General features: G+C 33.0%; 6 protein-coding genes across 6 annotated transcripts; 1 reads left to right on the top strand and 5 right to left on the bottom strand.

Annotated features, from left to right (window-relative positions):
• Positions 1 to 1052: 1052 nt before the first annotated feature.
• On the bottom strand, positions 1053 to 1804 carry LOC119767567. The gene is made up of 2 exons (XM_038256440.1): positions 1727 to 1804; positions 1053 to 1543 (listed from the first exon to the last, which is right to left on the bottom strand). Exons 1-2 carry the CDS (start codon positions 1778 to 1780, stop codon positions 1112 to 1114), a joined length of 486 nt encoding a protein of 161 aa, XP_038112368.1. The 5' UTR covers positions 1781 to 1804; the 3' UTR covers positions 1053 to 1111.
• A 3636-nt stretch (positions 1805 to 5440) lies between these two features.
• On the bottom strand, positions 5441 to 6040 carry LOC119766472. The gene is made up of 2 exons (XM_038251032.1): positions 5987 to 6040; positions 5441 to 5934 (listed from the first exon to the last, which is right to left on the bottom strand). The coding sequence occupies exons 1-2, from the start codon at positions 6038 to 6040 to the stop codon at positions 5518 to 5520; spliced, it is 471 nt and encodes a 156-aa protein (XP_038106960.1). The 3' UTR covers positions 5441 to 5517.
• Positions 6041 to 33286: 27246 nt separating this feature from the next.
• On the top strand, positions 33287 to 34625 carry LOC6048500 (37 kDa salivary gland allergen Aed a 2). Its single transcript, XM_038258283.1, has 5 exons — positions 33287 to 33384; positions 33443 to 33643; positions 33704 to 33931; positions 33988 to 34167; positions 34227 to 34625. Exons 1-5 carry the CDS (start codon positions 33343 to 33345, stop codon positions 34509 to 34511), a joined length of 936 nt encoding a protein of 311 aa, XP_038114211.1. The 5' UTR covers positions 33287 to 33342; the 3' UTR covers positions 34512 to 34625.
• Positions 34626 to 38130: 3505 nt separating this feature from the next.
• LOC6048502 (37 kDa salivary gland allergen Aed a 2) lies at positions 38131 to 39393 on the bottom strand. Its single transcript, XM_038255191.1, has 5 exons — positions 39311 to 39393; positions 39047 to 39259; positions 38763 to 38993; positions 38536 to 38706; positions 38131 to 38477 (listed from the first exon to the last, which is right to left on the bottom strand). The coding sequence occupies exons 1-5, from the start codon at positions 39350 to 39352 to the stop codon at positions 38193 to 38195; spliced, it is 942 nt and encodes a 313-aa protein (XP_038111119.1). The 5' UTR covers positions 39353 to 39393; the 3' UTR covers positions 38131 to 38192.
• A 361-nt stretch (positions 39394 to 39754) lies between these two features.
• On the bottom strand, positions 39755 to 41047 carry LOC6048503 (37 kDa salivary gland allergen Aed a 2). Its single transcript, XM_001865378.2, has 5 exons — positions 40955 to 41047; positions 40686 to 40898; positions 40400 to 40630; positions 40169 to 40339; positions 39755 to 40104 (listed from the first exon to the last, which is right to left on the bottom strand). The coding sequence occupies exons 1-5, from the start codon at positions 40994 to 40996 to the stop codon at positions 39820 to 39822; spliced, it is 942 nt and encodes a 313-aa protein (XP_001865413.2). The 5' UTR covers positions 40997 to 41047; the 3' UTR covers positions 39755 to 39819.
• A 19762-nt stretch (positions 41048 to 60809) lies between these two features.
• Positions 60810 to 65964, bottom strand: LOC6048504 (37 kDa salivary gland allergen Aed a 2). The gene is made up of 5 exons (XM_038251031.1): positions 65916 to 65964; positions 65644 to 65856; positions 61470 to 61691; positions 61228 to 61416; positions 60810 to 61175 (listed from the first exon to the last, which is right to left on the bottom strand). The coding sequence occupies exons 1-5, from the start codon at positions 65955 to 65957 to the stop codon at positions 60879 to 60881; spliced, it is 963 nt and encodes a 320-aa protein (XP_038106959.1). The 5' UTR covers positions 65958 to 65964; the 3' UTR covers positions 60810 to 60878.
• Positions 65965 to 70414: the final 4450 nt, after the last annotated feature.

Genomic DNA, 70414 nt, shown 5'->3' with positions numbered 1-70414 from the left:
AAAAAATACAAAAATCATTTTCTAATTTACTGTCCAGGTTACTATACTACACTGAAAAAATATTATGTTTTCAGTTATGAGCAATGTAATTAGCTTATATCTGTAAGCCCATACATCCAATTGAAATGTGGTCAAAGACAAACTTATGGGAAATTGGATGAGCTTTTCGGTAAAAATATTTTCCAGACTGAAAAATCAAGTCTGTCATATAGAAATTGCCAAAAACCATCAAAAAACCTATTTTTTCAACATTTTTATTTTTAAAACCACTGTAACTTCACTAGGATTGGACTTAGGACAATGGTCAATATGGAGACTTTTATGTAAAATTGTCTGGAGTATCGACTCTCGGGTTCGAGTATTGAAAATTTTGACGTTTAGAGCACTTTTCAAAAAAACAGTTTCAGTAAACGATTTTTGTATTTTTTTAGGTGAGTTGCTCCATCCTGCATTTTTCGTGAGTCTTTTTGTAACATCTTAGGCTTTTTCACAAAAAACTTGAACGAAAAAAAAATGTGGGCTTACCTTCAAATTTGACTTTTAAACTTAAAAATCGAAAAATCTCATAAAAGTGGAATGTGCTTTTCTTTCAGTGTATTTTTTCGGAAAGCCCGTCAAATTTCCTACAAGTTTGTCTTTGACCACATTTTGATACGATGCAACGGGCTCGAGATACAGCAATATTTAAATTACGAAATACAAAAACATTTAAAGCACTTACGCCCTTCTCAAATGTCATTCTCGAGTGTAACTGGCTCCATATACACAAAAATGGCGTTTATATTCCTAGGATAACATGTCTATAAAGTTTCATTGAAATCGGAGAGGGTTGAGAAAAAAGTACCTAAGAAATTTCTGTGTTGGGCTGGAATTGCTCACCTATTTTACATTGTGATTTTGATCTTGAACGGTTTATTTTAAATAACTAACATGTTTGGTTCAGGGTTCTCAAATCTATCATACCTTGATGAAATGGAAGTGGTTACTGACAGCATTTTCAAATTATTTTTGTTGTGAAATCAGTTTGTATTTTTTTAAAATTGAAACTCTACCATATTTTTGTTTAGTTTTGAATTCATTAAGAGTTTGTACGCTAACTGATCAATGTTCATCAAAACAATTTCGTAACACCACAGTACGCCTGAATCCAGTCCGGTTTCCAATCCGAGTTTCTCTCACGTCTAGCGTTTATCACCTTTGGGAAGTCCTTATCCTTGGTTACACAGTCCAGAATTTTCATCGCATTCGGTGTAGGACCATAATTCTTCATACAACCGTCGTACGATTCGAGCACCGCTTTGTCTTTGTTTTTAAACCCTGCCTCGTGGTAGTCTTTCAGGAGGGCTTGTTTGTTGAACTGTCCTTCGCCATTCAGGTATCCAAATTCCTTGAAAACGCACTTGACGTAGCCTTTATTTTCGCCCGTGTCCATTTCGATTTCAAGCCTTCGCATAAGACATTTGTCATGTTTGTCTGTGGTGTAAACAATTTTCCTTTCACATGGTTTAATGTAAAACTCGTCAATTCCGAGTGGTGTGAAGCGCTGTAATTTTTAAGAATTGTTTTTTCTTGGGTTAAAACTGAGTTTTTTTTATTTAGCCTTGATTTTTTTAATTTTTTTTTAGGTTATTTTAAAAATATTAAAAAAAACTAAAGGGTGGTTTTGAATAACCTGATTTTAAAACTAATTGGATCTTTACAGAAAAGTGATCATAAGTTTACATACCGCTGTGATTAGTTTGAATAAAAGTGTCGCCAAAAGAATCGATGGAAACTTCATTTTATAGTCTGTTTATAACGTAAAGATCTGATACATAAAGTCAAACCCTTTTTATAACACAGTCCACAGTTGTTTAGTCTGATTACATGTCCTAACTGCCTATAATTACACGGTCATTTACATTAACCAATATTGCAAAATTAAAAAGTACCCCTCGTCAGACTTTATTGCAACTTCAGTTTCTTAGTTTCACCTATAAGCAGCAAAGACATTGGCTCGCTGTATTCTCATAAAGACATTTTTTCCAAAGCAATAGTTGTAACTAGCGACGGTCACTTTTTATCTTTTCCCCCAGTTTATTTCCTCGATCATAAAGGCGCTCATAAGTTTTGTCTCCAATTTTGAAATAATCAGCTGTTCGCCATTGTCGTGCTATCTTGCCGCACGCGCATTTTGGGCCTAGTTAAGTCTCATCTTTTGACCTGGTTTTGCTCCGCGTTTTTTCATGTCTTCGCGTTCGAAATTCTTTGCTTGTGGTGTGTTCCGGTACGCGTTATTCAAGAATGTTCCGGATGGGTCAATTTCGCGGGTCGATTATCCGGTTTACAGAATCCGTGTTGTACTTCACCCGTGACTTCACCGGAGTTTGGTGGGTTAAAGTGGAACCAGAATTCCGACGGTTTTTCGGAGGTGTTCGCGTGGATTGGGCGTTGTGACATTTTGACGTGAAATCTCGGTCACCAAATAGTGTTTTTGAAGCCAGGCTTTGGGTTTTAGTCTGAAAACAATGTTCGTCTCAAGTGACTAAAAATTGTGAAATTGCTCGATTTTTTCGAGTTTATTTTGTAAAATTGTGAAACTTGATTCTAAATTTCAAAATGGAGGTGTTAAAAACTGTGCCTGCTGCTGGTAAAAATTTTGGTGTAGGAAGTGAGTGGCGTGTGGGGGGTATGGGGGGTTTGTGTTAAGTGGAATTTTCACAGGCGAGGAAGAAGCAATTCGAGGTGGAGCTTACTCCGGAGAAAATCGGGGCCAGGTGGCTGTGGAAGCTGGGAATCAGTTCAACGGCGACGGAGGCAGTCGTGTGGATCACTTGGCGACCACATCCGGCAACGCAAGAGATGCAAAGGAAGCGGGGATTTGCATAAGAGTTTACGGAGCTGGATGGATGATCCCAGAATTTGGTGAGAGCGTTTTAGTGTTGTCCCTATTATGGAGCAGCCGTCACTGACTGGTCACGTTTTTCGCTTTGTAGCGAATGATCCTGGGTTCGATTCCCATCTGCTCCCAACAAGAAAATTAAGGAAATATGATTTTTTGAAACTCGGGGGTTCAACCCCCGTCCCTTGGGTTGGTTGAATTAGGAATACTATTACTACAAATTATATACATGCTGGGCTTTTGTCCATTTGACAAGGGCTCGGAAGTTCTAAATAACGTTTGAATCCGATTGATGCAATCGTTCTTTAGGGCGGGGCTTGTCGATTCAAGCTGAGGTACCTCGCGCATGGCTAGCCTGCGTAGAAATGGGTCACCTAAGCTCGGCAGAGCTAACACCGTCCAAATGCCTATGCGAGTTATTTGCATGTATAGAATACAAAATCTAAAATATATGGAAAAAACTCAATTTGTAAGAAGCGACCGCGTGGTCCCGTTTGGTTGATTGCACACACACACAGTTAAGTCTCATCTTTTGACCTTCCCAGATCCTCAAAATTTTATTTCAATCCTGAGATATTCAATAAAAATTGATAAAATACTCCGTGCATATGGGAGATGTTTCAATCTTGTAGTGCTATCTTGACATACCCTGATAAATTGATGTATGTGTGACATTTGGCCATAGGGATTTCAAGTCAGAACGCGTTTGACACACGTGCATGCCCGACTACCGTAAACATATGTAATTATAACTCGGGACTCCAGCAACCAAATTTAACAAAACTTCGAGTCAATGCAAAGAATTATTTTTTTGTCATCAAATCAAAACTCTATGTTTTGTTTATTCAAGGTGAAACATTAAAACGTGTTTTTCTTGGAACGTCAAAAGCGATGGGATGTGAATGTGACAAGATAGCACGAAAACGTCTTGTTTAAAGGTAGTTCATTAAAGCTTTTTATTGTAGAATTTTGCAAAAAATCATTTATATCAGGATTTTTGTCTTTTTTTTTATTTGTATGAAACTATGTCCATCGATTAAAAAAAAAAAAACATTTTGCACAAATATACTTTTTCATACAAGGATCCATAAAAATATGGGGATCGTCTATGAAAATATATGAGAATCTGTATCTCGAGACAGGATTTTCTGATTGATTTGGTGTCTTGGGGAAAGTTGTTGGTTATAAAAAGGTCTATTTTATTTTTACAGAATAAATAAACCTTAAAATAATAATTTTTGAAATTTTTCTCACAGGAATTCGATTTTGACTAACTTTACCCCATTGGATTTTTTATCCTTTTTTGGTATGTTCTAGTAGACAAAAAGTGCCAGTGAATAATATGACAATAAATATTGCAGAAACTCCAGAAATGTAATCTTCAATAATAAAATATCCACATTTGTAAATATTAATTTTCATGCCCGGTATCAAAACCACTGACTGCCTAAACTAAAACGATGAATGAGTTTTAGAGTGACAAGAAGAAAATGGAAAATTTTGTGTCAATTTTGAGCCAAATCGGTTAAGGTTTAAGGGTCGCTATTGATCGTTGATATTTGAATGAAAGAGTTTGCAAAAATGTAAAAATGGAAAATAAAAAAATAACAAATTTCGTTAAAAGGTGCCGTTTAATGTGTTGGATCATTGTTAAGTGTAAGATTCTTATGTAAACTTGTATGATTAGCAACTTTATCGAAGACCGCAAAACGATCTGAGTTAACCCCAAAAATCAACTCGGTGTTTCGAAAAAAAAAACGCTTAGAAAGTATGACAGTTCACTATGCGCATTAGACTGGCTCGTCGTTATATGGAATAAATAAAAAATGATTAAATCAAACTAGAACAAAGTTTTTTTTATGCCTTTTGGGCCTCAAAACAACCTCCTAAGATTTGGGAGCGATTGGTTGCGTCCACACTTTGCGCATTGCATTTCAATTTTGTATGGAAATTACAAAGGGAAATCATTTTGTTTTTACATTTCGATTTTTATTATTTTTATTTTCCACAAAAATTATCAAATCAACATAATAGCGTTGAAATTGAGGAAATTCTCTAAAACTTTCCTGAAGAAAGTAATGTGCTATCTTGCTTCTGTCAAAAGATACAGCGTCCTTAAAACTGGACTAAAACGTTTTTTTTGGCTCGGAAATCACGTTTTAGACCAGTTTTGAGCTCGCTGTATCTTTTGACAGGAGCAAGATAGCACATTACTTTCTTCAGGAAAGTTTTGGAGAATTTTCTCAATTTCAACGCTGTTGGTTTGAAAACTATCGTGGAAAATAAAAAAATATTAAATCAAAATGTTACAAAGAGGGTTTTCCCATACTAATTCCCATACAAAATTGAAATGCAATGCGCATAGTGTGGACGTTACCAATCGCTCACAAATTTCGGGGAGTTGTTTAGGGGCCTAAAAGCAACCAAAAAAATATGTTCTGAAAAATCGACCTTCTCGAGCCATCCTAATGCGCATAGCAAAACATCAAACTTAAATCGTCTTCTACTCACTTTAGTCAAAAAATGTCTTCAATAAACTTTCAGGAATGATTGAAAATCATCTCTTGCAATACTACTTTCGAATTCCTTATTAATTACTTGCTTTTATTCATTCTTCGACAAAACAAACTGCAAAATCAACAACATGCTTCCAACCAACCCGCTTGCCAGTGCTTGTTTTTCTCACGCTTAGCGTTGATTACCCTTGAGAAGTCTTTATCTTTGGTAATACAATCCAGCATTTTAATCGGGCTTTTTGGGAAACCGTAATTTTTCATACAGTGTTGGTACGATTCCAGCACAGCTTTGTCTCTAGCTTTTATTCCCACCTGATGATAGTCTTTGAGCAGGGCCTGTCCGTCAAATTTACCTTCCTTACCGGTCAAGTACTGAAACGACTCCAGCACGCACTTGACGTAGACTTTTTTCTCGTCCGTTGGCAAATCGATTTCAAGCTTTCGCATGTAGCACTTTTCGGTGCGGCCTGTGGTGAAAACCAACTCACTTTCGCAATGGGGGAGGTACATCTCTTTAATTCCAAGAGATGTAAAGCGCTAAAAGAATTATGGTTAGTTTAAATTGGCTACGTCTGATGAGTTTACATACCGCTGTTGTTAGCCCCAATGAAAATATTGCCCAGAGAATCGTTGGCAGCTTCATCTTAGTATCGCTCGAAAAATGTTTTAGAATCATTTACTTTTATACTAAACAAGCATAACTACTTGCTCAAACACGTGAACCAATATTGCAAAACCGCAAAGTATCACTGCTGAAACTTTGTTGCAACAACCGTACCGTTAACTGACACGAATCGAAGAAAAAACACACAATTCACCCAGTTGACGGTACCAATTAGCAGCCAAGTCCCCATAACTTTAGCTCAGTTTTGATTTCATCACCAAAAACAACCACCACCTCCACTGCGGTATCGATCAATATTTTGATCTGCCCTCGCGCCCAAAAAATGGCAAAAACCCTACACACCAAACAGCACAATCACCCTTGTTGTGGTTGTGGTGGGTACCTTATGATTCTTCAGCCCCCCCCGGTCACAGTCAAACTTTTTTTTCGGCGGCACCTTAATTATAGACACCACTTCTTGAGGGAGAGAGGGGGGAGACTCCTAAGCGCAGAACCCGTCACAAATCCAGCTGGCGATGATCCGGTCGCGCGGAATGATCTGGTCGACATTTGAACTCTTGCAAATTGGCACTGTGGGGGAGTAGTTGGACAAAATTGGGTTTTTAATCAAAGCAGCGTTTCTTACTATTTTAAAATTTTCACTGATAATTCCATCTTTCCAAATCACATTTCGTCACTTGTGTGATATCTTGTAACAAGTCTGCTGTAAAAAGATAGGACGTGTCACAAGATAGCACACAAGCGACGATTTGACGAAATGGACTTAATTTAAATTATAGGGAGTCTGACTCCTTAAAAAATAAGATCATAATTTAAAATTATTTGTTGAAGTATTTTAAGAAATGCATTGCAACCCGAGTATTTTTTTTTATATTTGGAAATACTAGGTCAATAACAATTTAAATTATTTATAACAAGATTTGTTATTCTTCGTTATATTTTTTTGTGTTATTGGATTGTTAATGTATTAACAGACTGAAAACATTTTTAGTTATTGTTATTATTTTTTGTTATTTTAACAACTTATCAGATCATCCTAATAACAGTTGGTGGTATTCTTTCATAACAAAAAATGTTATTCCCAAGTTGTTTTCACTTTCAGCCAATATCAGACCAATAACAAATTTTGTTATGATAACATTTTTTAAGAAGATTCCATAACACTTTCTGTTATTTTAACAATATTTGGCATGAATTTTGTTATTACCGTCTGACCGGGAACTAAATAAATATCAAATAATTTAGAATGTTTACAGAATCAGCCTTTCCTTCCTTAAAAAGCAATGATCAGTTTTGTATTTTTTTTTGTGTGTTTGTCTATGACCAGAGTATTTATATTGAACCATTAGTTTACAGTAGACTTTTAAACAGCCAATCTGTGTTTGAGCAGTTATCTACACAATGAGTCTTTTTCTCAAATTTCAATTTTGCATCATTAGTTTGTCACATTTTCCATACAAATTTGGCAGATGTCCATACAAAAATGATGTATGAAAATTCAAAAAACTGTAGCTTTTGACAGAATGTTTTGATCGATTTGGTGTCTTCGGCTAAGTTGTAGGTATGAAAAAAGACCACACTGAAAAAAATGATACAGGGTAAACATTGTTTGATGATTTTCAATTTCACTTATTGGCACTGAAACTTAATCTGCAAAAAAAAATAATTTTACTTTTTTTCATTTTCTGAAATGTCCCCTTAGGAGATCAAATAGCAACTTTTCAGAACTTTTCAGAATGTTTAATAAAAATTGGACCAAGTTTTAAAAATTTGAATCAATACAATTATTCAAAAAAATGGCAAAAAATTTGCAAGTTGGTATTTGATGTACCCTAAAAAATATTAAAAAAATAAACAAAATCGTGTTTTTTTGCAAATCAAGTTTATGTAATAAAAAGTAAAATTAAAAATCACTAACTTTTTTACTACCGTGTATCATTTTTTTCAGTGTAGTCCTTATCTATAGCTACAACATTACAAAAGACATCAGTCGATCAAATAATTCTTTCAAACGATACAGATTTTTTAATTTTCATTAATCATTTTTGTATGGACGGCTGCCAAATTTGTATGGAAAATAATATGGATAAACTTATGCTGCAAAATGGCTTCTTTGGGCATACCCAAGGCACCAAAACAATTTCAGCCGATTTATAAAATACAAAAAAACGAATGACCGAAATCTCAGAGAATGATTTTTTTTTGAAAATATCAACGTTTTTCAATTTTCAAAAATACAGCCAACATTTGTCCAATTTTTTTTTGCTATTTCATCGTGAAACTACTTACAGTATGAAAAAAAGTATTTACACCCCTTGAGCACTATGCACATTTTGTGATGAAACATGTAAAAAATTTAAAGTTTGACAGGAACCTAGTACTCCAGTCTCCCAACTCCAAATAGGCATCCTTGACTGACTAAAAAATAATTTGGATTGGATATAATGTTTACTAACTACTTAGTATAAAAGTTTATATAACTCTGGAAATTTTATATAAAACTTATCTAAACTTAATTTTGTAAACTTTTAATTCAACTAAATGTCAATATATTACCATAGAATTGCTAAATAAACATTTTGGAGTGGGTATAACACTGTTTTGGGGGTATTTGTATCGATAGAATAGATTTTTCGTTGGAATTTCGTACCAACCCGGAATTACGTCGTCGGAAAATCCGCCGGCATCCGAACCGGTCCACGATTTACAAGTCAACCTATGTGGAATCGGAAAGGGCATAAAATTTCCGATCTTTTGATACCCAAACATCTAGGTTTTTCTTTAAAACCTACGTTTTTAAATACCTGGGCAAAAAGTAAGTTTGATTCACGAGAACAAAAATTACGAAATTCCATACATTTTTGGCAGGTTGCTCAAACGGAACCATAACAACGTTTTTTGCTTCACGGGTCCCCCACAGACCGTTATTATAAATAAAAAATTTCCACCCAAACCAATGACTGGACATGGTTCCTGGGACCATTCTGCACCTCTGGGCCGAGTTTCAAAATATTTGCCGGCAGAAATTTCGAATACGGTCAGTTTTAGTGTTTCGAGTAGAAATTAAGGGGAAATCACATGTAAAATGCGTCGGAAAAGATCAAAGTTTCAATGTTTTAATTCCAAAACATTACTGGTCATGGTTTTAAATTGCATTAACATGTAGCAGAATGATATAAAAACGATTTACAGCACTGACTTAGCCGGATTAAGCCGAAGTTAAGTGACTTAAGTATATTATTTACAAGTTTACATCTTAATATTAAAAAAAACTCCTACATCAAGGAATTTAAAGGATAAGGATAACTAGATAGCACAAAATAACTTAAAATGGGGTGACTTTGAGCCAAGGGGTGACATTGTACCAAATTATACGATTTTATAATAGCCAGATAGCTTAACACCAAGCTCGATAAGCTTGAATTGCAAAGTATAATCGTTGCAAATATTTTGTTCTTAGATTATGTTGTCCTCTGCCATAAAAAGTTCAATAAGTACGAAACACTAAAAAATAGATAAAATAGATAAAGCTTTAGTTTCACATTGGCCAGAAGTAGGATATGTTTTGAAAAAACGAAGTTGACTTTATAGCTGTCGGCCACCATTGCTAGTACCAACCACTAGTGTCTTCCTTTTATCTACAAGGACTTCGCCGCCCTGGGCTCCTAAGTGTATGAAAGTATGGCACGGAGCGACGGCGCCGAATACCCATATTTACACAAAGAATTTTAGAGCGCCCGCCGCGGGATTCGAACCGGCGACCTCTGGATTGTGAGTCCAGTGCGCGGTCCGATTGATCCACACGGGCGGGACCCGGGCGGGATATGTTTTGATGAATACATTATTAGTGAACGTTCTTGATGATCAATAATATGTTTTATTGAATCCTAACTATGAGTGTATCAACATTATTTTATCCAATTACGAAAAGTTATTTTATTTTATTTATTTTTTATTTTATGACGATAACTGCAATGTTGAAAAATAATTGGCTGGTTTGAAATATTAATCCTGTGGGAAGTTGTGCCATTCAACTTTTGCTAAGAGCTAAATGGTAGCTTGAGTTGTCTCCGGATTTCATTCGTAAGTTTGAAATTTGTAAACGATTTAAAACAAAAAGAACAAGTTTATTCTAATTGCTATGTCACAAGCTTGCCACGTCAAAAGTTTGTTTCCTAATATTTTGATTGTTTTATTTGATTTCAGAAGAAATTGATTCAGAACTGAAAAATGTGAGCATAATTTTCAAATTTGGAGGATTCCAGGAGATTTTAAATTTATTTTAATTAATTAAATTTTAAATCAACAGGCTTTATTCAAACAGAATAAGCAGATTTGCGTAGCAATATCATCAAATTGCTTTGTGGGAACATAAATAGCCCAAATTAATCCGTCTACAAATAAATAAATTAACATAAAAATTCAAGCTTATCAAAGCAATCCTAATGCATTTATTGGTACAATGTCACCCTTGGCTCAAAGTCACCCCATTTTAAGTTATTTTTGTGCTATCTAGTTATCCTTATCCTTTAAATTTCTTGATGTAGGAGTTTTTTTAATATTAAGGTGTAAACTTGTAAATAATATACTTAAGTCACTTAACTTCGGCTTAATCCGGCTAAGTCAGTGCTGTAAATCGTTTTTATATCATTCTGCTACATGTTAATACAATTTAAAACCATGACCAGTAATGTTTTGGAATTAAAACATTGAAACTTTGATCTTTTCCGACGCATTTTACATGTGATTTCCCCTTAATTTCTACTCGAAACACTAAAACTGACCGTATTCGAAATTTCTGCCGGCAAATATTTTGAAACTCGGCCCAGAGGTGCAGAATGGTCCCAGAAACCATGTCCAATCATTGGTTTGGGTGGAAATTTTTTATTTATAATAACGGTCTGTGGGGGACCCGTGTGCTTAGGTATTTAAAAACGTGGGTTTCATAGAAAACCTAGATGTATGGGTATCAAAAGTTCAGAAATTTTATGCCCTTTCCGATGCCATATAGGTTGACTTGTGAATCGTGGACCGGTTAAGGATGCCGGCGGATTTTCCGACGACGTTATTCCGGGTTGGTACGAAATTCCATCGAAAAATCTATTCTATCGATACAAATACCCCCAAAACGGTGTTATACCCACTCCAAAATGTTTATTTAGCAATTCTATGGTAATATATTGACATTTAGTTGAATTAAAAGTTTGCAAAACTAAGTTAAGATAAGTTTTATATAAAATTTCCAGAGTTATATAAACTTTTATACTAAATAGTTAGTAAACATTATATCCAATCCAAATTATTTTTTTAATCAGTCAAGGATGCCTATTTGGAGTTGGGAGACTGGATTTATGGTGATTTGTCAACAAATAACATTATTTATGTTAATTTTTCGAAAGGTGTACAAACTTTTTTGCACCTTTTTTATTTTCGTAATAGTATTTGTTATATAACATTAAATAGAAATCATCTTTTCATGAGCTTTTTGTAGCAAAATGTTTGGCATGAGTTTCTGAACAAAACGTAGTACTAGGTTTCTGTCAACATTAAATTGTTTAGATGTTTCATCACAATATGTGCATAGTGCCCAAGGGGTGTAAATACTTTTTTTACATACTGTACTTTTCTTGTCATTCTTGAGCGATGGAATGGCCTACTTTTCTCTACCAAAAATTACAGAATGGAAAATTAATACCTTTCAATACCAGCACTTTTCAGCACTAGTATCGAAAAGCTCCATTTTTCGTTTTTTTTTTATTTTGAACAGGGAACTTTCTTAACAACATGGATTTTTGGCATGAAATTCCATTCAAAAAGCGTTTTTCGGATCGGCAAAATATGTGGTAAGCAATTCTTTACAAAACTTGATTTATTCAGTAATCGTCGACTCATGCTTAAAAAAATCTTCTTTTTGCATCTTATTGCAAAAACAATATTTTTTTCTAAGAGTTCAAAAACATCCTATAAATTTGATCCAATGGTTGAAGATGTACAGTCTCTGAGGGAAATGCAAACAAATTAAATAAGGTTTTCTCTACATAAAAAAATGTGGAATATTTGATTGATAATTTCTCTGCAATTATGCTTCTGATTTTCGATGTCAAAAAGTTGAACTACTTTTAAAGCTTTGTTTGAAAAACATAAGACTAGCGCTGAAAAAACTTCACTCAGCTTTTAAGGATTTCGAGTTAAATACTTTACCTGCTTTGGCAACCTACTGTCCGGGTCATGTTAAACACCCAACTCTTTAACAGGCTAACTTTCGATTTCAAACTATCCGTTCCACTGTGAACCATATAGCTTAATCCGCACCGCCAAAGATTCAGACCCGCAGCAGAAGCGTCACCGTCGTTAGCCGCGGTTGCCCGTCAACTTAATTGAATAAAATTGATTGTTTAGAGGCATAATTATGATCTCGCGTGTGCAACCTCTTTGATCAGGCCCTACCTCAAACCTTTGAGCATCGGTAGTAGACCGCCGCGGTCAGTCGGTGTTGGATAAAAAGAGTGAGATTCTGGTGCGCGACACGCGGTGGACAACCGTGGATAATACGGTTTGACAGGCGGCGGCGGCCAACTCCAGAGTTCAAGCGATGCTACCCCACAATCCATTGAGCGTGCCAGTTCGTGGATTGATTTTGACTGGCAATGTCATAACCGATATTTTGGCCACCTTTCCGCGACGTTGCATGCGATTGTTTTGGGGGGGAGCCGGGGACGATCGGCATTTTTGAGAGGTTAGGTGGCCCAGCCCCGCGCGGGCTGTGATGCAATCCTTGCAGCAGAGACGTCCAAAGAATACCTCCAAAGAGCCGTCAGAGTGCGAGAAACAACTGGGGAGAAGTTTCGACCTGATCCGGTGCTGCTCAAAGAGGTGATCAAACCACCAACAACAGTAATGCTGTGTTTGATTTGTCTATCTGGATGTTTTTCGTGTGTTTTTTTTTTGTTCAATTCGAAAGATCGCATTCTCGGCCCATTCGCATTCGCCCGGGTGTTTAGGGTTATAATGACCGGTTAGAGCACTGTATTTATGTAATCACGCCTTGTACGGTTGACCTAGATCCGGACGCCCACAGTTCATCCAAGCATGAGGAGGAGGAGAAGGAGGAGCAGACAGAGGAAGTTCGCAGGCACAGGTCTTTATGGAAATCAGTTAGAACCAATCGGGCAGTGGCCACCACATTCTTAAACGATGCGCGATGCTCTTTCTCTTCCATTTCTGCAAACTGCTAATGCTTCACTTCCTCGTCTTGACCCATCAACCACTTATGGATGGGTTTTCACTGTAATTTCCCTAACTTGGGGCCCAATTGGCACCCCACGACCCCTATATGGATAGCCGGCAGAATGGGCAGTGGTTTTGAAGCATCTGAATTTAAAGATTTTTTCTATAAAAAATGCTAGTCTGTTCACCTCTGGGAGAGTTGTGCCATCCCTATACTATTGAAAACTTATTTTTGAAAAGTAATAGCCATTTAATTTGAAGCAATGAAGGCAGATCTGGAAATTACTTTTTTTTAATTCTTTACACCCAAAATTCAGAATCGAGATAATCGTTCTCTCAAAATTTATTGAGGGATCAGTGCCAAAATCGATAGAATAATGGTACCAACTCACACCATCATAACAAATGAGTTCATTCGTTAGTTGAATCAATAAATCTCCAACAAGTGTCATACATCGACTTCTGACTTCTCCATGGTCACCAAGCTGTGGTGGCCGAGGCAGCTAAGTCATTGGATTGGTTTGTCAAAGGTCTCTGGTTCGATTCCCGTTGTCGACACTTTTGGTTTTTTGTTTGACGGATGAACTTTTTTTGCAAATGAACCTCGAGAGAATAGTTCTATCGCCCATCTCGAGCTGTGTTCTCTGCGTCCGTGAATGGTACCACTATTCTCTCGACTCGAGATCATCATTCTCTCGGACTAGCGCTGCCAGTTTTGGGTGTAGTTTTTAGTTTTTAGTTTTTAGTTTTTAATTCTTTAGTTTTTAGTTTTTAGTTTTTAGTTTTTAGTTTTTAATTCTTTAGTTTTTAGTTTTTAGTTTTTAGTTTTTAGTTTTTAGTTTTTAGTTTTTAGTTTTTAGTTTTTAGTTTTTAGTTTTTAGTTTTTAGTTTTTAGTTTTTAGTTTTTAGTTTTTAGTTTTTAGTTTTTAGTTTTTAGTTTTTAGTTTTTAGTTTTTAGTTTTTAGTTTTTAGTTTTTAGTTTTTAGTTTTTAGTTTTAGTTTTTAGTTTTTAGTTTTTAGTTTTTAGTTTTTAGTTTTTAGTTTTTAGTTTTTAGTTTTTAGTTTTTAGTTTTTAGTTTTTAGTTTTTAGTTTTTAGTTTTTAGTTTTTAGTTTTTAGTTTTTAGTTTTTAGTTTTTAGTTTTTAGTTTTTAGTTTTTAGTTTTTAGTTTTTAGTTTTTAGTTTTTAGTTTTTAGTTTTTAGTTTTTAGTTTTTAGTTTTTAGTTTTTAGTTTTTAGTTTTTAGTTTTTAGTTTTTAGTTTTAGTTTTTAGTTTTTAGTTTTTAGTTTTTAGTTTTTAGTTTTTAGTTTTTAGTTTTTAGTTTTTAGTTTTTAGTTTTTAGTTTTTAGTTTTTAGTTTTTAGTTTTTAGTTTTTAGTTTTTAGTTTTTAGTTTTTAGTTTTTAGTTTTTAGTTTTAGTTTTTAGTTTTTAGTTTTAGTTTTTAGTTTTTAGTTTTTAGTTTTTAGTTTTTAGTTTTAGTTTTTAGTTTTTAGTTTTTAGTTTTTAGTTTTTAGTTTTTAGTTTTTAGTTTTTAGTTTTTAGTTTTTAGTTTTTAGTTTTTAGTTTTTAGTTTTTAGTTTTTAGTTTTTAGTTTTTAGTTTTTAGTTTTTAGTTTTTAGTTTTTAGTTTTTAGTTTTTAGTTTTTAGTTTTTAGTTTTTAGTTTTTAGTTTTTAGTTTTTAGTTTTTAGTTTTTAGTTTTTAGTTTTTAGTTTTTAGTTTTTAGTTTTTAGTTTTTAGTTTTTAGTTTTTAGTTTTTAGTTTTTAGTTTTTAGTTTTTAGTTTTTAGTTTTTAGTTTTTAGTTTTTAGTTTTTAGTTTTTAGTTTTTAGTTTTTAGTTTTTAGTTTTTAGTTTTTAGTTTTTAGTTTTAGTTTTTAGTTTTTAGTTTTAGTTTTTAGTTTTTAGTTTTTAGTTTTTAGTTTTTAGTTTTTAGTTTTTAGTTTTTAGTTTTTAGTTTTTAGTTTTAGTTTTTAGTTTTTAGTTTTTAGTTTTTAGTTTTTAGTTTTTAGTTTTTAGTTTTTAGTTTTTTAGTTTTTAGTTTTTAGTTTTTAGTTTTTAGTTTTTAGTTTTTAGTTTTTAGTTTTTAGTTTTTAGTTTTTAGTTTTTAGTTTTTAGTTTTTAGTTTTTAGTTTTTAGTTTTTAGTTTTTAGTTTTTAGTTTTTAGTTTTTAGTTTTTAGTTTTTAGTTTTTAGTTTTTAGTTTTTAGTTTTTAGTTTTAGTTTTTAGTTTTTAGTTTTTAGTTTTTAGTTTTTAGTTTTTAGTTTTTAGTTTTTAGTTTTTAGTTTTTAGTTTTTAGTTTTTAGTTTTTAGTTTTAGTTTTTAGTTTTTAGTTTTTAGTTTTTAGTTTTTAGTTTTAGTTTTTTTTTAGTTTTTAGTTTTTAGTTTTTAGTTTTTAGTTTTTAGTTTTTAGTTTTTAGTTTTTAGTTTTTAGTTTTTAGTTTTTAGTTTTTAGTTTTTAGTTTTTAGTTTTTAGTTTTTAGTTTTTAGTTTTTAGTTTTTAGTTTTTAGTTTTTAGTTTTTAGTTTTTAGTTTTTAGTTTTTAGTTTTTAGTTTTTAGTTTTTAGTTTTTAGTTTTTAGTTTTTAGTTTTTAGTTTTTAGTTTTTAGTTTTAGTTTTTAGTTTTTAGTTTTTAGTTTTTAGTTTTAGTTTTTAGTTTTTAGTTTTAGTTTTTAGTTTTTAGTTTTTAGTTTTTAGTTTTTAGTTTTTAGTTTTTAGTTTTTAGTTTTTAGTTTTTAGTTTTTAGTTTTTAGTTTTTAGTTTTAGTTTTTAGTTTTTAGTTTTTAGTTTTTAGTTTTTAGTTTTTAGTTTTAGTTTTTAGTTTTTAGTTTTTAGTTTTTAGTTTTTAGTTTTTAGTTTTTAGTTTTTAGTTTTTAGTTTTTAGTTTTTAGTTTTAGTTTTTAGTTTTTAGTTTTTAGTTTTTAGTTTTTAGTTTTTAGTTTTTAGTTTTAGTTTTTAGTTTTTAGTTTTTAGTTTTTAGTTTTTAGTTTTTAGTTTTTAGTTTTTAGTTTTTAGTTTTTAGTTTTTAGTTTTTAGTTTTTAGTTTTTAGTTTTTAGTTTTTAGTTTTTAGTTTTTAGTTTTTAGTTTTTAGTTTTTAGTTTTTAGTTTTTAGTTTTAGTTTTTAGTTTTTAGTTTTTAGTTTTTAGTTTTTAGTTTTTAGTTTTTAGTTTTTAGTTTTTAGTTTTTAGTTTTTAGTTTTTAGTTTTTAGTTTTTAGTTTTTAGTTTTTAGTTTTTAGTTTTTAGTTTTTAGTTTTAGTTTTTAGTTTTTAGTTTTTAGTTTTAGTTTTTAGTTTTTAGTTTTTAGTTTTTAGTTTTTAGTTTTTAGTTTTTAGTTTTTAGTTTTAGTTTTTAGTTTTTAGTTTTTAGTTTTTAGTTTTTAGTTTTTAGTTTTTAGTTTTTAGTTTTTAGTTTTTAGTTTTTAGTTTTTAGTTTTTAGTTTTTAGTTTTTAGTTTTTAGTTTTTAGTTTTTAGTTTTTAGTTTTTAGTTTTTAGTTTTTAGTTTTTAGTTTTTAGTTTTTAGTTTTTAGTTTTTAGTTTTTAGTTTTTAGTTTTTAGTTTTTAGTTTTTAGTTTTTAGTTTTTAGTGTTTAGTTTTTCAGTTTTTAGTTTTTAGTTTTTAGTGTTTAGTTTTTCAGTTTTTAGTTTTTAGTTTTTAGTGTTTAGTTTTTCAGTTTTTAGTTTTTAGTTTTTAGTGTTTAGTTTTTCAGTGTTTAGTTTTTCAGTTTTTAGTTTTTAGTTTTTAGTGTTTAGTTTTTCAGTTTTTAGTTTTTAGTTTTTAGTTTTTAGTTTTTAGTTTTTAGTTTTTAGTTTTTAGTTTTTAGTTTTTAGTTTTTAGTTTTTAGTTTTTAGTTTTTAGTTTTTAGTTTTTAGTTTTTAGTTTTTAGTTTTTAGTTTTTAGTTTTTAGTTTTTAGTTTTTAGTTTTTAGTTTTTAGTTTTTAGTTTTAGTTTTTAGTTTTTAGTTTTTAGTTTTTAGTTTTAGTTTTTAGTTTTTAGTTTTTAGTTTTTAGTTTTTAGTTTTAGTTTTTAGTTTTTAGTTTTTAGTTTTTAGTTTTTAGTTTTTAGTTTTTAGTTTTTAGTTTTTAGTTTTTAGTTTTTAGTTTTTAGTTTTTAGTTTTTAGTTTTTAGTTTTTAGTTTTTAGTTTTTAGTTTTTAGTTTTTAGTTTTTAGTTTTTAGTTTTTAGTTTTTAGTTTTTAGTTTTTAGTTTTTAGTTTTTAGTTTTTAGTTTTTAGTTTTTAGTTTTTAGTTTTTAGTTTTTAGTTTTTAGTTTTTAGTTTTTAGTTTTTAGTTTTTAGTTTTTAGTTTTTAGTTTTTAGTTTTTAGTTTTTAGTTTTTAGTTTTTAGTTTTTAGTTTTTAGTTTTTAGTTTTTAGTTTTTAGTTTTAAGTTTTTAGTTTTTAGTTTTTAGTTTTAGTATTTTTGTAGACTTATGTGTTTTTAATTTAATTTTTAATTTTAAGCAATGAAGGCAGATCTGGAAAAAACACTTTTTTTAATTCTTTAGTTTTTAGTTTTTAGTTTTTAGTTTTTAGTTTTTAGTTTTTAGTTTTTAGTTTTTAGTTTTTAGTTTTTAGTTTTTAGTTTTTAGTTTTTAGTTTTTAGTTTTTAGTTTTTAGTTTTTAGTTTTTAGTTTTAGTTTTTAGTTTTTAGTTTTTAGTTTTTAGTTTTTAGTTTTTAGTTTTTAGTTTTTAGTTTTTAGTTTTTAGTTTTAGTTTTTAGTTTTAGTTTTTAGTTTTTAGTTTTTAGTTTTTAGTTTTAGTTTTAGTTTTTAGTTTTTAGTTTTTAGTTTTTAGTTTTTAGTTTTTAGTTTTTAGTTTTTAGTTTTTAGTTTTTAGTTTTTAGTTTTTAGTTTTTAGTTTTTAGTTTTTAGTTTTTAGTTTTTAGTTTTTAGTTTTTAGTTTTTAGTTTTTAGTTTTTAGTTTTTAGTTTTTAGTTTTTAGTTTTAGTTTTTAGTTTTTAGTTTTTAGTTTTTAGTTTTTAGTTTTAGTTTTAGTTTTTAGTTTTTAGTTTTTAGTTTTTAGTTTTTAGTTTTTAGTTTTTAGTTTTAGTTTTTAGTTTTTAGTTTTTAGTTTTTAGTTTTTAGTTTTAGTTTTTAGTTTTTAGTTTTTAGTTTTTAGTTTTAGTTTTTAGTTTTTAGTTTTTAGTTTTTAGTTTTTAGTTTTTAGTTTTTAGTTTTTAGTTTTTAGTTTTTAGTTTTTAGTTTTAGTTTTTAGTTTTTAGTTTTTAGTTTTTAGTTTTTAGTTCTTAGTTTTTAGTTTTAGTATTTTTGTAGACTTATGTGTTTCTCATATAAATGCTTTTTTCAAATTTTGATGAATCAGTTTTGGACTAATAAGAACACTTTTGAGAACCCCTGCCCATCAGACCTGCCAGACCTACTAACTGCTGCCAATAATGCAATAATGTTCACACGGACCTACGCCACCGGACCTCAGCTATAGGCCACTTTTGCGCAGCAGCAGTCCAAGATATGAATAGCTGTATCAAATGGCGCTGCAACACCCAACCCAACCCAAACCCAAACCAAACCGAGAGGGGGGTGCGTGATTAGCTCAACCATCAAGACCCCCAAAGGCATCATCATCATCATCCGATTGAGGGAGACCTGAACCGGTCGATGAGGCAGTGGTCAGCCAATCAAATTATTACCAAGAAAAATAGAAATCAAACACCCACCCAACCGAATCACTCCCCACAACAGGTCAGTGCAAATGTGGAAATTTGCCTCAAAACTGATAGCGTTATGAGCATTCTGGGCCGTTACTGGGCTGAGGTCCCTCCAAACGACGACCCGCACGGAAGAGTGCGAATAACTGACCAAGCCAACAACCTCCAGCCCTCAAACAGGTGATTTTCTTTTATTATTTTTAATGCTCATAATGAGATAAGTATGCGCTAAATCGCGCGCGCCCTAGCCAAATCGATCACCACCACCTCGCGGAACCTCGGTTATAGCGTTGGATTTCCTAACCTCTGCGGTCGTGTGGGTCCGTAATGATCAGTTGCCGAGCGGCTGGAACTGGTAAAAGAGAAGGTTCGGGCTGCAGTTGGTGTGCGGTGTGGTGGCTTATGGAAGCTGAGGATATTTGGCCAGAACGGGGTCGAGCGATCTCGGAAGGGAATCGATGATATGGTTTTCGGTTTAAGGGGGGAGGGGGCAGGTGCCATGAGGTAACCCTTTGGGGGTTTATAGTTTCAAATTTAAAATTGATAAATAAATGGATTTTTCATAACTGAAGTCTCTCGATTTAGATCATCGAGTGGTAAAGGTTAGAAAACTTTTTTTCAACTTATTTTTGATAAATAGGTAATATGGTTATTTTAAATTTTAAATTTTGATTTTTTTAATTACACAGAAAAAAAGCCATTCCCGTAATCGTGAATTTAATTCTTAGTTCACTTAGTTCACGAATGTGAGATCCACGAAGGAATTAATTCATGAGTATGGTGCATTTGCACCATAAACGTGAATATATTCCTTCGTGGTTCTCATAATCGTGAACTGACTTCACGGTTTCAAGAATTGATTTTTTTTTGTGTAGGTGGTTTCGAGCTAGAAATAATAGATTCTTTTTTGTATAAATTCAGAAATAAGAATAAATAAGTAAGGTGTCGTACCTTCACGTCACCTTCACGGGATATACATCTATGGAATTGTGATAAAGGACCAAAATAAACTCCTAGTAAGGAAATCAAAGGAGGTTGGAGCAACTTTTTCCGATTTTGAGTTGGCTGAGAATGATCCACATTATTTTTTTTTTACTTTTGGTTTTGGAGTTCCTTTTAAACTGTTTATATTACTTGAAAAAAAATATATTCACAAAACCATGCAAATTATGTGCAATGTTTTATATCTTCTGGTGAAAAAATGATCTGATTTATAAAAAGTGGGCTCACAATTTTATACAATTGGTTTAACGTGTTATTCGTTTTTTTTTCAATAATCTAATGCTTGTTTTATTGTAATTTAAAAATAGGTATGTAAAATTATGTGTCTTTTTTTCTCTATACTTTTATTTGAAATTTGAAAACAATTTGAAAATTTCGCTTGAAAAGAACATTTTTATTTTAAATAACTTGTTTCATTGATTGTAAACTAAAAAAAAATATTTTTAAAACAACCTGAGGTGATTTGAGACGATGCAATTCGCGATTTTTGATTTGTACAGTCATCCGACATATTCGGAACACCCACAAATTCGGAACACTTTTGTGACAATTTGTCAAAAGCATGCCAAATGACTGTTTCATTCAGAGCAGCAAAACACTGCCTCCAAATTGCCTGTTCCATAATTGTGGGATGTTATTGCGCCTCCCACAATTGTGGAACACCTCAATTTAACTGATATTTTTACATAAAAAGTTATCAGATCATTCATAAAACATTCATTGATTTCAGTGCGTGAAGTCGTTATTTTGTAAAAATGTTGTAATCATGGAGAGAACCAAAGTTTGGTTTTATCCGTAAGAAAAAAGTGTTTCGAATTTATGGATTTTAAGGTTCAAAGTTTTCCTAAAAAAAACTTGATATTATAGTTAAAATTTTGAATTGTCTGATACTGCACTTTAAAACTTTTTTTATTTTATTTTTTTGGAAAAAAATATCCTCAAAACGTTATTTCTTCCGAAATTTTTAATGTTAAAATGTTGTTAAAATTGAAAACGATTCCATTCTAATTTTTTTATTCAAAAGTCATGATTGTTTAGTAAACCCTTACAGGCTTGAATTAAAAAATATCTCCAATGATGGGAAGATGATTTGAACCATATGAAAATAATAGGCTAGTTTTCAAATTTTGATTTTATGATCATTAATGACCGAACAGTCCTGAAAGGTTAAAGGAAAATGATTTCAATGTATTTAGAATAAATCCAAAATTATTTTTCAAGTGCCAATTTCTAAAATCTGATGCATAGAATAATATCAAAGTAGTTTATTCCTTATAAATTAAATGTAATAAAATTGACGATTCATTTTGGCTGCTGAATAATCTTTTTTGCAATTCCGTCGTGAAACTACTTACTTTTCCTGACATTCTTGAACGACGAAATAGCCTACTTTTCTGTACCAAAAATAACAGAATCGAATAGCAACACTTTTCAAAATAAATGCTGAAAAGTTTTACTTTTCAGCACTCAAATGGATGCTGAAAAGTTGAACTTTTTAGCACTTGTTTTGAAAAGTAACACTTTTCAACATTTTTTTGATTTAAACGATTTTTTGACAAAATACAAGAAAATTTGACTTAAAATTTCACTCAGTGTGTGTTTTTTGGAGTTGCAAAAAATGTTGTATGGAACTCGTTGATTTTTTCAGCACTCTTCGTATTTATCCAACTCGGTGAACCTCATTGGATAAATGTACGAATGCTGAAAAAATCCTCTTTTTGCAACTGGTTGCATAAACTACTATTAAATAATTAACAATAACATATTTTTTTATTTTTAACTGAAATTTTAAATCATGTTCTCAATGTTTCTTATTATGGAAAAATTGATTGTGAATGTACATTTTTGATGTACATTTCTGATAAAAAATTATAAAAAAATTATAAAAATTGCATTTTTTGTCATTTCAAACAATCCAAAAAATAGATTTTTAACATATGTTTTTTCGCAAAAAGTCAAATTAAATTAATTGTATTTTTTTGAGTGTAGCTACAGGTTGATTCAAGACACTAAATTGCTTAAAAATCCGACTTCAAGATACAGATTTTTGAATATTTTACTAGCCTTTTTGTATGGACAGCTGTCAAAATTAAAGTGAATGTTACAAAAAGACTTTTTTGGTCACTGAATAACAAAGTTTTATCGAAACAAAAAAAAAACTTTCTAAAATTGCTTAATTTAGGGATTTTTTTTATTCTTTTTATATAGCAGTTCTTAGGAATTTAAATTTTTAAATATTGCTGAAAAATATTTCTATCAATCTCAGGATTTCAAGTCCTTCCCAAATCCTCGAATTAAAAAATATTTATGTGTGTAGAGTTTTTCGTTCTCAATAAAGCCATTTATTTTCTTGTTTTTTACCATCCACAAATAAAATGAAATCTCTTCCCCAAAAGGGTTCCCCGCCCAATTACGTGTATTTTTGTGCTGACTGCTGACTGACGACTGCTGCACTCTTCAAAGTCAGCCCAAGTTGGTATCCCCCCCGGAGGGGGCTAAAGATCGCGCAATAGTACAGCGGTCAGTCCAACCAGCAACTGATTGTAGCGCTTCGGGTTCGGCTAATTCTCACCGCCTAACCCTAACCCTAATCCAAACGACCAAGCAAACAACAAGCCGCGACGGGTTCAGATTATCTTGCCACCGCGTGGTTGGCGCGCGCGCGCACCGGCTAGTTCAAGTGCATTATGGCTAATTTTGCAGAAATTGCTAAAACGTGCCCCGACTGCTGGTTACCACCACACAACTGGTGAGGTCGTCAAAGCACCACGTCCTACAACGGCGGGTTGAAGTTTGGTGCGGGAGTGATCGTTAGATTTGGGAGGGCAGGTTCCAAGCACCACGTGTAAGACCTGACCACGCGAGTAGTTTTATGCTACTTTGTTTCATCACCAGCATCATTGTCAGTAGTCGGTAGTTCAGGAGTAATGCAATTTTACCTATGGACCAACAATTCGATATCAATCATGCGAGCGCGCGGGGAAAAATAATATTTACAACTCCTCTATCGAAACGTAGTTAAGATCCTAAACCAAACCAAAATGACGTGCTGGCCGGGAAAATCTCACAGTCAATTTTGTATTGTATAAATTCACCTCATATTTCATTCCAAAACTCCCCGGGCAGACACTCCACACTTACACCGGAGGGCAATAAATCATCTGTTGAGAGTTGCAGAGTGTTTGGAGTTTTGCTTCATATGCGTCAGTTGCAGTACGCCAGCTTGGAAAAACTTCAAGTCCAACAACGCTCCACAAGCAGTCGAGACTAGGATCAAAGTCCACGAGACATCAAAATATGACGAAAAACCAGATTAAAAACAAACTCTGCAATCCCCGAGGGGTGGGAGTTGTGGGCTAGGAAATGTGCGTGGAGCAGTCTGAAGCATGACTCATTCGACTTATAGCTGAGCATTTTGCTTGATTGGCGCAAGTGTTGAACTACATTTGCATGAGTTCAAGTAGACTCGGGTCTAAGAACTTGCACGAGTTCTTGAACGCCACTCTGCATTAGTGGTGGGGGTTTATAGAGATCAACGAACTATTGTGGCAGTTATTGGAGTTGACAGCAGAATTCGTGTTTATTCTGACCGTACTGTTGAAAGCACTAAATTCAGATAGATTTAAATAACGAACGAGTGTTCTAGAAAATCAGGGGGACGATTTTTTTTAATCAATAAATTTGACCAATTCTGGTGCAGTTTTTTTGCCAATAAATCTTTTTTGTGTTTGTTTCATTACTTTCATGTAATCATTGAATCGAAATATTGGTCAGATTTGCTGAGTTGAATGTCAAGACTTATTTTTGTACCTGTGCGTTGTGACTAAATGAGAAATGTGTTGTTCATTCGACATTTTCTTTAAAATATTACACTTCCTCTATTGTTGGAGACGTATGCACTTTAAAGTCTGCTGAAACAATAAATCATTCTTTTTTTACTTTTTTGTGAGTGTTTAATGTTTGCTATTTAGGAAAAAAATTCCAGCACAACGGGTTGCATGTGTAACATAAATAAAAAAATCCTAAAAGTTGTAGTATTTCAATAGTATGAAAGCTGAAAATTTACAAACATACCTTCTTTATCACAACTTTTTTGTTCAATTTTTGAATGTAGTCCATTGTGTTAACTTCCATCAATATATCCCTATCATGAAAAAAAAACCTGCAAAATACATATTTTCGTAAATTATGATACTTTTACACGATTACATATACACCATTCTATATTTAAAATAGTTGTTTATGCAACAAGTTGCAAAAAGAGCACGAGTGGTACATTTATCGAACGAAGTTTCCCGAGTTGAATAAATGCGATGAGTGCTGACAAAATCAAGTTTTGCAACGGATTGCTTACAACATTTTAGACACTTCTGAAAACACTTTTTCAATAGAATTTATGTCAAACATTCATGTGTTAAGTAAATTCACCATTAACCCTTTTAGGCCTGAGTTTTCAAAACAATATTTTTTTTTAGTTAATGATGGGAAAATGGTCCTGAGGAAGATACGAAAATTATAAGCTACTTTAGAAAATTTTGATTTTTGGGTCATATTTGGGTCCATCAGACCTGAAAGGGTTAAGGAACCATCCACAAACCACGTGGACACTTTTTTTGGAAATCACAAGCCCTCCCCCCCTATCGTGGACAATTTCCATACAAATAAAATCTTTTTTGTATGGAGCGTGGACAATGGCAATCCCCTCCCGTGGTTTATGGATGGTCCCTAAATGCAATAAAAAATATTGAAAAATGTTGCTTTCCGACACCTTTCCTAAACAAATTAACTTTTCAGCATCCATTTCAAGGAGTACTAAAAAGATGCAAATAGCAAAATGGTAGTTTATGCAACAAGTTGAAAAAAGAGGATTTTGATTCAGCACGAGTCGTACATATATCCAACGAGGTTCACCGAGTTGGATAAATACGAAGAGTGCTGAAAAAATCAAGTTTTGCAACGAGTTTCATACATTTTTTTTTGCAATTCCAAAAAAACACACAATGAGTTAAATTTTATGTCAAATTTTCATGTATTTTGTCAATAAATCGTTTAAATCAAAAACATGTTGAAAAGTGTTACTTTTCGAAACAAGTGCTGAAAAGTTCAACTTTTCAGCACCCATTTGAATGCTGAAAAGTAGAACTTTTCAGCACCCATTTGAATGCTGAAAAGTAGAACTTTTCAGCATTTATTTTGAAAAGTGTTGCTATTCGATTCTGTTATTTTTGGTACAGAAAAGAAGGCTATTTCGTCGTTTAAGAATGACAGGAAAAGCAAGTAGTTTCACGACGGAATTGCAAAAAACAATAAAAATATTTTTTTAAATTTTACCTTTAAAAAATCAGACAAATTTTTAAGAGTTACAATGCCAAGCGTTGATCTCTTGTGGCACACATCCTAAAAAAATCGAATCAATAGACAATTTCTAACCAATTTCAAACATGTGGTTGATTATTATTGGACCACTCCGGAACTTCCTATAAACTTTCAAAACCATCAATGTTATTTAAACTGTCTGATTGAATATTTTGAGTTATTTTCTATAAAATTATTTTAAAAACGGTACAATTTAAGTTTTTAATTGATATCTAAACGGGTCAAAACATTCACTTTGAAAATATTTGCATATTCATGAAAATCAAAGTTTTGATTGTTTTCGGGACAACGTAAATTATAGTTACATGATTTTGCTTAATATGAAATTAATTTACTTTTTCTGCATGATGATTACACCCACGGATAGAAATCCTGTTAGCAAATCCGATAACTCTGTGCTGTTGAATTTGACAACATTGAAATGTTTCCAAAATCGTCAATTTTTTTTTCGATTTTGGGAACAATGTTGTCAGTTTTGAAAACATTTACAACGAAATCGAAAAAAAAAATGTTTCAAAAAATCATAGCTTCGCAATTTTTTGTATAACAATGATCTGATAAAAATATATCCAGATATAGACTCTTCGGTCTCTAGACCTTCAAAAGAACATTTTATGTTTTCATTTGACCTTTTCAAATGCCAGGCTAGATATTTGCAACTTTTAACTGTTTTTCCTTGAAAGCACATCCAATACCCTTTTGTTTGAGCTAAAGGAAGCTTAAATCGGTTGAAATGGTGCGGAGTTATGATTTTTTTAAAATGTGTTTTTTAAAAAATTCGATGAAAATTGAATTTTTTTGGACCACGATAACACGGCGTAGGTCACCCTAATGGCCAAACAAAAAATTACGGGTCTAATTATTTCAACCAGGAACCCCCAGAGTTTTTTTTCGAATCATGCTGTTTTCGTGGGGAATAGCTGTGTGGATAAAATTTATTCATATTTTTATCATTTCAAAATTCCTTTGAGCATAGTTTTTCACACTTTCCTAAAGGTTTTACACACTGCACTTGATGATATATTTTCAATTTGATTTTTTCTGCATGCATATCTTGGGCCTAGTATATAGATTCTAATTTGATGTTCAAATTCAGTGGACATTTTTAAGCTATGTAGTTTCCTTATAAATAATAGTTTTCTTACTGTAACACAATCAAAATATTAATATTTTTTTAAAAAATAGCTGTTTTAACATTTTAATGGGCTATGGGGACCATCCATAAACCACGTGGACACTTTTTTGGGAATCTGTTACCCCCCCCCCCTTCGTGGACAATTGTCCATACAAAAAAAACTTTTGTACGGATCGTGGACAATCACCATACCCCCTAAGGTGTCCACGTGGTTTATGGATGGTCCCATGTAAATTAAATTAGTTTATTTTTTGTTATTGAGCAATTCTCTACGAAATCGGTCTTTTTTCTTCAATTTTAATTTTTGTATTTTTTAATCCGGCTGAAACTTTTTTGGTGCCTTCGGTATGCCCAAAGAAGCCATTTTGCATCATTAGTTTGTCCATATAATTTTCCATACAAATTCGGCAGCTGTCCATACAAAAATGATGTATGAAAATTCAAAAATCTGTATCTTTTGAAGGAATTTTTGATCGATTTGGTGTCTTCGGCAAAGTTGTAGGTATGGATACGGACTACACTGGAAAAATAATACACGGTAAAAAAATTTGGTGATTTTTTATTTAACTTTTATCACTAAAACTTGATTTACAAAAACACTATTTTTAATTTTTTTTTTTTGATATGTTTTAGAAGACATAAAATGCCAACTTTTCAGAAATTTCAGGTTGTGCAAAATCACTGACCGAGTTATGAATTTTTAATCAATACTGATTTTTCAAAAATCGAAATTTTGGTCGTAAAATTTTTCAACTTCATTTTTCGATGTAAAATCAAATTTGCAATCAAAAGTACTTTACTAAAATTTTGATAAAGTGCACCGTTTTCAAGTTATAGCCATATTTAAGTGACTTTTTGAAAATAGTCGCAGTTTTCATTTTTAAATTAGTGCACATGTTTGCCCAGTTTTGAAAAAATTTTTGAAAAGCTGAGAAAATTCTCTATATTTTGCTTATTTGGACTTTGTTGATACGACCTTTAGTTGCTGAGATATTGCAATGCAAAGGTTTAAAAACAGGAAAATTGATGTTTTCTAAGTTTCACCCAAACAACCCACCATTTTCTATCGTCAATATCTCAGCAACTAATGGTCCGATTTTCAATGTTAATATATGAAACAATTGTGAAATTTTCCGATCTTTTCGAAAAATATTTTGGAATTTTCAAATCAAGACAAACATTTTAAAAGGGCGTAATATTGAATGTTTGGCCTTTGTGAAATGTTAGTCTTGATTTGAAAATTCCAAAATATTTTTTCGAAGAGATCGGAAAATTTCACAAATGTTTCATATATTAACATTGAAAATCGGACCATTAGTTGCTGAGATATTGACGATAGAAAATGGTGGGTTGTTTGGGTGAAACTTAGAAAACATCAATTTTCCTGTTTTTAAACCTTTGCATTGCAATATCTCAGCAACTAAAGGTCGTATCAACAAAGTCCAAATAAGCAAAATATAGAGAATTTTCTCAGCTTTTCAAAATATTTTTTCAAAACTGGGCAAACATGTGCACTAATTTAAAAATGAAAACTGCGACTATTTTCAAAAAGTCACTTAAATATGGCTATAACTTGAAAACGGTGCACTTTATCAAAATTTCAGTAAAGTACTTTTTGATTGCAAATTTGATTTTACATCGAAAAATGAAGTTAAAAAATTTTTACGACCAAAATTTCGATTTTTTGAAAAAATCAGTATTGATTAAAACATTCATAACTCGGTCAGTGATTTTTTGCACAACCTGGAAATTTCTGAAAAGTTGGCATTTTATGCCTTCTAAAACATATCAAAAAATAAAAAAAATTAAAAATAGTGTTTTTTTGTAAATCAAGTTTTAGTGATAAAAGTTAAATAAAAAATCACCAAATTTTTTTACCGTGTATTATTTTTTCCAGTGTAGTCCGTATCCATACCTACAACTTTGCCGAAGACACCAAATCGATCAAAAATTCCTTCAAAAGATACAGATTTTTGAATTTTCATACATCATTTTTGTATGGACAGCTGCCGAATTTGTATGGAAAATTATATGGACAAACTAATGATGCAAAATGGCTTCTTTGGGCATACCGAAGGCACCAAAAAAGTTTCAGTCGGATTAAAAAATACAAAAAAAATCGAATGACCGAAATCCTAGAGAACTGCTCTATTTTCCTGCATTATTTTGCAAGTTAACTTGATTCGGTTCCACGGGCTGCTTTTTGGTGATCGCTGGTACAGATAACCAGAGTGGATCACTTATTGTACAAATTGCCTGCAAAAAAACCACCTATTTACCATTTTAAAATCTCAAACTATACAGTTACGATAATACCGTACTACTTGTACTTGTACCATTTTTGTTGGCATTGAAATATTAAACTTGTCGCGTCAACAAATCAGATTGTTTTATTTAAACAATTGATCTAAGCCGTAAGACAACAATCAATCAAAGCAGTTTAAAAGGCGAGTTATAGTTTTTTTAAATCATTGTTCAAAATTGTAGATAAGCGATGACAATTCTTGGTCCAGTATTTGTTGTATTCTTAACAATTATTTCAGTGCAGGGAAAGCCGGTTTGCATAAAGTTTTAATGTCATATAACTTTTTACAACACAAATTTTTCATTCAAGGGTTATAAAATCGAAGAAATTTATGTGGAAAAATGTGAACAAGCATTCGCCGACAACAAGCCTTACCCGGGCCGATTGTGTCAAATGAGAAAACTTAGGATGCAAAAAGTCACATCAATCACTGAGGCATATGTTGAGTGTGTGCTGAACCAACTTGGATACTTGGACACCGAAGGAAAGATTAGTGTTACGGCTGTACTGCAAGATTACCACAAGTTTGGAGTAGCTGATAAAGATGATACTGTACGAGATTTGCTCAAGGCTTGTGAGGTTGAGTTTGGTTCCGGTGACAAGTCAGTTTTCCATCGATTGTGCATCAAGTCTGAGAGGGACTTCACGAGAGTTATAAACGCTAGAACGGCACTAGAAGGATGGAGACCTAAAGACCCTGTATGTAAATAAAGCTTCCAGTTTCGATCACAGTTCTTCCAACGAGTCTGAATCATCAGCTCAGCTGTTCTTCTCAACCCTCCCTGAAGGGACGTTACCGCGTCGTTTTTTTGTTGTCTGCATAGAAAATGAGGCAAAATCTCGATCGTGCTCGATTGGAAATTTGGAACAGCGCCAAAAGCTAGCTACCAGAACTTGCTGCTTGTAGGACTCTAAGCTTAAGCTTTGGAGCTTTTCGGCGAGCCGTGGAGCTCGATAAGATCGTTAGTTTGTACCTGTAAGCGAAAAACAAACAACGTCGAGATAACCATCTGAGCCGCGCCACTCTCTTCCAGCTCTCCAACTTCACCTTGGTCCTGGAAGTACTCGTTTGGCCGTTGTTCGGTAGTAATGAACTTTTGATAGCCTTGATCGATTCGCGATGCATTTTCGGATCACGAAAACAAATCAGTTTGCCGATTTTCGCGCGCGGGGTGGAAGCTTAGTGCCGGTAGCTACTACTGGAGAGTGGCAGCTGAAACGTTGTTGAAGTTCGAAGTTTGACCTATTTGAGCGCCGACAACGTCAACGGCGCTTGCGCTGGCTGCTGTTCTGGTTAAGTACTTTAAAGACTTTGGGGCTGTTAGCACGTCGTCAAAGTCGCGTAGCGCCGCGGCGCGTGTTTATTGGCGCAGGGGGGCAGGCTTAAAAGCTCATTAAAAGTGCACAGCTTTGTGCAAGCATGGAAAAGCATAAAGTGCGGGGGTTGTTGATTTTTTTTTTGTTTATGTTGCAGTTGTGAACCTTTCTGCAAAGTTCAATTGTTGCGAAAGGCGTTGCATGTGAAGTGACCGGTGCAGGTCATTTTTGCCTTCCTCACCTCAATGAGGAAAGGCTTTAAAATCACTCGAAAAATGAACTTCTTTATTTGACCTCGTAGACCCACCTTCACGTATACCTATCGACTCAGAATCAAATTTTGAACAAAAGTCTGTGCGTGTGTCTGGATGTGAGTCCGTGCACCGAAAAATATGCACACGATTATCTCCGGATTGGCTGAACCGATTTGGACCGTTTTGGTCTTATTCGATCCGTCTTGAGGTCCCACAAGACCCTAGTTAATATTATGAAGTTTAGAAAAGTACTTCAAAAGTTATGCTTATGGCTAGAGTTTGAAATTTTGTAAAAAAGGGTGGTTTTTGTAAGAAAACCCGTTATGCTACATATTGTTAGAAAGGTGTTTGAAAGAGCTTTCTAATGCGTTCAAAAGATTGAAGATCTGACAACCCCATCAAATGTTATGAGCACTTAAGTGTTATTTATACATTTTTTTTGAGGCCGGATCTCAAATATTTTGATTAAAAACTTGTCCGGATCTATCAAGCGATCCGTCCGTCGTCCGTCGTCAAAAGACCTTTCCAACAAGCCCAAAAAATTGAAGATCTGACAACCATATCTAAAGTTATAAGTACTTTACTGTTTTTAATGAACTTTTTTTTGAGGCTGGATCTCAGATATTTTGATAAAAATATGCGAGGAAGGCACCAACCACCTAAAGTGGATTAAGTTAAGGATTAAGATTCAGTGTCAGCTTTGGAGTTATTGTGAACAGTTCTTGACCAGTTTTTTTAATGTATTTCTTCTATAGTTTGTAAATTTTAAAACACCAAATTGATCATTTATCAATATATTACTTTCATACATTTGGCTCTTTGTCTAATAACAAAATTAATAGATTGGATCAATAGAACTTAAAAAAAACAATCTGTTTTGAATCTACAGTAATGAAAAAGCAAAAAAGCAAAAAAGCAAAAAATCAAAAAAGCAAAAAAGCAAAAAAGCAAAAAAGCAAAAAAGCAAAAAAGCAAAAAAGCAAAAAGCAAAAAAGCAAAAAAGCAAAAAAGCAAAAAAGCAAAAAAGCAAAAAAGCAAAAAAGCAAAAAAGCAAAAAAGCAAAAAAGCAAAAAAGCAAAAAAGCAAAAAAGCAAAAAAGCAAAAAAGCAAAAAAGCATGCAATTAAGTTTGTTTTTGTTTTTGTTTTTGTTTTTGTTTTTGTTTTTGTTTTTGTTTTTGTTTTTGTTTTTGTTTTTGTTTTTGTTTTTGTTTTTGTTTTTGTTTTTGTTTTTGTTTTTGTTTTTGTTTTTGTTTTTGTTTGTTTTTTTGTTTTGTTTTTGTTTTTGTTTTTGTTTTTGTTTTTGTTTTTGTTTTGTTTTTGTTTTTGTTTTTGTTTTTGTTTTTGTTTTTGTTTTTGTTTTTGTTTTTGTTTTTGTTTTTGTTTTTGTTTTTGTTTTTGTTTTTGTTTTTGTTTTTGTTTTTGTTTTTGTTTTTGTTTTTGTTTTTGTTTTTGTTTTTGTTTTTGTTTTTGTTTTTGTTTTTGTTTTTGTTTTTGTTTTTGTTTTTGTTTTTGTTTTTGTTTTTGTTTTTGTTTTTGTTTTTGTTTTTGTTTTTGTTTTTGTTTTTGTTTGTTTTTGTTTTTGTTTTTGTTTTTGTTTTTGTTTTTGTTTTTGTTTTTGTTTTTGTTTTTGTTTTTGTTTTTGTTTTTGTTTTTGTTTTTGTTTTTGTTTTTGTTTTTGTTTTTGTTTTTGTTTTGTTTTTGTTTTTGTTTTTGTTTTTGTTTTTGTTTTTGTTTTTGTTTTTGTTTTTGTTTTTGTTTTTGTTTTTGTTTTTGTTTTTGTTTTTGTTTTTGTTTTTGTTTTTGTTTTTGTTTTTGGTTTTGTTTTTGTTTTTGTTTTTGTTTTTGTTTTTGTTTTTGTTTTTGTTTTTGTTTTTGTTTTTGTTTTTGTTTTTGTTTTTGTTTTTGTTTTTGTTTTTGTTCTGCCACCGTTCGACACCGTTTTTCTCACTCGTGACCGATTTGTTATGCAAACATTACTCACCAATTTTCGCTCGTGAATAAATCATGGGCTTCGCTCTTATTGATCGTAAATCAACTAGAGCCGTTTTTTGTGAACTTCGTTCGTTTCGGCACCTGTACACGTGAACTCTTAGCTCAGCTGAGATAATTTATGGCAAAATGGACAAAAAATGAAAAACAATGCAAGTGCTGATCAATATGCATGTGCTTGCATTCAGTATAAAATGTTAGAATTAAAATACAATTCAGATCGGTTCGTGTTTAGACTCGATTTTTTTGTTGTTGCTGTTCAAAGTTTAGAATATATTAGGGGCCAGATCAGCTCGCTTGGTGTGCGGTAACGTGCATAAATCGCAACAATCGACGGTTAGTCATAGATGGAGAACATCTCGGTTTGACATAGTGTGAACATGAACTTCTTGTGTAGCAATGCACTCCCCTGAGGAAGGAGGTGTTTTGAGACAAGTTAATCATGCGACTTTGGAACGTCTCTTGGATCTGCAGGAGAGATTGATGAAGTGTTTTTCGAGGCATGTGAGTTTCGCATGCAATACGGTGATTAGTTGAGCACTTTATGCTTACATAAATTGACTGGAACTAATTGAGAATTTGTGAGAGAATTTGAGATTAATTAGATTGAAAACATTGTTAGAAATGCTTGGAACTGCACATTTTTCGTTGCAGTAAAAGGGCAAATAACTGGTTTTATTTGTATAAAGATGTTGTTCGAACATAATTATTGATCCAAGAAAGTGTTGAAAGAATTTATACAGCTGCTAATCATGCATTTTGCAATTATTGGAACTGTTTCCAACCCAGCAAAAAATAGCAATTCCAGGTAATTTTTCTGTAGACTGAGAAAAATAGTGAAAAATTGCGACAATGTTATATAATGTAACAGTTATAAGCAATAAGCATTCATTATTTGCCTGAGATAAGACTTCATGAGTTGAACAAACACAGTAAATTAACTCAGGTGAAGTGATCATAAGCTTGTAATTTTCATTTAAATAGACAGCCCAGAAGTATTATTCCAAGTCAAACTGTGCCTCCAACTGTCTCAGTAAAGTAGAACACTATCAAATGAAGGCTTTAATTTTTCTTGGTGCTATCATCGCTGGAGTTGTAAGTAAATCTTGAGAATCTCTTAAAATAAACGTCGATTAACTGTTTGTACTTCTAGCTATCGGACGAATGGTCCCCGATGGATCCCGAAGAGGTGGCTTTCGAGGAGGCAAAATGCATGGAGGATCACTTTGGCAATGATTTTGGCCTGGCGGAAAAGTGGATGAAGTGGAACCTGGCTGAGAGCGATGGCAAAACGGCGTGCTACGTGAAATGCCTTGTTGAGGCTTTGGGAATGTACGACAAGCAAGCGTTCCAGGTAATATGATTTTTTTTTCCGGAGATTTGAACTTCACTCTAATTGTATGACAATGTTCAGCCCAACAACATTAAACAGCAGTATGAGGCGTATAAAAGTGACAATGGAGTAGACCAGGCAAAAGGTGATGCCATTGCAAATGAGTTGGGAAAAATTGACGCTAAAGATGGCAAATGTGAGTCAATCGCTAAAGGATTCATCCAAGTTAACAACGCTAATAAGGGAGTTTTGGAGAAAATATACTTGTTAGATAGCAGCGTGAGAGATGCAATTTACAAGAAAAATCCGGTAGGTAAAATTGGCGAAAAGTGTAACAGTTTGCTACATTTCGTGAATGATTGCAGCAAATTAAACCGAAGGGCATATCGATTTTCCGCTTCTGTGGAAAACAATTTTATCAAGATGGTGAGGCAGCATACTGCAACGTACGGAAGCATGGTTTTTCAGATGATCCCAAGTTTATCAAACATAGCAATTGTACTACTCGGGGCATGAGATGGATGAAGAAGAATGGAGAAATGGACGTAAGAAATGCTTTTACTCGAAGTAGATGCAGCGAAAAATGAATTATTATTATTTTCAGGAATCTGCAATCCTGCGAGGTTTACACGCGGTAAACGAGAACGGCAAAGATGATGTGGTTAAAAAGTCATTGCAAAATTGTAAGGCTAAAGATGAATCCAAAGCAAGGGATTATTACAAGTGTATTTACGATGGGCTTGGTGAACAACTTTTTATGAAAGTTTTGGACTACATTGAAGTTCGTTCCGAAAACTACAGCTATCGTTTGCGCGAAGCAACTTCCAAGTACGATGCCAATGCTATGAGATCTAAGGTTAAAGCGCTCGATTCGGAAGCTAAGTGTTGAAGTAAGAAGTGATCTGGGACTAAGGAAAGCTAGTTGGAAGTTCCTTACTTGATCTGGCTTTTATGATACATATCAATTAATAAAATTTAATCAATCAAGCAGAAATCCAGTAAATAATATTTTTGCAATTCCGTCGTGGAACTACTTACTTTTCCTGTCATTTTTGAACAACGAAATAGCCTACTTTTCTGTACCAAAAATAACAGAATCAAATAGCAACACTTTTCAAAATAAATGCTGAAAAGTTCTAAAAAAATTGTCACTCGATTATCTCCGGACTGGATTAACGGATTTTGACCGTATTAGTCTCATTCGATCCGTCTTGGGGTCCCATAGGTCTCAACAAGTTTAGTTAAGTACTTCAAAAGTTATGCAAAAAAAAAAAACGATTTTGGCGTATGTCCGGAAGATTGTAAAAAGGATGGTTTTTGCATGAAAACCTATCATGTTACACATTTTCAGAAAGGTATTAAAAAGGCCTTTCCAATGAGCCCAAAATATTGAAGATCTGATAATCCTATCAAAAGTTATTAGCACTTAAGTGTTATTTATACACTTTTTGGAGGCCGGATCTCAGATATTTCAGTAAAAATTATGTCCGGGTTCATCATGCGACCCATCGTTAGTAAGATAATTGAAAGACCTTTAAAATGAGCCTAAAACATCAAGGATCTGACAACCCTATCAAAAGTTATTGGCACTTAAGTGTTATTTATATACTTTCTGGAGGCCAAATCAGTAATAAAATTGATTTGTTAAACATGTTAAGGGAATGTTGTTATTTTTACTGAATGTATTGACTTTATGAATGTGAGGAAGGCACCAACCACCTAAAGGTGGATTAAGTATCGTTTTTCGATTTAAGAGATTTATTGACAAAATACATGAAAATTTGACATAAAATTTCACTCAGTGTGTGTTTTTTTGGAATTGCAAAAAATGTTGTATGGAACTCGTTGCAAAACTTGATTTTTTCAGCACTCTTCGTATTTATCCAACTCGGTAAACCTCGTTGGATAAACGACTCGTGCTGAAAAAATCCTCTTTTTGAAACTTGTTGCATAAACTACTATTTTGCAATTCTGTCGTAAAACGACTTACTTTTCCTGAAATTCTTAAACGACGAAATAGCCTACTTTTCTGTATCAAAAATAACAGAATCAAATAGCAACACTTTTCAAAAAAATGCTGAAAGTAATACTTTTCAACATTTTCTTGATTCAAACGATTTATTGACAAAATATATGAATATTTGGTTTAAAATTTCACTCAATAGGTGTTTTTTATGAAATGCAAAAAAATGTTGTATGGAACTCGTTGAAAAACTTGATTTTTCCAGCACGTGCCGTATTTATCCAACTCGGTGAAACTCATTTTATAAATGTACGACTCGTGCCGAAAAAATCCTCTTTTTGCCACTTGTTGCATAAACTATTATTTTATGCATTGTATTTAAAATTTTCCCTAGTTTTTTTCTTTTGATTTTTTTCCAAGTGGATAAACATAAAAACTAAAAAAGAAAGATCTCTTCAAATATCAGGAAATTTGATGTTTGGAAGTTTGACTTGTTTATGTAACTTCGTCAGTGTTATTTTTTATAATCGATTATGGCTGTGCTTTCACTAGAATTTTCAATTTTTCATTTAAAAATAAGTATGCAGTAATTTTTGTATTGACCCAGACTGTACCTTTACGCATTTTTGTACAATATATGATGATGGAATCATTTTAAAAATATTTTATATTGTGTCAAATTCCGTTGTAAATCGTCATAACATGGATATTTTGATAAAAAAGTTTGATTTTGAGTTTTGTTTGAACAATTCCATTATAAACCTCTCATTTTTGAGTAACGTAGCGGTTAAGGTTGTTAACGATAAAATTATCAAGGTTCGATAACGATAACGATAATTCTATCGTTGTCATTGGGACGATAACGATAATCTATCGTTATCCTTATTCCGATAATTCTATCGGCGATAATTTTATCGGCGATAATTTTACCGACGATAAGGCCATTGTAAATATTTTTCAAAATTTGTTCGAAAAACCAGGGGGCAAAAAATATATTTTCAAAAAACTTCAAAAATTTATTGAAATTAGAAGTTAAATCAACTAAAAACAATCTAAAATGCATTTTTCTGCATTGATAATCATGTTTAGCATTTTTGGGATGGATAAAAATTATTTTAAATTTTTATGAAATTTCAAGTTTCAACATATAAATTTGAAAAAAAAATCACAAAATTTGCAAATCGAAATTTTGCATGCATTTTCTCTGTTTCAGAGTTTTTGAATGAAATACTTAAATTTTCACAAAATACCACTTATTCTTGAAGGTACTAAAAAATTATAATTCGGAGTATGGTTATCAAACAATGCGAAATAATGCATGCGTTTTAACTGTTTTAGAGTTTTTTGAATGAAATACAAAAAAAATCACAAAATACCGTATTTTCTCGAAAAGACTTAAATTTTCAGAATTCGTTATACGGGTATCAAAGTATTCGAAATTTTGGATGTTATTTAATTGTTTTACAGATTTTTGAATAAAATACTCAAATTTTCACAAAATACCGTATTTTCTCGAAAATACTAAAACTATTATAATTCTCAATATGGATATCAAACGATTAAAAATTCCGCATGCATTTCAACTGTTTAAGAGATTTTTGAATGTAATGGAAAATATTCACAAAATACCGTATTTTTTCAAAAATACAAAAAAATATGATTCGGATTATGGGTATCAGCGATTTAAAATTCTGCGTGTATTTTAACAGTGAAATACTAAAATTTTCTCAAAATTTACTAACATTTATTAAGAGAAAGCTTTAAAATTCAATTTAATTTGGTTGGTTTTAGTCAATTTTAGAAAAATACTAAATATAAGTTATCGCCCGTTATCGTCGATAACATCATCGCCGATTGAATTATCGAAATGACTTTAACAATAGATTATCGTTACCGTCCCGATGATTACGGTAACCATTATCGTTTATCGTTAGACTATAATATTTTTAGTTTTTTTCATTCATTCAAAAGTTTTCTCCAAAATCATAAATCAAAAACAATTGTTTCTGAAACTAGAAATTTATTGTTTTGCCCGTCCACAAATAAAGCTGAGTTACAAAAACTCAAAACAAAAATGTACTTGTCTAATCCTGGCATTTTGCCACATTTTAAACTCTAGAGCAAAAGCTGTATTTTCAAACAAAGTAAGAGTATGCGACAAGTAGCAAAAAGAAGATTTGTCAACACGAGTCGTACTTTATATACAAAATCAGTGCTGAATAGCGAAATCAGGCCGTTTCGTCTTTCGAGAGTGACATCAACAGTAAGTACGTAAAATAGTATTTTAGGAATTTAGGTGTTAGTAACGAACAGTGAAACATAAACATTAAAAAACGTGTATCATCCTTTTTTGAAGCTTAAATCACAACTTATTCGAGTAACAGATAAAAAAATATCCGTTTCTAAAAAAATAGATGTTTCATAAAACAATCCAAGATTATTACTCAATCAACTAGCATTTTGTTGCATAAAAAACTTGATCTTCATGAAAATGTATGTTTTTTGAGATTTGTAGTTTTGTTTGAAACACTGTAACAATGCTGCATTTGATCAATAATTTTATTAACAACATCTCTTCAACAAATAAATAATTTTTACCACTGTCTACTAGCAGCCCGCATCCTTATCGTATTTTTTAACCTTTTCCTTAACTTTTGCAACATCGTACGGTTCAGGATTTAGAATATAGTGAAGATACGATTCCGATCTTACTTCACGATAATCAAAGACGGGCATCATCAAGTCCTTCAGATTTGGATCCTTCCACAGGCAATCGTTATAGTCGGTAGCCTTGGTTGCTTCTTTGACCTTACAGTTGTTCAGAGCGTTGTCCACTGCAGCGTCTTTGTCGGCAACATTGATCATGTGGAAATCCCGTTTGACTTCAGCAGGCTGCATCGTGATGGATTGAGTTAGTGTGGTGTTGAAATGATTGAAAAGTGTGGCTCACATTAATATTTCCATCTCTATCGAAATATCTCAGACCGCGGAACAAGCAATCCAAGTGTTTGTTGTTTGTGGTTAATCCTGTTTTTCTCATATTGCACAATTCAGGACTATCGTTTTTGAAATTGTGTCTTTCACAGAAGCGAAATATCGTTTCATCTTGTTTCTTGATAGTCTAAAACAATTTAATTAAATATATTCGTAGAATTCAACATTAGACCATTTACTCACGTCATCACTGCTATAAATTTTATCCGTAATTTCTTTTTTACCAAAGAAGACATTTTGTTCAACATCCGTAAACTTGGCGTGTACTGGTAAATACCTTTTGAAAAGCGTTAAACAGTTTGAGCTCCTAACGATTTTCAAGTCCTGAACAGCCTTTTGAAACTCTTTAACACCAGCCTCATCTTGCGAAGTGTACTGTTTATATTTCTCGTATTGCTCAAGAATGTGGTCACCCTGAAAAAATATCTTAAAAATGGTTTCTGAATAAAAGTCTAACCCAAAATCACCTTGAAGGTCTTCGAGCTATTATCAAACAGACCCAGTCCAACAACAACACACTTGACATAACACGCCGTTTTTGGGTCTTCCTCGACCTGCCAAATCATCCATTTTTTCGCAAGTTCAAGATCTCCAGCCGCGATATCCTCCATGCATCTCGTGTAGGTGAACAGGGTTTCTTCCGGGGAAAGTGGTTTCCATGCTGAACATGCTCCTGTGAACTTTGCAAGTATTAAGATTTCATTATTGAGAGATTATTTAAAAATGCTTACACAAGCCACAATTATTAAGCCAAAAATGCCAATGAAGTTCATATTAGATTTAAGTTCTGAATGAAACTTCAATCATCAATGAATCTTGTTCAACGAAAAGTGATCGTTTTTATAACGCATGATTATCTTCAACCTTTACTTAATGAGCAAACACTATCAACACTTGCGATTATTTGATTTTTGCAATATAAGATTTTATACAGCTTGGTCGTGCAATAGTCTGAAATAATTTTGCAATTATTGATGTAGATGGCTTTTAACTGACGTGCACCATGGAAATTTGCAACTTTTATTTATTATTGTTTCGCAAACATGGTTTGTTATTTTGATATCTGGGTGACTTCAGCGTTTGTGGCGTAAAATCAGGGAATATAATATTATTAAAAATCAACGTATTACCTCATTATTTTTATCATTTGTTGTGCCAAGACAAAAAAAAACTTATTGTTGATGCTGTGATTACAATAGAATTTTATTGCCATTGTCCGTTCCATTTTTGCCACTTTCAACTAACAGCCTGCATCCTTGTCGTATTTCTTAACCTTTTCCTTAACTTTTGAAACATCGTAAGGTTCAGTATTTTCAATAAAGTAACGATACGATTCCGATCTCACTTCACGATAGTCGAATACCGGCATCATAATATCCTTCAGATTTGGATCCTTCCACAGGCAATCGTTATAGTCAGTAGCCTTGGTTGCTTCCTTGACCTTACAGTTGTTCAAGGCGTTGTCCACTGCAGCGTCTTTATCCTTCACGTTGATAAAATGTAAATCACGCTTGATTTCATCAGGCTGTTGAGAAGTTTTAAAAATAATGTTTTTTAATTGAACTCCCACTTCCAGATTCGAGACTTACATTGATGTTTCCATTCCTGTCCAAGTATCGAAGACCACGGAACAAGCAATCCAGATGGTTGTTGTTCGTGGTAATGCCAGTTTTCCTCAAAGTGCACAACTCTTCGCTACCATCCTTGAAATTGCTTCTTTCGCAGAACCGGAACATGGTTTCATCTCGCTTCTTGACTGTCTGTAAACATAAAACTTGTCATGAAACTACAGTACACGTATAGAACGTTGAAAAACTCACAGAATCAGAGTTGTATATCTTATCGGTGATTTCTTTTTTGCCAAAATAGACATTTCTCTGAACATCTGTAAACTGTGCGTGTACTGGTCCGTACTTCTGCAAAACTTTTAGGCAATCTGCACTATCAATGGTTCCCAATGCTTGAACTGCTTGCTGGAACTTTTTAACACCAGCCTCATCTTGGCTAGTATAGCTTTTGTATTTTTGGTATTGCTCAAGAATATGGCCCCCCTAAAAAAATCAGAAAATAATCTTTTTGTTAAAGAAAAACTAATAGGCTCCTCACCTTGAACGTCTTGGAGCTCTCATCAAAAAGTTCCAACCCAACCAGAACGCACTTGGCATAACACGCTGATTTTTGGTCCGCCTCAAGCTTCCAAGCCATCCATTTTTTCGCTAGGGCAAGATCCCCTTTCGCATTGTCCTCCATACATCTCGTGTAGGTGAACAGAGTTTCTTCCGGAGAAAACGGTTTCCACGCTGCGTTTCCTCCTGCGAACTGATGGGAAAATAATAAAACTGTTGCTTTAACAGAAATTCTTAGAAACCACTTACAAATGCCACAATGACCAAGCTGGAAATGCCAACGAAATTCATCGCATCGCTTTTTAGATTCAAGTTAAGATTGAAACTTCAATCCTGATTGATGCTTGTCCTATGCGGCGTGTTCCTTTTTATACATCAAGAGCATTACAAACTTCTACTTGAGGAATTGCACTGACTGTGATTATTGGTAGAACAAACTTTGCACAGCTTGGTTGAGCAACATTGTAATTAACTATTCTGACGTAAACTGATTTCAACTGACGTGTCTCAGCAAATCTTCATACGTGGAGTTATGATAAAAAATTTCACTCCTTAATTTTTTTTACTAATGCATACTTCAAATTAAATTATTACTACTATTTTCGAACGTCCTATAATAATTCGGTTAACAGGGGAAATATACCTGTTTTCGTCACACTAAGCCATTCGAATTATTCGCATAACTTTTTTAGTTTGCCGCTTTTATGCCAAATCAAGTATTCCGAGAAAAACGCGTTTTAGTGTTTGTCGCAAAATCTCCGTCAAGGCAATTTCCCATAAGAGTGGCATATTAGCCGTTTAGTTTTTCGCATCGGCAGCCAAGTCTAAACACTATTTCAGTGAAATTCAAGTTCCAGAAGATGCGTTGGAACATCCTCTATCACCTAGTGCTAACATCTCGTTTTTGGGAAAAGTGGATATTATTTGCTTGGATTGGCGAGCCAAACAACTTTTTAAAAAACAATCAAATTCCCAAAAAAAAATCCTGAAAAGTTAGATTTTTAAAATCACCAAACCGCAAAGTTGCCGCTTTCCATTTGCAACAGCTTTTCTGAAGACACTAAAGCTCCAAAACTAGACAATTTTTTCGGAAAATCCATTTTCCACTTAATTTTGCTATATGGACCACTGTGCAATGTGATGATGGCCGATGAAAGAAATGTGCCGAGAAAGGATTTAATTTTCCTTGTTACATAAGCTTTAAAAATTCTTTCAATAAATTGTAAAATAAACTATTTGAACATGTTTTAATGATGATGAGAAACTCATTTGTGATAAGGCGATTTCTGCACGGAGAGACTTTGCCCAGAAATTTTAACAATTAAAATTGTTGATTTTACTTTCGTAAATTTCACAAAAACGTACTTGTTACGGCCAATTTTCAGTTGAATCAACCAAAATTCAGTAATAATTTAATAACCTGTTTGTTGAAAATGCTAAAGGCAGAAAGCTAACAGATTTCCCGAACTCGAATGAACGTGCTCGACTGTTAGCTTTGGTTTTAGAAAAATCAAGATTTTTTTTGGTTAAATGTAAATATCAATTGGTTGATTATTTAAAAGATGAACTTGGGTTTGTTTACGTTTGTCATTTGAAGTCAGGATTCGAACAAGAGCGGTCGATTTGTTGAGTTTGTGTTGTTAATTGTGAAGTGAGAGAATGTGAAAGGTGAAAATCACACTATTTGGCTAATGTTGAAGTGCAAATCGAAGTGAACACTGTTGCAACTGTGGAGGTGCAATTGGTGAGTAAGTTTGTTGATGATTTCTTTGCAGGTGATAAACTATGAAGAACAAGACGAGGACATTCGCAATGAGGACCTCTGATGCGAGGGGACTTCATGACAATGTTTTAAGGAAAGGGAAGGGCAGTGAAAGGAAGAGGCGGGCGAACTCTTGCACGACAATACTTGCACGGGCAAATTTAACAAAAGGTTGGTTAATCTAAGTAAGTATGGATTTATTTTTACATAACAATTTATCTGTTGTGATTTTATTTAGAAAACTGAATAATCAAAACCTTCGTGCTTACGATGGATACAATTTTAATGAACCATTTTTTCAGAATCATCAACCATAAAATATATGGAAATGAGTACACATAATATCAAAATAAAAATGAGATGATGGGAAATGTCTAAAAATAAAATTTATAAAAGATATACAAAAGAAGATAGAAATATTTTAAAAATGCTGTTAATAGAAGACTGCTAAATAAACTGGTAAGTAAAACTCAAAATATTGTTTTCAGGAAACGGAGCATTATTGATATTTCTTCTTTCCTCATTATAATTACATTTATTTACGATCCTTTTTCAGTTTATAGACAAAATTAAGGATTTTGTATCAAATTACTAATAAATTTTATATGTCTATTTGCAGCAAATGGTTCGTTTTGGTGTAAATTCTGTGTGAAAAATAACTAAACCTGAGACCGTTGTAGATGATGATGACTTATCGGATGATTGCACAGTGATGGTAAGTGAATACAACACTTAATTTTATACAACATAATAACTTACTTTGTGAAATATCTTCAAGGAATTCACGAGAAATTAAACATCTTTTATTAATATGTTTAACAAAATTTGTAATATGTTTTATTATTATTTTTTTAGATTTATGCAACGTATTTTTTTCAAACTTTAATCAAACTTTACATGTTTTATAATAACAGATAATAAAAAGTTTTGTTTTGATGCTTTTTAACAGTAATTTAATAACTTCATGCAAAAAAACAAATTAGTACAAAAAGTTAAAATTTTAGGCAGAATAAATGCGAATATAAAAACACCCAGCATTAATTTGTGAGGCATTATTATAAAATTTACTGCAAATTCAATAAAAATATTGCTAATAATAGCTAATTATTGACTACATGCACGAATGTTTTTCTGTATTTAAGTAAGACATTAGTTAAAATTATAGCTAGAAATTCAGCCCGGCCTGTATCGTTAGATAATTAAAGAAAATATATATCGACACTTACATAAATTATGTTTAATTAAGAAATGTTTTGTTATAATTCACTAATAATTTGCAGCATGCAAAAATATTTCAGTTAATAAAACGAAAAAAAATGTTGAAAAATAGTTGAAAAGTACGGCCCAGCCTGTTTTTTACAGAATATTCCACAATATTTCAGCTTAAAACAAAAAAAAATAGTTAATTTTCTGAAAAAAATATTCTAGCAGTCGACTGCTAGAATTTTTTCGGCCATTTAACCAACGAAAATGGCAATTCCAACTATTTTTTTAGTTAATTTTAGTTACTGGTGGTCAGCAATTTTGGGTTAACAAAATCAACAATCGATTGTTGAAAAAAAGCTGTGTAAAAAATTAACCCATACTTTTAGTTAAATTAACCAAGATTTTCTTAGATTTGCCCTGGCCGGTCTCTCCGTGTGAGATTTGTTATTCGATACATTAAGTAATCTTCATATTGTCAGCAGAAAACCTTGAAAAGGATTATATTTTGTTTGAAAAATAAACAGGTAATTTGTGGAACAATAAGACTTATAAGTTTGAAGAAAATTTTCCGGATGACATGGGTTCCAAACCAATTTTATTTTATTTGTGATCTCAACAACTTTTGCATTTTGCATGAGCCAATGAGACTTCCAATGAGGATGTCAGCAACCTTAGTATTTTCCGATTTATTCATATATTTTTTGTGCAGAATTATCCAAGCAGATGAGAATAATTGGAGATATTTGTCTGAAAATCAGGATTATTTCCTTGATTTTTTATAATGGAAACTGAAATAATCAATTGTAAAATTTATTAATACACTGTATAACGTCTATGTTAACGTTTTAATCAAATAGGGAACTTCTGAACTAGATATACAAATTTAATTTTGGGATAACACTAATTTTTCGTCGAAAAAAACGCTAAAAATGTTTTAAAAACTCTGTCATTTTCAATTATTTCATTTTAAGGGCAATTAAATGTACTTTTCGAATCTACATTGACCCAGGAGGGTAATTTTTTCATTTAGAACAACATTTTTCATTTTAAAATTTTGTGTTTTTTTAACTTTGCAGGGTTATTTTTTTTGAGTGTAACAATGTTCTACAAAGTTGTAGAGCAGATAATAACAAACAAATTGATATATAAACGCAAAGATTTTGCTTAAAATCAAGTTACTTTTTACGTTTCTCTTTGTTTCGTCGTCCGTGTCTGTCGCGGTTATGATCAAAAACGGCTATGATCAACGACGACCAACTTTTTCAAAACTTTTTTTTTTCGTAAAATTGTATTTGTATCTCTTCGGTTCCGATATTATTGGTTAAGAAAAGTAGGCCGTTTCTTCTTTTGAGAATGTCACCATTCCGTTTTGAAAATACTCACTTTTCCTGTCATTTTTCGTGACAAATCAGCCTAGTTATCATACATTAACATAACAGTGCTAAAAGTTTCATAAGGGCAATCATTTTGTGCTGATAAGTCCAAATTAGTGTCGAAAAGTTATACTTTTTGACGCTGTTTAGACGAGTCATTGAAAATACCATTTCGGTGTTTTTTCGGAATTGCATTTGGAAAAAAAGTTGTGTAGCAAAACTCGTTTTTCCAGCACTCATCGTATTTATCCAACTCGGCAGAGCCCCGTTGAATAAATGCTGTAAATCCTAATTTTGCAACTTGTTACATAAAAGTAGTTTATGCAACAAGTTGCAGAAGGAGGATTTTTCAGCACGACTCGTACACGAGTGCTGAAAAAAAAAAAAACAAGTTTTGCAACGAGTTCCACACAAAATCTTTTGAATTTCCGAAAAAACACACATTGTGAGAAATTTTAAGTAAATTTTTTATGTATTTTGTCTATGAATCGTTGAAATATTTTTTTTGAAAAGTGTTAATTTTCGAAACAAGTGAAAAGTAGAACTTTTCAGCATTCATTTTGAAAAGTGTTGTTATTCGATTCTCTTTTTTTTTTGTACAGATAAGTAGGCTATTTCGTCGTTCAAGAATGACAGGAAAAGTAAGAAGTTTCACGAAGGAATTGTAAAAAATACATTTTACTTTTGGTTTTTGGTAGTTACACAGTTTTTTCTTATTAGGATAATGACGGAACGATACACCATCATTTTACAACCACATAATAAGGTACATCAAGCTTCCATTTAAACGTCACCTGACATTCCCGACTTCAAACATTGAAACTGTTCAATGCGGTCCCAAAATTTCAATCAACTGCAGCACAATAGTTCACAACTGCTGCTGCTGCGTGGCACGAACAGCAACAAAAACAAGCGATCCAAGCAGTGTAAACAAAAGTTTGACAGGCAGATGTTCGCCTGAGACATTATTGATTTCGGGTGTCCTCCTCTGCGGCACCATCCCGTCCTAGAGGACGCCGACAAGAGAAGAGCAAAAGATGACGTATGGATTTCAATGGCCTCGGGGGTCGTGTGGCTCGGCGGCATGTGTGCCGCGTCTCATCTCATCAAGTACGCACACCTCACCTAGGAATCTAGAAATCTAGGAATCGACGCACGTGTCCACGGGCTGTGTCTTACGGCGAAGGAAAGGGAAGGTGTTCCTTACCGCTGTATGATTTTCAGGTTTTCCCTCTCTTTGCAGACACAACAACAACGCACATCAACTTTCTATTCTTGTCCCGTTGCAGAAGGAGCCCGGTAGTGTTCGATTTATGAAAATAGATACCCATTTAAACGGTTTTTCGGGGCTTTTGTTGGCAGTCGAACAAAACTCGAATCGACAGATGTTTCTTGGTTCTGCTTCGTAAGGTTCCTTACAATTCTGCATTTCACGACAAAGACGCAGTCGATTTCGATTCGGATGTTGTTTTTTTTTTTTGTGTTTGCCAGGGTCGTGATTTTTCAGCTTTCAATAAATAAATGAGTTTATAAGCGCATGTCCTAGCTATGCTGCTTTAGATGGGTTCAATAAAAAGTGTCAGCTCACCGGTAGATGACGCAAGATGTAACGCGAAGGAAGTCGTATCCTTGGCCGGTTCAGGTTGTCCTTTGTGCTAGCATCGTCAGCTGATTCGAATGTTGGCTTTTGTGCGCACAATTATCGACACATTTCAGGGCACGCTTGTCATTCGATCTTGGCTCCTTGCGCGGAGGATAAAGACCGTGACTGAAATGATTACCGACCCGGGGTGTACGAGGAAGCTGCTGTGAGGGTGTCTTAGAAAGAAAAGGTGCCTTGTTGCACGTGCTATATTTGTTTTCATAAGAATATGTTTTCAGTGGATAGAATTTCTTGAGCGATGGGTGTACTCATTTGACGCGACATTTAGTGTTACATGTTGTGCTCAAATGTCAAGTCATTATGATTTGACTGGATAGAAACTCTTGCTACTAAACAAAAAGTAAAAGTAAAGTAGAACTTTCAGAAATTGTACATAAACTTCATCTCCAATATCCCACATTTGGTTATTTCAAAATCCTGTGGTTAGTTCAAACACGGCACAAATTAGGTGAAGTTTATTCAAATATTTAGTTATTGATTGCACCTTAAAGTAGGTCCAGCAAGCAAGAGTTTATCTCAGTTTACAAGGCCATAAAAGGCCACCTCCTACGGCAGACTTCCTTTTCTTGCGCCAACGCGGTCGATTTTTGGACTCTCGAAAAACACCTTAACTCAGTTTTCAGTGTTTTGTTAGCAAACACGGACCCCGAATGTCCAACACACATGCTAGAACCTAAATGTCAATTTTACACCTTTGTTTGATTACAGGTTTATCGAGCCGTAAATCATATCGTCCTGCTGGTAGATTTATCATGTGTTCAGAGTTTTTCGTTTTCCCAGTTGCCTAGTTTACGGTCCCAAACTGGCTCATCATATCTAATTTAAACAAATCATCGAATCATAATAAATATCTTCTTCCACCTTTTTTTTGGGGAACTGGTTCGTCTCTAGGTGAGCTAGGAATGTGCGTTCGATCGCCTACACCACCAGCACCATAATCATCAACCGTGATGATCCACCATATCGTTTAGGCAGGTGATTATGAGTTTGGTGTTTTGCTTTTGTAAAGGAGGGGTAAAGGTGGTGTGGAATATGGTTTTGGATAAGCAGCTTGCACGAATTTTATTATGTTGGCTCGACTGTAGGAAGAGCTCAGAGCGTTAGTGGGAGGGAAAAGGGAACACATTAAGTAAATTAGAACAGCCTTTAAAACTGGGCATGCAATCATACCATTATGGGTTCATATGGATGTATGATTGTACTTTGGATATTGTTAGGGTGATTATAATTATCGATAGGTATCTCAACATTATTGTATCAATTTTACTGATATAAAGAGTTATTTTATATGAAGCAAAAATTCTTTCAAAAATTCGTTAAAAAAAGAAGTTGATTATAATAAAGTTTTGAATCATGGATGTTGAAAGTTTTTACAGAATATTTAAAAAATAGACAAAAAATAAAATAAATTTCAGTTCGAAACCATCCCCCAAATCCCAATCACCCTAACACCTAGTTAACCCCTCGTTGGAACTTGCTCCCCGGGCGGACAGGATACACTTTCCCATTCGTCGGGGGTAAATATGCGGGCCACACCACACCTTCTGAACTCCCTCCAAATTGCGGCTTGTAATTTATGAAACGGGGCTAAAAGGTCATGAATTTGATACGTTTGAGGGGATGGCGCCCACCACAAGCCACCTTGCACCTTGATGCTGTTGCTGGCCACTCAAAGCCTTTACACGATCTCTCAAATTTTGGAACAAGTCCGCGGACGCCCACCCCCATGACCAGGTCGGGAAGGATGAACGATGACGAGGCGCGAATTGAGTGACCCAAGATGAGAAGTCGAGGATGATCACATCATCGTCTCACGGGTTTGGTTGGGCAGCAACTGAGCAGTCTTCCTCGGCTAGTGATAAGTTACGATTAGAAGGTTGCTCGTGTTGGATTCGCGGTCAGAGCTTCGTAATGGTGGGGCTATCAAAATTGGATCAACGTTTGATATGCACAATATATGGTTGAGATGAAGACCGTTACTTTGGTGGAAGGTGTAAAAAACAACGATTCAGGTTGTGTTTAAGGTTTAGACATAATCCATTCGATTTTATTTATGAATAGAGCGTCCCGGAAATTGTTCCCGGGAATTCCCGGGATGAGAATTCCGGGATTTTTTTAACTGTTTTTAACAAATCCAATTTCGGACTAGAAATTCAGATTTGGTTGTAGAAATAGATAAACAGTTTAATACTTAGTAATTGATAAGAATTTTGAAGCATTAACATTTTTATTCGGCATTGTATATCAGCATTAATTTGGCTTACTAGGGAAAATTGTTAAAATTTTTGTTTACAGAGCCGCAAAATGCTTTGCGCGTAAAATGTTTTCTATTAAATTTTATTTATATATAACGTACAGTATGTAAAAAACAATATTTACACCCCTTGGGCACTATGTACATTTTGTGATGAAATATGTAAAAAAATTAAAGTTTGACAGGAACCTAGTACTACGTTTTGTTCAGAAACTCATGCCAAACATTTTGCTACAAAAAGCTCATGAAAAGATGATTTCTTTAAATAGTTATATAACAAATACTTTTACGAAAATAAAAAAAGGTGCTAAAAAAATTTGTACATCTTTCGAAAAATTAACATAAATAATGTTATTTGTTGACAAATCACCATAAATCCAGTCTCCCAACTCCAAATAGGCATCCTTGACTGATTAAAAAAATAATTTGGATTGAATATAAAGTTTACTAACTACTTAGTATAAAAGTTTATATAACTCTGGAAATTCTATATAAAACATATCTAAACTTAATTTTGCAAACTTTTAATTCAACTAAATGTCAATATATTACCATAGAATTGCTAAATAAACATTTTGGAGTGAGTATAACACCGTTTTGGGAGTATTTGTATCGATAGAATAGATTTTTCGTTGGAATTTCGTACCAACCCGGAATTACGTCGTCGGAAAATCCGTCGGCATCCGAACCGGTCCACAATTCACAAGTTGCTATGTGGCATCAGAAAGGGCATAAAATTTCAGATCTTTTGATACCCATACATCCAGGTTTTCTATAAAACCCACGTTTTTAAATACCTAAGCAAAAACGTTGTTATGGTTTCGTTTGAGCAACCTGCCAAAAATGTATGGAATTTCGTAATTTTTGTTCTCGTGGTTTCCACATGATTCCACATAGGTTGACTTGTGAATTGTGGACCGGTTCAGATGACGGCGGATTTTCCTACGACGTAATTCCGGGTTGGTACGAAATTCCAACGAAAAATCTAATCTATCGACACAAAGACCCCCAAAACGGTGTTATTCCTACTCCAAAATGTTTATTTAGCAATTCTATGATAATATATTGACATTTAGTTGAATTAAAAGTTTGCAAAATTATGTTTAGATATGTTTTATATAGAATTTCCAGAGCTATATAAACTTTTATACTAAGTAGTTAGTAAACTTTATATTCAATCCAAATTATTTTTTTAATCAGTCAAGGATGCCTATTTGGAGTTGGGAGACTGGATTTATGGTGATTTGTCAACAAATAACATTATTTATGTTAATTTTTCGAAAGATGTATAAACTTTTTTGCACCTTTTTTATTTTCGTAATAGTATTTGTTTTATAACTTTTTATAGAAATCATCTTTTCATGAGCTTTTTGTAGCAAAATGTTTGACATGAGTTTCTGAACAAAGCGTAGTACTAGGTTCCTGTCAAACTTTAAATTTTTTACATGTTTCATCACAAAATGTGCATAGTGCCCAAGGGGTGTAAATACTTTTTTTACATACTGCATATGTTTGTCTTTTAAATTAAAGAAAATATTATTTAAAAAAAAATAATTTAATTTACCGTCAGAAACCGGCAGCAAATCAGGACAAAAGTAACGTATTAATGGAAATGTAATTATGACAGCTGTTTAAGCTTTTTTTTGCATAATGTTCTGATTGTTTTGATTATTTTTTATAACAGGAGTAGAATGAAAAAATAGTGGACTGATTTCCAAATTGATTGCTCCAAAATCTCCTGTACCTATTCAGACTGTAGTCCCGATAATCGCCAGTTGGCGGTAGCGACTTAAAAATATTTTTTTGAATAAGTTTTAAATAAACAACATAGACATAAAACATAAAATTCTAAATTAATGCAAAGTGTTACATTGTCTGGTATAATTATTTGTTTTCGTTTTTTATTCAGTTTTTCCGCATCAAACTTAAATAATTTCACATACTTTAAAGATCAACTTATTTTGCATAGAGTTGTACCGCCACGTTTATTATTACTCAAATATTGGTAGAGTGAGCAACGATTTTTCATAAATATATAAGCTTTAGCTTAAATTTGGCTGATTTAACCCGTACGTACTTAACCGATACTTCTTAAATTTTCTCAGGGAAACTGGGAGCAACAAATGGGCAGAAAAAATGAATTTCCCATAAAATTATTATTATTTTTCTAGTAATGCCAATGTAATTTTAAATTCAAAGATTGTCTCCTACCTAATCAAGATTTTCCATTAAAAATCAAAGGTAAAAAATTGATTATTGCTCAAAACTTTTTGAAATAGTTGCTTTTAAAATATAAAGCATTTTGTGATATTTTTTACTGAACAAATTTAAAAATCAACCCCACTAAATCTTTACCGGAGTTCATGAACAGTGTCATGAGACACCATAATTTAAGTACGCTGGGATTTTATCACCCAAAAAAAATGCAAATTCAGATACAATTTTTTTTTCGTTGAATTTAAAATCAAAGTTAAGCTGTCACTTTTTATATGATAAAAAATTGCCCATCGAAATTCCGTAATATAAAATTGCAAACACGTTCAAAAATCTTTTTTTAATATATCATTTTAAACATTTATTTCAAAATACCTGCAGGAAAAAAAATGTGACCTTCAAATTTATTGGCTTTTGTAGTTTATTTTCATTAAAATCTATTTTGAAATTTAGAACATATTTTCAATAAAGTTTAAGATAAAGCTGTAAAAACTAAAATATGAATTATAAATACCTCTAGTTAACCTTTCATAACATTTATTTTTAATATCAGAACTCAATAAATCATTTTTTTAAAGATACTGTAATTATTGTTCTGTTTCGAATACTTTTCGAAATCAATTATCAAGAAATATAATGATAACAAACAATGATCAAATCATAATTTAATTTGTCAAATAAAGTAAAATGACCTCACAGTTATAGTCAGAAATGTCAGAATAGTGAAGGTGTTGTAAATTTGCTAAAACATTTTTTTGGATTTTGGATTTTCCCATCAGACCCCCATTACTCATATCCTTGTTGCACCACAAAACGATCCCCAAGAATTGCGTCAGGTCTTTTAACCACTATTTACAGTCGATGTCCAAACACACATTAGCTCATCACCTTCTTCGACGATTGTTACAAAGTACGCGGTTGTTTCCACGTTTATGGCCACAATCACGTTTCTCCCTCACCCTAGTTCGGACGATTTAAATATCCATCCAAAGTTGACGTCGTCGTGAAGAACCCGGTGGTGGTGGTTGGTCTGGATGTTTACACAATTGTGTTTACTTATCAGCCCCGTTGTCAATAAAGGTTAAAAATTAAGAGAGGGGAAGCTCAAAACCAGTAAAGATCCTGTTTCCTGGACGCGTCATAAAGAAACCTATTTTTATCATTTTATGAAACTGTCACACCAACCTTGCCTTCTCTGCACGGACTATAGCTTGTGGTTCGAAAGGTGTTTCTGGAATACCTGGAAGGAAGCAAGTTTGTTATCACTTTCTGCAGGTTTCGATACTGGGAAATTGATTGGATCGACAAACCGCACCGGACCACGTGGTTTCGCACTGACTCAATCTCAGCACGTGCATCGGACCAGATCGTTCCATTGGATAAGGTACGTTCTAATCAACGCAGTCTAAGGTGACTTGGCAGACTTCGGCACAGCGGTACTCCACACCTTGCGGTCCAAGAAATCCTGGAATTTTCTTCATCTCCTTCTGCAGACCTACATGTGCGCTCGCGCCAACTTGACCCAATCCTGCAGACGAGGAAGATGAGGACGAGAAGAACCTGCCTCAAAGCAAGGATCACAATAATTAATAAGATAGACACAGCAAAAACAAAACCAAAAACTTATCTACGGCCTAATCTCGGAACCGTTTAGGAGGTTGGCCTGTTTACCTCAAATTAGGATTTGTTTTACAAAACTGTTTGATTTCGGGCTCGGCCCTCTTTTGGCACGACCACGCGATGACTAGCCGGAACTCGACGACCTCCGGTAATTTTTTGGGACGTCCCGCAGGCAGATTGGCGCCGTCGGACTCCCAGCGGCAGTTTGTTGGGACGACGATGTGCCTCAAGGAAATAACATTATAATTTAGCATCGTTCGGGCGTTGTCTGAGCGGGATGACTTTCGAAAAAAGAGTCTCAACCCCGTTGCAACCGAGCGGAATTCAAGTGTTGCAAGTCGCTGGTGTTTTCAAAACAAATTATGCAAGTTGTGAAAAGGTGTTGTCGACGGCGCGTTTTATACTCCGAACTTTGCGAATGCACCACCAGAACGAAGTTGTTGAGTCATTTCTGGTTTCGGTTGCACCAATTGGTGGATCGGGGAAAAAAGTAGCTGCAAATTAACTTGATTGAAATGGTTTATTACTGACGCATTTTAACGATACATTTGTTGGTCCTGAATGGACGTTCAAAAATTTGCATAACAGTTCGATTTGATTAAACCTTCCGGCGATACATTGAAATCGATACCAATTGTTTGAATTTGCGATCGGTATAATTTAATAATAATTTTGCTTGTCATGATTTTTGTATTGAAATTGGTAAGTTGTGTATTATACTTTTGTTCAGCTTTGCTTCACAGATTAATCAATTCCATTTTTCAACTTTAGATTTTAGAGGGTTAAATCATACACAAATGGAATATTCTTAGTGTAAGCTTCCTGATTGAAGTGAAAAGTTATTTTAGAAGAAATTCAAAATGTTAAAATGTCAAAATGTCAAAATGTCAAAATGTCAAAATGTCAAAATGTCAAAATGTCAAAATGTCAAAATGTCAAAATGTCAAAATGTCAAAATGTCAAAATGTCAAAATGTCAAAATGTCAAAATGTCAAAATGTCAAAATGTCAAAATGTCAAAATGTCAAAATGTCAAAATGTCAAAATGTCAAAATGTCAAAATGTCAAAATGTCAAAATGTCAAAATGTCAAAATGTCAAAATGTCAAAATGTCAAAATGTCAAAATGTCAAAATGTCAAAATGTCATAATTTGACAATTTGACAATTTGACAATTTGACAATTTGACAATTTGACAATTTGACAATTTGACAATTTGACAATTTGACAATTTGACAATTTGACAATTTGACAATTTGACAATTTGACAATTTGACAATTTGACAATTTGACAATTTGACAATTTGACAATTTGACAATTTGACAATTTGACAATTTGACAATTTGACAATTTGACAATTTGACAATTTGACAATTTGACAATTTGACAATTTGACAATTTGACAATTTGACAATTTGACAATTTGACAATTTGACAATTTGACAATTTGACAATTTGACAATTTGGCAATTTGACAATTCAAAAGATGTATTGTTTTTAATTCATGAATTGCTTATCTTTTCTCTTACACCAAATTGCCTAAAGCATTTGTTTTCACAACATTTAATAATATAAGTACATTTTAAACACATCTTCTTATCAAGATAAAGATACTTTTTGAGGATTTCACTCCAGAACTTAATATTTCATAATACTTTACCTACCAGGGCCAAGAATTTCATTTTTTTTTCAGATAACTTCTCCCCTCGCCGTGTCGATCGTGCTTGCCTCTTCCACAATATTGATCGATCCCAGTGCGGCACCTTACGGTAGTCGGTCATTAATCTTCCCTCGGCGGCGGTGCAATCACGTCTGACGACGAGTCAAACTTTGACGAAACATCATAAAGATGACGATTTACGGCAGGTCATTAATAACTCCACTTCCAGGCGCTTGTTTTTCGGGGGGCGCCGAGTTGTTGTTCAAGCAATTGTCACCCGGTAATTCCCAAACGTCTTTTTATTCCGGAAAATCTTTCCAAACTGAACGGGGAAAAAAAGATAGATTTCAAACGATTTCCGAAGCAACGACAACCTCTTTTTGAGGTTGGGCTTTTCCGGACCCGTAGGGAAAGATTGAGCCGGTTAAGTTATGATAGGCTCACTTGACGATTTCGGAAGGAAGGGGGCGCCACGACACGGGTAATTCCCTTGTTGAACATCGGATTTGTTATTTATTTCTGGGAAAATAGAAATAAAAAATGATTTTTATTTCCCGCGACTGGGTGGCAGCGTGTTACCCCTTTTGTAAGCCAAGGCTTAAATTTTAAGGGAAAAATCTGCCAATTTTGAAGACAACCTTGTAAGATTACGGCCAAAAATTTTTCCCCGCGTGACGATCCAGCAACTTCAACGCGAGAGAGATTATTTACGACCCAGCAGCGGTGGTTGCCTCCGGAGGACCATTTTTGGACCGCGTGAGGTGTCGTATTTTATACGTTCGCGCGACTCCGCGTTGCGTATGTTTAAAGTGACAAGTTACATTACGACGGGAATAAATTCTGAGATTATGCACACAATACCCGCTTTGGATCGTAGGGAAATCCGAGCAGACACTTGGCCTCTGACACCACCGGTGTGGAGGCAATCCGGCAGGGAAGGTGTGACATTATAAAACATTTGTGAATTTTATTGCCTACAAGATTCCTGGACATTGAACCTTTTTTTTAGTGCTGGTTCGGGATTCGATGCGAGCCGGAGTTCTGTGTGTCTGTCGAAGGTGGAGATCTCGTCTAGAAACTAGAATCTAGAACGAAGATCGAATCTCTTGATTGTCTTCTAGATTGGTGAACCATGGGATATTTTATTTCTATAAAATGTAATTTTCAATGTTTTAATATATTTTTTTCAATTAAATTTTGTCTGCACTTAATTTAATATAAATTTTGAATATAATTTTTAAAGACTAAACAATATTTTTTCGAGAAAATCTCAGACATTTAATATAATGTTATTTTTATTGCATTTACCATTTTAAAATATTTCAAATGTTTTTTTTTTATAATAACATACAGTACCGTGGTTCAAGGGTATATGAAAAAGACATTTGAGCGCAAAATTGTTTTTTAACTATTATATTCCCAATATCTAACCTAAAAATTTGCGCTCATTTGATTACGATTTTGTAGATCCAGTGTTGACCTGAAGTTAACTTTGAAATTCAGTAAATTTTATTTATTTATTTTTTATTTTTTCGCATTTTTTAAAATAAACTAAAAAAATCATCCTGCATCTTTTTGCGATCAGTTCCTAGCGCTTTGCGATGTTGTACAAAGTTGTTCCCCGGATCAAAATCTATTAAAAACTTTACGGTAGGAAAATTTGAAAGAGTTTCGTGATACTTTCTCTTAGAAGATGTTAAAAGTGAAAATTCATCATAGTAAATTGATTAAACTTCCATACTAACTACAGGTCAAAACCGGACCCACAAAAAATTAACCAAATGAGCTGCTATTTTCATGCTAGTTTCTGGGCCCAAACTTCTTCAAAATTCCGGGTGATGCGCTCGAAATAAAACACTTTTGTCTTTTTCATATATCAATGAACCACATTTTAAGCCCATTTTTTTTTTGGTAAGGTTGTATGTAAAAAATATATGTGAAGACAATTACATTATTCAAATTTTCATCAACGCATTCACTAACGTTTATGACAAATAATTTTTAAACTAAAAAATATATTTTGTCTTTCGCGTTTACTTCAATACTGTCAAAACACAAAAAGTTCAAGAATTCCACTTTTGGATGATTGTCGTACACTGTTGAAATTTTCAATATGTTTTTGCAAAAAAAAAATAATAATAATATAAATTTAATGTTCTTTGGTGTAATTTCTTAAGCTATTCCATTCAAATTCTGTTGCAATTTTTTTATTAAAATGTCCAAAAAATCAGGGGACAGTAAAAATATTCAACAACTTAAAATTTTCAATGTACAACTGTAAGTTTAATCAACAGAAAATATTTTTATAAAGTTTTCAACATGTTATAGGTAATTCAAAAATATTTTGAGTTTCTGTGAATTTTCGTAGCACCGCATTTTTTATGCACCAGAAGATAGCAATTTTTAGAAGGTTATAATCAAATTGCTTAAATTAACGAAACATTCTAAAACAGCATGGGAATCATCTGGAGCATTTATATTTTAAATTATTTTTTTTACAGCTTCCTGGAATAATCTTGATTGTATTTATTATATTTATCATATTTATTATATTTATTCTATACACTATATTTATTATATTTATTATTTATCATTATTACAAAACTATATGCTTATTAGATAATACACTAGAGACTCACATTTACACTTACAATCATTCAAATCATTTAATACATTACGCATTCAACAATTTTCATCGGCCCGATGAAATTCCCCTAACCCCCATTCCAAACCTCCCAAAAATATTCCGTTCACTTTTAAAAGTCGCATGGGTTCCCTGCACTTTTGCCACTAGTGAACAACAAAAACATCCCCTCCCAAATCCTCACGGGACTGTATGGGCGTACACAGAAAAAAATATGTGAATTTACTCGACACGGAAAAAATGAATCACATGTAAACTCAGTTGATGTAAACTTGAGATTCGACGTAAACGGTTGAATCACACGTAAAATCATGTTTTTACGTATAATTTGTCGCAAATTTACATCAATTTGCATTTAAATTTAAATGTTTAATGACGTGCAAAAGTGTTACATCATAAATGATGTAACATTCGGAAATATTTTTTTGTGTGTAGCCTTGGAGCACAGTGTGGAAATTTACGTTCTTAGATATTCTTGGTTGTACCGGGCAGCAATCAAATTGTCTAAGAATATTGAATTGACCATTGTGGCACCTCCTACAGCGTGGTGCAGACCCGTTATGCTATGCTATGCTATGCTATGCTATGCTAAAATAGCAATTTTTAGAAGGTACTTGAAAAAAATAGCCGCTCCATTATTCGGTTCAACTTTGAAGGAGGCCTTCCCTTCCTCTCCTGACATTAAATTTGAGAATTATTTGCAACGGTCTTAAAGATTTCAAAATGGACATCAACAGGATGCTCTGCCTTGAATTTCTACTAATATCAATTTTGCAATATATTTTTTTATTTAATAACTTTTTGTCTTTAAAATATGTATTTTGTTGAAGGTTAATTTTTTGTTATTTTTTATTTGTGCATATGATTTTTGCGGTGCAAGTGGTTATTTTTACTGGATTCTTGGGACATTTTCACATAAGTTAAGTGCATTTCGGATGGCCGCATGAAGCCTCCTCTCTAAATACAGACTGATTTTTAAGAAAAAAAAATGTAAAAAATGGGGAATCGAGGCAAAATGGACCCTTTGCGGTTTCGTGAGGTGGATGAAACCATCACCAATCGTTTCCCCGGTTTTTTTTAATAAAGAAACACTATTTTTCATACCAGGGAACCAGCCGCGTTCAATTAAGTCCGATTTTGGGTTCCATTTCGCCCACGGTGCACTGGCTCACACAGTAAAATTTATGAAAATGATTGATTTTACATACCATTATCTATGATAAAAACTAAAACAAATTGATGAAATTGGTAACATTGAGTTTTCTTAAGGAATTTGGAAATTATTCATTTTAATTTGCTAAAATAGATATATCTCGAACTGATGTGACACAAGCTAAATATTTTGAAAGCAAAAATGTTCAGCAAGAAGTTCCCTTGGAGTTGATAATATTGATTTTTTCGATTTTTTTGTTTTGTTTTTTCAAGTAAATAATTGAATTTTCGACACATGTTGCTGATGAAAAACGCACGCGTTCTGGGAAATTATATTTTTATACAGAACACAGAAAAACGGAGCATTTTTAAATTATGTTTTCATGTTTTAGAACATAATCTTATTTTGCCTATGAAAACAAGCAATTTTTTTCAGTAAAACTTAAATCGCGAGTCCTTAACGATTTTACTGATTATTTCGTTGAAAACATTGATCTGAGATAAATACTTAGCAAAATGGGGTTAACCCAATAGATTTCACAGTATCGCATTTTTTTGAGAAACCTAGTGGTTTTCTTTGAAAATACTTCATACGCCAGATTTGTAATGATCTTAATTGTTTAAAGAGAATTTATGTAAAAACACAATTAAACATCCATGATGTTGAAAACAGGGTCTTTGAATCTAGAAATTTACTTATTCTATATCGATTTTTGTGAAATTACTTCAAAAAGGAATAATATTACATTAAATGGTTTTTTTTTTTACAAAATTAAGCTTATTTTAATGTGTTCTTATGTATAAATTCCAGAGTTTTTTGTTGTTGTAAAAGTCCTGTACACGATAGTTTATATATTGTGTTGCATTTCGATGACTTTGTGCTCTCTAATGCTAACTAGATAGGAAAACCAGCAAGCTTAGTACACGAGAGCACAGAGGCATTGATTTGTTAATAGGACCATTGATTAAATTTTAAGGTTTTATAAAGTGTTAATGTTGTTCACTTTTTTTAGTTAGGCGTCATCCATAAAGTACGTACGCTCCTAGGGGGGGGGGGAGAGGGGGTTACCGAAGGTGTGACAAGATGTGACGAAGGGGGGAGGGGGGGTTTGCGAGATTGTGACGTCACGCTAGGTTTTTTTATGATTGCATAATATTGCATTACATAAATGTACACAATTAAATTAAATCCTCTTTTCTTAAAATTGTTTGCTTACTATTATTTAGAAGTACCGTCATCAGGGGTGATGTTGGATCTTACAATTTTTTGCATTTTTGTATGACCCAAACTCACCCCCCAGACCCAATTTCACCCCTGATGACGGTATCACATTATAATTTATTATAAAGTCAAATTTTTTTTCAGCTGGAACTCCAATATTTTGCAAATTCTTGCTTGATAAAAATAAATGCTTTGAAAATAGGGTCTTCATAAGAAAACTGCTATAAATGGTGAACTTATTAGATACAAAGCTGTGAAAAACAGGTTTCATGATTTTTTAATACTTGAATATACCAGGTCTTCTTATTTTTATAAGATACAAAACTGCTTTTTGTATTTCGCAATGATTATTCTAAAAAATGAATAATTAGAATAATTTAACTTATTTCTTCATATAAAAATTGCCAAAATATCAAAATTATGAGAGTTTAAAGATATCAAAACTATAAAAACCCCATCAAAAACAAGGGGGGTCTGTCAAAATGTGACGTATTTTTTGAGGGGGGGGGGGGGTTCAACCTTGTGTGACAAAGTGTGACATAGGGGGAAGGGGGAGTTAATTTTGGCCGATTTTTGCGTGACATACTTTATGGATGACGCTATTAAGTTTGTTTTCGTATTTTTTTCAAATTGATTGTTTTTTTTTGTACATCAGCTCTGATCTCCATTAATTTGAACCAGTAACGGATGCTTACGAATGGGATCCTCCCCCACCAAACGCAGTGTTCTTGAAGATCAAGCAGTACTAACCCAGCAGCAGCAGCAACGCGTGAACATAAAACCAATCTTTATGACACTTTACCTCCTCGTAGCGAGAAAACGAGTACAGAAAAAAACACACACTCGGAAAAGTCGTCGCCGCGGTGCAAAGTTCGAATCTGCTTAGAGACTGCTAAGAATTAAAGCCGCCAGGTTCTTGGATTGTGGGTGATATACGGCGCGCTGTCATATGGTGGTGGTGGGGGAGACCCGTCGAGGTTTGTTTTGCTGCGGTGTCACCCCTCGATGGCACGAGACCTGGCGATTGGCTTTCGGAGTTCTAAGGTTGATTTAGACGGTTTGCGGTTTTTCAACAGCTTGCGCAACGCCGGTCTCCAGCTGGCGATCTTGAGCCGAGTTCTTGGCGCGTGTTAGCGATCGAGTTTTTTTCGGGTTTAGAATTACCTTGCTGCGGGATGGCGTTTACGATGGCGTCTTGCCGGGCTGTGAAATGGAAAGAAAAACGGAAGGAACTGGAGTCTGGAGTTGGCGCCAGTCTGGAACTTCTGGAGCAAAGGTTTTTCCAATGAGAACAACGGTATCGATTTCGGGTCCACGTGTGTGAAACATGGGTTGTTTTTACATCGCAAGTTTACGACTTTAATGTGACATTCATCGGACTGATTCTGATTCAGTGGGGACAAATTAGTTACAACCCAGTGCGGAAATCCTTTTCCTTTTGGCCGCTGCCACCTGGCGACGGTCGTAGGTTGGAGGTCCCGGAATGGTGAAGGCGTAATCGTAGTCGGACGAGCGGAACTCGCGATAGTCGAAGGCTTCGCGAAAGGGGTTTTTGAGCTTTTTGTTGGAAATCATGCATTTGAAGTAGTTTTGGGCAGTGGCTGGTCGATTGTTTTGAGGGCATTTTGTTAAGGTGATACGAATTTCATCGTCTAGTGTGGATTGCCCAATAGCATGGAAATCTCTGATCACCTCCTGTGGCTGTAAAGAGAAATAAAAGTTATCTTCATTTGTATGTTTTACAAATACTCACATCTATTTTATCTTGTTTATCCAAGTAGCGAAATCCTGCGAAAATGCAATTAACCAAATTTCCATAATTTTTCGTAGAGCTGCGTGTTTTACGTTGTCGAAAGTTGCAAATATCGGTTTTGTTGCATGTTATAAACTTATTTTCACAAAACTCCACATAAGATTGCTTTCTCTGACGAATGGTTGAGCCCTAAAGAATCATGAATGATAAGCACTTCTATCAAGATAAATGTGTTCCATTACCAAATCTCTGTAAATCTTCGTATTGATCCTAGGACTTCCATTGAACAATTTAATCAATGTAAGCATGTGATTTTTCAGCTTAACAGTCAGTGCATAGAAAACAGCCTTACAGTCATGCAACTCTCCAAAATTATGCAAAGCTGCGACAAACTCATCGACACTTGTTTGACTTAATTCGTTGTACTTTTTGAATCCTTCAAATTGGCTGTTGAGGTGATGGGTCTGTAAAAAGTGAAGAAAAAATAAAATGATTATTTTTAAACAAGTTAGACGGTTGCAAATATTTTTCAAAGTTTATGTCACCCCCCCCCCCCCTTAAAAATTAGTTTGATAAATTAGGAGTCACAAAATATTTTTTTCAAAAAACATTTAAATTTCAATGGAATTAGAAGTCTAATCAACTAAGAACAATCTAAAATGCCTTTTTCAGCATTATAATTTTCAAGTTAGCATATTTTTAATGGGCTCGTTTATAAATTTTTTGAAATTTTATGAAATTACAACGTAGGGGAACTATACCCTTTCTCAGCCTGTTTCTATTATCGGCCTATCAGCACTTTGGTAATGAATTACAGCTTAAATAAAGTGTTTTTGACTGTTCCAAAGTAATAAATAGCTCAAATTAAAGTGAGCAAACAACTCTTCATTGTTGATACATCTGAAAATGTTGATTTAATAGCGGAAAACGGCAAAAGTGATGAGAATTGGTCGAACGGCTTAGTGTGATTAAAATGGGTATATTTCCCCTACATCACCGCAAAAACTTTTTTTGCTCGCTAAAATAAAATTTTCGTTAATACTTAGAAATCTTGGAAATTAATGATTGCAAAACAACTGGAGAGGTGTATAATGCAGTTATAAACCCTTTTTTCATTCAAATGTTGGCCTGCATTTTTTTTTTTTTATTTTTTGGAATCGTACTGACCGTGTTAGAGAAATGTTTAAATCACGTCAAGAACAGGTTTTCAAAATATTTCTAAAAGTTTATAAAAATAGGTAACTTTAATAAAGAGAATGTCAATGAATTTTATCAATGAAAAATAATTTTCTCACGAAGTGGTCGGTTTTGACGAGCGATGTACTGTAGTTCCAATCCAAAGGTCGTGAGTTCGATTCTCGTACCGGAATGATGAAGTTTTAAGAAAATGGATTTGAATCGAAAAATGGAATGAATTTCCAATTTTTGCTATTCACTTTGAGAAGATAAAATAAATTTGTAAATAATAGATTTTGAATGTTTTAAAAACACAATTCGTAAACTCTCCAAATTTTTATGTGTATTCCGTAGAACAAATTTTGTAACAAATTCGAATTCAGTTTTAAATACAATATGATGAATTTAAAATTTTAAAAACAAAACTGGTTGTAAAGAATGTTAGGCAAAATTCTGACAGTTTACAATTATGCCTAACACTTGTATGTATTTTGTTGAAAATCTTTAAAAACCTTTTTTTTTCATTTAAACTATAGTAGCAACCTTAGTGATGGTAAATTTGAAGTAAACATATAATTTTCACACTTTAAATTTCATTTTAACAAAAAAAAAAAATGGAGGGTTCACCCACTATTTTTTGAAATAATGAAAACAACTTTATTTTTAAAATTAGTTCTTGTGCGGCCAATTATTTCCAAAACATTTACTGGGGCATGCTTTGGAATAATTATCTTTAAACAAACCTTACCAGTTGAAAATTTTCGAAAAAAAATTTAAATCTTATCAAAATCACCCCAATTTACGGTATCCCGAAAGGGTTTTTCTTTAAAAAAATGCTTTGCTTAAAGTTTGATTTACATATTTATATATCATGTTTTAATTTTTCAAAATAAGTTTTTGTTACAATATTTTATGAGCGTTGATTTTTTTTTACAATGCATTACATTGATATCGTACGTCACCATAAAATTTCATTGACTTTAAAAATTATAAAAAAATTCTAATATTTTTCAGCAAATACAATTTTGAGACGAACTTCTTTAAAACAATTAATAAAAAAAATCAAGCTATTTTTTATAGCAGCAGAAGGAAATACAGTCCAGACTTGATTATATGAAGATTTTTCAAAACAAAAAAATAATTTCGTATAATTGAATCTTGAGAATTGGGTCATATTTCAAAAGACTGCGACTCTAACTCCGACTCCGGCTCCGGCCTTCCGCTCCAACCGACTCCGACTCCGACTCCAACTCTGGCCTACCAACTCTAGCCGACTCCGACTCCGACTCTAGCATTCAACAAATGGTTGGCTTCGACTCCACATATTTTTAAATATTTCAAAAGTTATTGACTATTATTTTCAAAACATTGATTATTTAAACACTATCTGAGTGTCATATATTTCTGAAGAAAAATCAGTTCGAATCACAAAACAGAAAAAATGTTTCTAGGTTACAAGTTTTATACGTTATTTAAACAGAAATTAAAAATTGTATCCAGTTTCGAAGGCATTTTAAGAAGAATAGTTTTGTAATTAAATTCATATTTATTTACTTAACTTTACATTTACATTTAATTTAATGAAAACTAATTAATAATAATATAAAATTTTATTTTTTTAATGAATCATTAAAAGACACCTAGCCTAAATGATCGATTAAACATATAAATTCACTTGCTCACTTTTAGGCTGACACTTAAAAGAAGCACAGTGACTATCGAAATCACCGTGTTTTTTAAATAACAATTTTGAAGAAACTTTTTTTAAAGCTCCATTGGTTTTTTTTAGAAGTTAATGGCCATCATGCCAGAGATTATTTTTACCGGTTGAATAATATGTTGATTTTAATTCTTTTGAGCAGTATTTGAAAAATAAATTAAAATCCTATCATTTTTTAAATACTTTTTATTAAAAGTTCCTTTTTGATACTGAAATCTTGAGATTTGTCCAACGAAGCAGTCAAGAATCAATTAAATATTTCTGACTACAAGACCAATGTTGTTTATTATTTTTTAGTTATGATACAACATAGTAGGGTAAGAGGGGATAAACAGCTTCTCATTTAGTGAAAATAAACAATAAGAGCTTTCCAATCACAATAAATAGCTTTAAAATTATAATGACATCTGATAAATCTATAAAAAAAAATGAAAAAAGCAGCGCAGTGCATACGACTTAAAAAACAATTAAAAATATAAGAAATTTTGTAAATTAAGCTGTTTTATATAAATACTGAACAATGAAAAAACATATAGTTTTGTTGAATTTAAGATAACTCTGACTCCGATTCCGGGTTATCAGAAATGTTCGGCTACGACTCCGACTCCGACTCCAGCTTTGACGAGTTTGACGACTCCGACTCCGACTCCGACTCCAGGTCCGCAAAAAGACCCGACTCCACAGCCCCGCTTGAGATAATCGAATCGCAAAAAAAAACTTTTTCTCCAATGTCTCATGTTTGATTTGTAAGTTGAAGTATTGAGGTCTACTTCTCTAAAGTGGCGGCCATAATCACGCTGATGAAATACATAAATAGGGGTAACAAGTTTTACATTTAACAAATTATTTAATTACCGTAAACTGGGGTGACTTTGATAGCCCGGGGTGACATTGATAGAAATTTGATTTGGCTACTAATTTTGATACAACCAATGTAACGGTCTCATTTTTGCATATATGTTCGATAATAAGCTATCTCTTAATGCTTACATACTCAAAATTCTCAAAAATGTTTGTATATTAATTTGACGAGCATTTGAAAAACCTATCAAAGTCACCCCGGGCTATCAAAGTAACCCCAGTTTACGGTATACAATATCAAATATGAAATGAAAATTTGAAATAAATAATTTTATAAACATTTTTTTTTCATCATAAATTCAAGTCAATCCTAATCGATTACAAAATTTGAACAAATCATATACTGAATCAACACTGAACAAAAAAATTGTTTATAAATAATGAGCAAATTGGCTTTTTTTACTGTCTAATTTTCATGGTCTTTTTTCAAATAGATTTTTTATTCACAAGAACCAAACAAAAAGAAATCATTGAAATATATTTTAATAATTATAAAATACTATAAAATGTGATCGAAATATTTTTCATCATCATAAGATCTAACCATATCTGTTTTGAGCAAGGTCAGTTTATTGATCTCGATGAAAAATTAATATTTAAAAAATCCTTCTGATTAACAAAACAGTTACCTCTCAAAAAATTGTGATACGTTCACTTACCATAAACCTTTTAGTCGTCACATTAAACAACTCTAGTTTTTCCAAACAGCACTGTACGTAGCACATGGTCCAGTTGTCCACGGGTTCAAGTTTCCATTTGGCCCAGTTTTTTATCCGAACCGTTCGATTTTCATCATTTGGAGTGTAATCCTCACCACACCTCGAAAATCCAAACAACACTTGCTCCGGATCCAACGGTTTCCATGCTGTGATCTGACTTAAAAATTTGTGTTATTTAACTGACATTTTTTTTAATAAAATTTATTTAATACAGATGAAGTAATCAATATTAGCAACCCCAGCACGCTAATCATTATGTTTCCACACGTTTTATACAAACTGACAACATCTCATCAAATCAGCACGCTTTAATAGACACTTGAGGTGTCTTTATTGTTCCGCGATCACCTGGACAAACAAAGCTTCACTTTTCCCGTATAGCTATCAAGCAGTATTGCGGCAAGTGTTATTAATTGAATCCATTTTTCAATCAGCCACACTCCAGAGCAGCACTACTGTGTCAGCCTTCATTGAGCCACCGTTCAATCATATCTGGCCGCTCTGATCGCCACTGGGTAGTGTAGTGCAACCTCTAAAAAGTTAATTACTGCGGCACGGATTCCGGTACGGAATTTGACGAACAGGAACCACAACCTGTCCGATTCCGCAACTTGAACAGGGAACGGGTGCTGAGCTGATAGATCTCCTGAGCTACACACCTTTTAATCAAACTTTTGCACAGGAAAAAAAAACTCAATTTTGACTTATTTTGCTAATTTTGTGTAAGTTTGGTTAAAAAATAAAATTTTCAACTGTTTGCCGATTGATTGAAAAACAATTGCAGGGGCACTGGAGTTCGGGCCGAGTTCAAACCATCAATCTTGCAGCTCCAGTGTCTACAGTTGAGGCTCTGTACAGTAGCTTCTCGCCCTAGCAATTGCAGCAGCAGCACCAGGGGTGTGTATATGGGTAGATTTGAGTAGATGACATCTACTTAGCTGTTTGTTTAAATTTATTAAATTTTTTAAGGAAAAATATTCCAGTTAAACGATATTTTTGACCATAAAAGGGTTGGCACAAAGTTTCACCAATTTCTTGGCTCAATTTTGAAGCGCCCTTTTCTTTTTTTAAGTCATATGCACTCTTTCTGGAAAGTCAACCAAACATTTCAGTGTTCCAGTGTAGTGCTGTCGCAGTTAGTCGCAAAGTCGCTAAGTCGATGCGCGATCGCTGCGCGATGGTTTGGTGTTTGCTTTATTTAAATTTAGCTTTGTCACTCTTGCGATGCATAAGTTTTTTTTTTATTTGACTCAATGATTTTCGGTTGTTGTGCGCACGCAACTATATGTTTTCCCAAAAGCGAGAGAAGCCGACTCGCTCACCAAAATGTATCAAATTTGGACCAATGATTTCAAATGACTTTCTCGCTGTGTTAACATGTTTCCAACAGAGGACTTGTGTAGGCTAACTTACTCTTTTTATCCTCTAACAGAGGTTGACTTTTGACGGGTAGAGTTTTTCGGAACATTTACCCCGAAGCTTTGAAAAAAAGAATTCTTCTGAAATCAGTACCATTAATATTATTTTTTAATTGCTGTTTTATTTTTTGATGAGAGAGATCTTCGCTTCTGGTTAAGGCTTTGTTCGAAGTGATAGAATTTTATAACGATCTTATCAAATGTTTCTTAAGAAAGTCACTGAAAATTGATAGAAACAATAGGCTCTTTGGCCACTGATTCGTAAAAAAGATATACGTCGCGGCGTCCGAGACACCATTTGATTTTGCTGGGACCGATTTTTGAAAAAATGCCAAACTTGAAAGGTCTGTACCGAGCTCCAGGGTGCTCCAAATGTCAATGTTATTTATACCAAAAGATGTGCAAGGATCTGGCCTACACGCCAGTGATGTTGAAAATAAACGCTTCAGTGGCTGAAGTGCCTAAAAAAATACATTTTTGAAAAAATCTTATTTACGGGTTAAATCCCATTTAAAATTCAAATGCAAAGCGCCAGCTTCTGTTACGTCCAATCAAGCTCATATTAGGGATTCGAGCTCAGTATGCCCACCAGAACAAACCTCTGAATGCCCGCCAAAAAATCTTTTTTGTTACATCCTAATACATATACATAATCTATGCAAATTGCACATATTCTTATAAATTATCTAATTTGATTCCACTTTGTATAATCTAGACTTTATCAATTAGATCTCTAAGAACAATTTTCGGAACAAGTTCTCATAATAAAATATCAGTATTTGTTCGTTACTAGCTGAGATATGCGAATTTCGCTTAGTTACACAATAGGAAGCGGTAACTGAGACATTTTGAATGCTCATAAATAAATATGATGTTAAAGAAATTAGATAAAATTTTGATATCAATTTCTCGTCTCAATAAAGCAATGCTGTTAAAAGTAACGATAATTGCGCATAATATAATTTCATAATTTCAGGTAATACTAGAGCGTCCAATTTCCCGTCGTGGGAAAAAAATCCCGAGAATTCCCGGAAAAAATATTTCCAGTAACTTCCCGAAACTCAAGCGAAAGTATACATTTTCCTAACTTTTTGGCACATTTTTTTTAATTTACAAAAAAATAGTTATGAAAAACTCAATTTAATATTATTCATTTTAATTTATTGTTCTTAAACCCATTCAGTTCGCCTGAAAATTTCATATGAAAATATGAATATTTAAAAATATTCGTTCCAGAAGCTTTCACAACTGGGATCTTGTTTATTCGTTGAGCAACAAAAATTACGATATTATGAAATGAAAATTTACTATCATAATTCTGGTTAGTTTTTTAAACGAAAATTGTTGTTATATCATTTGAAACTTAGGTATCCTGTTCTGTCAAGATCAAATGATGTTTTTTTTTGCGATTTTGTTTACCATGGCCAAATTGGATGAAAATTGAAAAAAATATCAATTGATGTCTCAGAGAAAGCTATTCAAAAAGAATTTGGTAAATTTGTTAAAAAGTTTTAACAGTTTAATATTAATAAAAAATAACTTGAGCTAACAAGCGCGTAAGAGGTTTAATATGAACTAAACTACTTTTATTGCTATGAAAATTCTTTAAGACGAAGTCATTTATTAAGCTGAATCATTAAAAAAAACTACTTCGTATTATATAGAAGGTGATTTTATAAAAAATATATTTCAAGTGAAAAAGCTGATTTTAAAGGTGAATTCAATGCTTATCTGTTTATTCATGAGCTCAAAGAAGTAAGATTTGTTCAAGAAAAAAGATTTGCCAACAAATCCATATTTTCTTCATTATTTTTTTATTTTCATTTCCACGTCGTCTCAATATTATTCTTTATCATATTCTCACAAACTGTTCACAGAGCCATATTCAATAGCAATGTTATGGTTTTGAAGCATGTATTCATTTTACTCGCTGTCCAAAGACTGTGATTGGAAAAATAACACTGCAAAAAAAAATACTAATAAATTTAGAAATAGCCTATAAATTGTGAATATCAATATATTTTCTTTAAAATGTTTTTGCAAGCAGTTAAAGCATTAATTGACCCTCGCACATATTTTGATCATTTAAGTTGCTATTTTATACAATTTTGTTGAAGAATATTAACCAGAACCAGAACCAATATAAGAACAATTTTGGATAAATTTAAAATTTCCCGTTTCCCGGGAATTTTGCAACCCCGGGAAATTGGACGCTTTAGGTAGCACTAAATCGCGCGCTTAGGTGTAAAAAGAGGATTGCAATTGCCTCAACAATCAAGCCTTCGGACACCTAGTTTCGAGTAGGAATCACGTAATCGAGAACGCCAAGGCAATGCTGTAGAGCAAATAATTTGATTTTGATTTTTTGAATTTTTTGAAATAAATAAAAAGTACGAAATTCCTTTATTTTAGGAATTCTGCCTTCTTTCCTTATTAAGTAATTGGGTTTTTCGGATAACTGATTTTTTTTATATGTTATTTTCAAGTTGGGACCATCCATAAACCACGTGGACACTTTTTTGGGAATCTGTTACCTCGCATTTCCGTAAAACTTCATCAATTCCAACTTTCTAAGATGCATTCGAAAGGTCTTTTGAAGCACTTCAAAATGTGCCATAGACATCCAGGATTGGTTTGACTTTTTCTCTTAGCTTTTGCAAATTACTGTCAAAAATTGATTTTTTTAAAACCTTAATATCTTTTTCCAACATCCTCCAACACCCATACTCCCATAGGTCAAAAGATAGGTAATTTCATGGACTATAAGCCTACGGTATCAACTTTTTGGCCAATCGCAGTTTTTCTCATAGTTTTTCGATTTTTCTACAACAAACATTTTACAACGTTAGTTTTTGCCCTGTAGGCCTCCATAGCGGCACTTTTTGGTCTCAATTTTGTTCTATTCGGAATCCTCGGACAATTTCACGTAAGTTAGAAGTATTGGAATTGTAATTTTGATTTAAAAAATATTTAAATAAAACATTTTTGAAAAAAGAAATAGATTTTATTTACCCTATGATCAATACGTCACATGCTGTATCAAGTAGGCGAAAACCTGTTTTACCCCTAATCCAGCAAATTGTTAAAAAATATTTTAATTCATTCTAAATAGCAATTTTTTGAATCAAATTTACAACTCCAATACTTCTAATTTACGTGAAATTGTCCGAGGATTCCGAATATGACAAAATTGAGACAAAAAAGTGCCGCTATGGAGGCCTACAGGGCAAAAACTAACGTTGTAAAATGTTTGTTGTAGAAAAATCGAAAAACTATGAGAAAAACTGCGATTG

Source organism: Culex quinquefasciatus, chromosome 2, assembly GCF_015732765.1.
Source record: "Culex quinquefasciatus strain JHB chromosome 2, VPISU_Cqui_1.0_pri_paternal, whole genome shotgun sequence".
Taxonomy (NCBI): domain Eukaryota; kingdom Metazoa; phylum Arthropoda; class Insecta; order Diptera; family Culicidae; genus Culex; species Culex quinquefasciatus.
Note: the sequence above shows the minus strand (reverse complement) of the source record. Positions and strands in the feature narration are given on the sequence as shown.

Excerpts from the sequence above, each read along its gene's own strand:
- LOC119766472 (XM_038251032.1), bottom strand. The coding sequence starts at position 6,040 with ATGAAGCTGCCAACGATTCTCTGGGCAATATTTTCATTGGGGCTAACA. Across the intron at positions 5,935-5,986 it reads CATTGGGGCTAACAACAGCG|CGCTTTACATCTCTTGGAAT; the intron begins GTATGTAAACTC and ends TAATTCTTTTAG.
- LOC6048504 (XM_038251031.1), bottom strand. The coding sequence starts at position 65,957 with ATGATTAGCGTGCTGGGGTTGCTAATATTGATTACTTCATCT. Across the intron at positions 65,857-65,915 it reads TAATATTGATTACTTCATCT|ATCACAGCATGGAAACCGTT; the intron begins GTATTAAATAAA and ends TTTTTAAGTCAG. Across the intron at positions 61,417-61,469 it reads CGAAGATTTACAGAGATTTG|GGCTCAACCATTCGTCAGAG; the intron begins GTAATGGAACAC and ends ATGATTCTTTAG.
- LOC6048500 (XM_038258283.1), top strand. The coding sequence starts at position 33,343 with ATGAAGGCTTTAATTTTTCTTGGTGCTATCATCGCTGGAGTT. Across the intron at positions 33,644-33,703 it reads ACGACAAGCAAGCGTTCCAG|CCCAACAACATTAAACAGCA; the intron begins GTAATATGATTT and ends GACAATGTTCAG. Across the intron at positions 33,932-33,987 it reads CAATTTACAAGAAAAATCCG|CAAATTAAACCGAAGGGCAT; the intron begins GTAGGTAAAATT and ends GAATGATTGCAG.
- LOC119767567 (XM_038256440.1), bottom strand. The coding sequence starts at position 1,780 with ATGAAGTTTCCATCGATTCTTTTGGCGACACTTTTATTCAAACTAATC. Across the intron at positions 1,544-1,726 it reads TATTCAAACTAATCACAGCG|CGCTTCACACCACTCGGAAT; the intron begins GTATGTAAACTT and ends TAAAAATTACAG.
- LOC6048503 (XM_001865378.2), bottom strand. The coding sequence starts at position 40,996 with ATGAATTTCGTTGGCATTTCCAGCTTGGTCATTGTGGCATTT. Across the intron at positions 40,899-40,954 it reads GCTTGGTCATTGTGGCATTT|TTCGCAGGAGGAAACGCAGC; the intron begins GTAAGTGGTTTC and ends TTTTCCCATCAG. Across the intron at positions 40,105-40,168 it reads ACAGGAATGGAAACATCAAT|CCTGATGAAATCAAGCGTGA; the intron begins GTAAGTCTCGAA and ends ACTTCTCAACAG.
- LOC6048502 (XM_038255191.1), bottom strand. The coding sequence starts at position 39,352 with ATGAACTTCATTGGCATTTTTGGCTTAATAATTGTGGCTTGT. Across the intron at positions 39,260-39,310 it reads GCTTAATAATTGTGGCTTGT|TTCACAGGAGCATGTTCAGC; the intron begins GTAAGCATTTTT and ends ATACTTGCAAAG. Across the intron at positions 38,707-38,762 it reads AAATTTATAGCAGTGATGAC|ACTATCAAGAAACAAGATGA; the intron begins GTGAGTAAATGG and ends AAATTGTTTTAG.